Source organism: Phodopus roborovskii, unplaced genomic scaffold, assembly GCF_943737965.1.
Source record: "Phodopus roborovskii unplaced genomic scaffold, PHOROB, whole genome shotgun sequence".
Taxonomy (NCBI): Eukaryota; Metazoa; Chordata; class Mammalia; order Rodentia; family Cricetidae; genus Phodopus; species Phodopus roborovskii.
The window spans coordinates 15,862,630-15,929,989 of record NW_026126480.1 but is presented as its reverse complement, the minus strand read 5'-3'; the positions used below and the strand labels follow the sequence as shown (position 1 = coordinate 15,929,989).

The 67,360-nt window shown below is 37.9% G+C and overlaps 6 protein-coding genes across 6 annotated transcripts; 1 reads left to right on the top strand and 5 right to left on the bottom strand.

Moving 5' to 3' along the window:
- Positions 1-9,503: 9,503 nt before the first annotated feature.
- Positions 9,504-10,460, top strand: LOC127227674 (olfactory receptor 52N2). The gene has a single exon (XM_051192030.1). It carries the CDS (start codon positions 9,504-9,506, stop codon positions 10,458-10,460), a length of 957 nt encoding a protein of 318 aa, XP_051047987.1.
- An 11,620-nt stretch (positions 10,461-22,080) lies between these two features.
- On the bottom strand, positions 22,081-23,046 carry LOC127227607 (putative olfactory receptor 56B2). Its single transcript, XM_051191986.1, has one exon. The coding sequence runs from the start codon at positions 23,044-23,046 to the stop codon at positions 22,081-22,083; it is 966 nt and encodes a 321-aa protein (XP_051047943.1).
- A 4,336-nt stretch (positions 23,047-27,382) lies between these two features.
- Positions 27,383-28,343, bottom strand: LOC127227673 (putative olfactory receptor 56B2). The gene is given in 2 exon segments (XM_051192029.1): positions 27,383-27,754; positions 27,756-28,343. Coding segments are annotated over 2 exon segments (960 nt in total).
- A 14,920-nt stretch (positions 28,344-43,263) lies between these two features.
- LOC127227672 (olfactory receptor 52N4) lies at positions 43,264-44,229 on the bottom strand. The gene has a single exon (XM_051192028.1). It carries the CDS (start codon positions 44,227-44,229, stop codon positions 43,264-43,266), a length of 966 nt encoding a protein of 321 aa, XP_051047985.1.
- Positions 44,230-54,816: 10,587 nt separating this feature from the next.
- Positions 54,817-55,777, bottom strand: LOC127227671 (olfactory receptor 56B1-like). The gene is given in 2 exon segments (XM_051192027.1): positions 54,817-55,053; positions 55,055-55,777. Coding segments are annotated over 2 exon segments (960 nt in total).
- A 10,142-nt stretch (positions 55,778-65,919) lies between these two features.
- On the bottom strand, positions 65,920-66,909 carry LOC127227670 (olfactory receptor 52P1). The gene has a single exon (XM_051192026.1). The coding sequence runs from the start codon at positions 66,907-66,909 to the stop codon at positions 65,920-65,922; it is 990 nt and encodes a 329-aa protein (XP_051047983.1).
- Between the last annotated feature and the right edge of the window lie 451 nt (positions 66,910-67,360).

Sequence of the window (67,360 nt, the reverse complement as noted above, 5' to 3'; positions counted from 1 at the left end):
TCTGTCAGATGTGGGGTTGGTGAAGATCTTTTTCCTCTCTGAAAGTTTTTGCACTTTTTTAAAAGAATGAGCAAATGTTCTTATTTTTAGAAAATGATAATGTAAGGACATGTAAAATTTATGTAATACATAGACTATGTAAGAATATGTAAGAATATATAAATTACACAAAATCACAGTATATAAAAAATTGATGATGGACATTGAAAAAATTTCTCAGCAGTTAAGAACATTTTCTGCTCTTCCGTAGGAACTGGGTTCAATTTTTAACACCCATATGCAAGCTCATAATTATCTGCAAAACCAGTTTCATGGTATCTGATGCCCTCTTTTGGTGTTTGTGTTCTCCACATAGATAAAATTCCCATATACTTTTTTTAATGAAAAATGATTTGGATGATGATTGTTTAAGGCTACTCAGAGTACATATTTCTTTCATTATGGAAAATCCCAGAAGAGATTAATCCTTATATTGAGTCATAAAAGTGTAAAGTGTATAGATACCATTTTGCCCCTCCTACGGACAAATGATGTAGGCCATGGATCTGATTAGACCCACTCAAATGAGCATTGCTATTAAGTCTTTCAGTCTTGGACTAGTAACAGAAATGTAGTTGGATGTCAGAAATTACCCATGAATACTCCAACAGTCAAAAGTGGATAGGGTAATAAAAAGCTGAATGAGGCTAGGTTTGGGTAAGTCTTAAATTTTCCCTAGTTAGTTTCTGGTGCTAGAATTTATTCTCTAGGGTCTTAAGAAAGGGGAAACAATCCCACTATGGTGTTTGGAAATGGCACTTTTAGGAATGATTAACATTATAAAGTCAATAAGTTGATGATCACCAATGCTTAGAACTTGGTGGCTTGATAGGGTCATTCTGAGAAAGAACATAGGCATGAACATGTATTATGTATACACACACACACACACACACACACACACACTTTTTATTGCTGTGTGACATTGTATACTATACTCGACTCTGCCAGCAAGACTGTGTCATTAGATGCACATTCTAGATGGTGATCCAGAACTATGAACTGAAATGAACCCCTTCTTTCTAAAATGGCTCATTAAAAATGTTGTGATCTTTGTTTTGTCTTTCTTTTTGTTTTTGTTTTTTGCTGCTTGTCTATGTTAGGTATGAGACGATAATGAGATTACTAGTTATTTGATGTTAATCAAATAAATTAAATTTCTGCTTAAGATAGATATGCCCATTCTTCTTTTCATCTAGATGTTTTAAAATCATATATAAATCTTGTTCTTCTTTTTCAGTTTATTTATATGGTGGATCATGTTGATAGATTTTTCGTATGTTAAACCATCCCTGCAATCCAGGGATGAAGCCTACTTGGTCATAGTACATGATTTCTCTGATGTATTCTTGGATTCGGTTTGCCAGTATTTTATTGAGTATTTTTGCATCGATGTTCATCAGGGATATTGGTCTGTAGTTTTTATTTATTCATTTATTTATTTATTTATTTTATATAACAAAGTCCAATTAAATGAAAACATTTATACACAATATTTGGGAATTTGGGAGTTGTTCTTTCCAAACTTCTTCCTGCTGGTAAGGGGTGCTGTCATGGGGGATTCGAAGAAGATTCAGAAATCCTCGCTGTAGTCTGTAAGGCTGCTTTCTCCAGCTGCTTTGAATGTAGGATCACCTTGTACTCTATTTCAGGCTGTCTGGCATGATCAAATCACATTAGTCTGGAAGGAATCCACAGCTTTTCATTTTCTGTGGAAACAAAAATAGAAATCCTTTTCCCCAGTAACTTGTCCTTGAACTTAAATTTTGGAGTCAAAGCATTTTTTTTTAATTTAATTTATTATTTTACATGTCGATCCCAGTTCCCTCTCCCTCCTTCCCTCCCTCCCTCCTTCCCTCCCTTTTACCCTCTCTGCCATCTCACATGCACTCTAACCACCCTCCCCTCCCATCCCCCACCCCAATTCCATATGTAGGGGAATGCCATCCAGTTGGGGTCATGTAGATCTGACAGGTCATGTGAAGTAGGGACTAGGGCTTCTCTCCTGTCTCTAGATTAAGGCAGTTATCTCTCCATGGGAAATGTGTTCGCAAAGACCTTTTGTGTACCAGGGATACATCCTGGCTCCACTGTCTGAGGTCCCTTAGACTGCTCAGTCCTTCTGGCTGAGACCCTTCTTCAGGGGGGCCTGAGTCAGTCCCATGCTGGCTTCTCAGCTATCAGTCTGGTGGCCCGTTAGCTCCTCCTTGTTCAGGTAAGCTGTCTCTGTGTGTTTCTGCCGCCTGGTTTTGTCCTCTCTATCTGCATCTGGGTTCTAGTTCAACTCAGTGTTTATGTATGGATGTTTGATCCTGTTTCCAACAGGCATTAGTTGAGGGCTCCATGGAGAAGTTAGTTGTTGATCTCACTCTCCAGGAAGAGCATTTATGATAGCCTTTCCACGGAGGCTCAAATTGTTAGTTGGCAGCAGTCTTGTAGTTCTCTAGACCTTTCTTTGTGTTCAATTTTATCTTCAAACCAATATTGGCTCTCTCTTTTATGTTCTCTCTCTCTCTCTCTCTCTCTCTCTCTCTCTCTCTCTCTCTCTCTCTCTCCTTTCCTGTCTTCTATTCCTAACCAGGCTCGATCTTCCTGGTCACACATGTTTTCCTTTCCTCCCCCTCGTTTTCTCCTACTTCTCTCTCCATTCACTGCCCCCCCACTTCCCCTGTGCTCTGGGGGACTTGTCCCTTCCCAGTTCTGTGAGGGACTTTATATGAATCTCTTAGAATACACCTTGTATTCTAAGTGCCTCTGATGGTGTGAATTATAGGCTGGTGATCCTTTGATCTAGGTCTAAAATCCATATATGAGTGAGTACATACTGTATTCCTCTTTTTGTGACTGGGTTACCTCATTCTGGATGGTTTCTTCAAGTGCTATCCACTTGCCTGCGAATTTCAAGATACCGTTATTTTTTTCTGCAGAGTAGTATTCCATTATGTAGATGTGCCACATCTTCATTAACCATTCTTCAATTGAGGGGCATCTAGGTTGCTTCCAGGTTCTTGCTATTACAAATAGTGCTGCTATGAACATAGTTGAACAGATGTCTATGTTGCATGGATGTGGATCATTTGGGTATATGCCTAAGAGGGGGATTGCCGGGTCCTGTGGTAAACTAATTCCCATTTTCCTGAGGAACCGCCATACTGATCTCCAAAATGGCTGTATGAGTTTGCACTCCCACCAGCAGTGGAGGAGTGTTCCCCTTTCGTTGTGTCTTTGTGAATCTTGGGTACCAAGGTGATTGTGGCCTTGTAGAAAGAGTTTGGTAATGAACCTTCTGTTTCTATTTTGTGGAACAGTTTGAGGAGTAGTGGTATTAGTTCTTCCTTGAATTTCTGGTAGAATTATGCACTGAAGCCATCTGGCCCTGGACTTTTTTTGGTTGGAAGGTTTTCGATGACTGCTTCTATTTCATTGCGAGTTATAGGTCTATTTAAGTTGTTTGTCTGTTCTTGATTTAATTTTGGTAAGTGATAGTTATCCAAAAATTTGTCCAGTTCCTTTGAATATTCAAATTTTGTGGAATACAGATTTTCAAAGTATGACCTGAAAATTGTCTGGATTTCCTCTGTGTCTGTTGTTATGTTCCCCTTTTTGTTTTGTTTCTGATTTTGTTAATTTGCATGTTCTCTCTCTGCTTTTTCATTAGTTTGGATAGAGGCTTGTCTATCTTGTTGATTTTCTCAAAAAACAAACTGTTTGCTGCATTGATTTTTTTGTATTGTTTTCCTGGTTTCTATTTTATTGATATCAGCCTTCAAATTGATTTTTCCTGGCATCTATTCCTCTGGGGTGAGTTTGCTTCTTTTTGTTCTAAGGCTTTCAGTTATGCTGTTAATTTTCTAATGTTACTATCCTCTGGTTTTTTTTTTTTTCCCATATGGGCACTTAGTGCAATGAACTTCTCTGGTAACACTGCTTTCAAGGTGTAAGGAGTAGGTTTTTCGCCTCCCGCTGGTCTTGTCCTGCCACCTCGCCAGCCCCAAAAAATACACAGAGACTCTGTATTTGATATAATTTTGTTGGCCTGTTACTTGTTTCTTATGGGCTAACTCTGTCTTAAGTATCAAACCATTTCTATCAATTTAAGTATTTCCATGTGGTCTTATTTTACCAGGGAGTGGGGCCAGCATCTGGTCTTCCCAGTCTCTCCATGTTGACCCCTCCTTACCACTTCCTCTTTCTTCCTTGTCTCCTAGTCCCACCTATCTTGCTATCCTATGGGCCAACAGTGCTTTATTCATTAACCAGTATGAGAAACATATTTACAGCATGACATCTCCCATCATCAAGGTGTCCCATAAGTTCCGGTATGTTGTGTCCTCATTCTTGTTGAATTTTAGAAAGTCCTTTCTTTATTTCTTCTTTGACCCAGGTGTGGTGCAATTGCACATTGTTCAGTTTCCATGAGTTGGTAAGTTTCCTGCTATTTGTGTTGTTGTTGAATTCCAATTTTAAAGCATGGTGGTCTGATAAGATACAGGGGATTATTCCAATTCTCTTGTATCAGTTGAGATTTGTTATGCCACCAAGTATGTGGTCGATTTTAGAGAAGGTTCCATATGGAGCAGAGAAGAAGTTATATTCTTTTGTGTTTGGATGGGATGTTCTATAGATGTTCTATAGATGTCTGTTAAACCCAGTTGAGACATAACTTCTCTGATCATCTCCCTAGATGCTGAAAAATCCTTCGAAAAAATTCAATACCCTTTCATGATAAAGGTCTTGGAGAGATCAGGGATAATAGGAACATAAATAAGCATAATAAGAGCAATATACAACAATCAACATCAAACTGAATGGACAGAAGCTAAAGGCGATTCCTCTAAAATGAGGAACAATACAAAGCTCCCCTCTCTCTCCATATCTCTTCAATATTGTACTTGAAGGTCTAGCTAAAGGTATAAGACAACAAAAGAAGATCAAGGGGATCCAAATTGGGAAGGAAAAGTCAAACTGTCTCTATGTGCAGATGATATGATAGTTTACATAAGTGACCTAATAAACTCCACAAGGGAACCCCTACAGCTGATAAACACCTTCAGCAAACAGGATACAAGATGAATACAAAAAAAAAAATCAGTAGCCCTAATTTATTCAGACAAAAAGGGGCTGAGAAAGAAATCAGAGAAAGATCACCCTTTACAATAGCCACAGACAACATAAAGTATCTTGGGGTAACATTTACCAAACAAGTGAAAGACCTATTTAATAAGAACTTTGTGGCTTTAAAGAAAGAAATTAAAGAAGATACCAGAAAATGGAAAGATCTCCCATGTTCTTGGATAGGTAGGATAAACACAGTAAAAATGGCAATCTTGCCAAACGCAATCTACAATCCCCATTACAATCCCAGCACAATTCTTCACTGACCTTGAAAGGATAATACTCAACTTCATATGGAAAAACAAAAGACCTGGGATAGTCAAAACTACCCTGTACAATAAAGGAACTTCAGGAGGCATCATCATCCCTGACTTTAAGCTCTAATACAGAGCTATCGTCCTGAAAACAGCCTGGTATTGGCACAAAAATAGACAGGTAGACCAATGGAATAGAATCAAAAATCCTGATATAAACCCACACACTTGTGAACACCTGATTTTTGACAAAACAACTAAAAAAAATACAATGGGGGGAGGAAAACATCTTCAAGACATGGTGTTGGCACAATTGGATAATGGTGTGCAGAAGACTGCAGATAGACCCATGTCTGTCACCATGCACAAAACTCAAGTCCAAATGGATCAAAGACCTCAACATCAATCCAGCCACACTGAACCTCTTAGAAGAGAAAGTAGGAGGTACCCTTGAACAAATTGGTACAGGAGACCTCTTCCTGAACATAACTTCAATAGCACAGACACTGAGATCAACAATTAATAAATGGGACCTCTTCAAACTTAGAAGCTTCTGTAAGACAAAGGACACAGTGGACAAGACCAAATGGCAGCCCACAGACTGGAAAAAGATCTTCACCAACCCCACAACCGACAGAGGGCTGATCTCCAAAATATACAAAGAACACAAGAAACTAGTTTAAAAAAAAACACCAAATAATCCTATTTAAAAATGGGGTACAGAACTGAATAGAGAACTCTCAATAGAGGAAACCAAAAAGGCTGAAAGATACTTAAAGTGCCCAACATCCTTAGCTATCAGGGAAATGCAAATCAAAACAACTTTGAGATACTATCTTACCAGATTTTGCCAGAATGGCTAAAATTAGAAACACCAATGACAACTTAAGCTGAAGAGGATGTGGAGAAGGGGGAACACTCCTCCACTGCTGGTAGGAGTCCAAACTCGTACAGCCATTTTGGAGATCAGTATGGTGGTTCCTCAGGAAAATGGGAATTAGTTTACCACAGGACCCGGCATTCCCCCACTTAGGCATATATACCCAAATGATCCACATCTATGCAAAGGATCACCAGCCTATGATTCACACCACCAGAGGTACTAGGATACAAGGTGTATTCTAAGAGATTCATATAAAGTCCCTCACAGAACTGGAAAGGGACAAGTCCCCCCAAGCTGTCAGGGAAATGCAAATCAAAACAGCTCTGAGATACCATCTTACTCCTGCCAGAATGGCTAAAATTAAGAAAAGAAAGAAAAAGAAGAAACACCAATGATGACTCATGCTGGAGAGGATGTGGAGAAAAAAGAACACTCCTCCACTGCTAGTGGGAGTGCAGACTTATACAGCCATGGGCGATCAATATGATGGTTCCTCAGGAGAATTAGAATCAGTCTACCACAGGACCCGGCAATCCCACCCTTAGGCTTGTTAGACTTATAATTGCAGGCATGGTACTGATACACTTTCAGTGAAAGATGACTTTCTGCATTGTTCTGTGTTTGTTGGAAATCTTGACCTATACAAGATAGGCAGGACAAAATATCTGGCATGAATGGGAGATAGGGTCACAAAGTACTGAGGAGTTACTGACAATTGATGACATGTGAGAAAGGAGTTTGGCCTTTGGTTCTGTTTTATTTTTTAACAGAAAAGCAGTACCTGACAGGTTACTCATGCTCAAGCACATACTGGCACAATTAAATTGTCTTAATGGGTTTTTGAGAGTAGTACAAGAACTTGGGAGGAAATTGGTATCACTACATGGGGAAGAATTATATGAGAAGAAATAGGGAGTGGTTTGATCAAAATACATTACATGCAAGCATTAAATTCTAAAACAAAAAGTACTTAAAAAGAATTTTTCATACATTCACAATGACACAAAGTATCCTAATCCTAATTATTTGTTTTGAAATTGTTAGTATCATTCCCTTTACAAATAAAATAGTAAAAATGAAACCCAATCACTAAAACATATAGATGTATTATATACAAATATACACAAAACAAAATATTTATGTGGGTTTATTCATTATATGTAGATATATGTTTCATTAATTTAATCAATAAACATAAAACAAAAACTAGAGAAAATTTCTACATTTCTACATTAGATGGTATATTTAATTATCTAATTATGCCTTTATCATGCCTTTCTCAAAAGCTTAAAATACATGTTGAGATTTCATGAGATTGAATTGTAAGCAAGATAAGTAAAATGAAAGGGAAGTATTTATGACTATCAGAATTTTTCCAGATTTTGCACCTGGAGAGGATGTGTAACTTTGGTGTATTTTTACCCTAGTTATATCTATGCTTTAAGGTGAAATAAGTGCTAAAATTATCTCAAAAGTCCCAAAAGATATTATCTCTCCAACAAGTCTTCTGAGACACTGAACTACAAAGACCCAATCAAGTGAACACTCTCCACACTGGAGAGCACTCAAAATGATACAACAATGTTGGGTGATTGTAGACGCCTTTATGTGCAGGCTCTCAGGCATGTACACTACTCTGGTCTTTCCTAGCACTGAGGTAAGTTTGAATGACTTCCAACGACTCTTACTCTCAGAAACAGAAATTAAGTTCAAGAAATCCAAGAGATGTAGACAGCAACTGCTACAGTGCATTTCCATTCATCTAGGAAAGAAGGGAAGAAAGGCTTCTATAACTGTGGAGCAACAGTAAAATGACTTCACAATTCACTGGAGACAGTGAAATTTGGGCAGTCATGGGTTACAACGAGAAGGATATATATTTTCTTTACCTTGACTAATGGATAGCTATGTTCAGATTTGCTTCCATCAGAAATGACCTTTATGGGGCAAGTGCCAAGTAATACAAAACAAGACTTAAATACTAAAGATACTGAGAGGGACTTGCTGAAGGAGGCTTCTCTGCAGAAATCCTCCCAAGAAAAATCCCCCAAATATTCAGAGGCCACACAGTACTCTTGAAGGGAGTCCCAGACAAGACTGCATCTATCTCACAGACAGCTGCTGTGTGGAGATTTTCTCCAGTGAGAGACTAGTTAACTCTCCCTGGCTCCTCACAGCTGCTCTTAGTTACAATTCAGAGTACGGTTTCTCTGTCTGGAATTTAAAAATAATGTTCTTATGTCATCATAATTTACTAAACTTGTTACATTCAGGTGATAAAAGTGCCCATCAGTATTAGGATCTGTCACTTGAGTGAGTTACAAACAGAAGCATTGAATGTGTGAATGAAAATTCTCTCATTTGATCCTTGCCTTGTCACTTTAAATGTTGTTGCCCTGAACCTGTATTTTCTAATCTACGCAATGAAGATATAACCTGAATCTCTGTTATTTAGTTTTGAGCACAGGAATCATCCTGCTCTGCAATATTGGTGCCCTAAATTATGGGATTTTGTCTGTTTGCTTAATTAATATATTTCTCAAATGAGAACAGTGTCAGGAATGTCTAAGATAAAGTATCAAGACATTGAATAGGATATGCCTTATCCCATACCTTATAATTAATGTAAGAGCTAATATACACCAATTACTAAATTCCAGACACTTAGTAGATTCTCATCTTGTTGTATGAACACATCTATGGTTTTTACTACTGGAGATTTCTTCCCTTTAAGGGTTCTAAAAATTGTAAAAAGAATCATTGTTTCTTCAAATTCAGGCTTCTCTTGCTATTTTGTGCTGCAATGAGGCTCTAATTCAAAGTCAGGGTCCCTTCATCTCTACTGTAAGTATGTTATAAGTAGAAGCTCATATTTTTAGAGATGACTTTTAGTCATCTCTAAAACCTAGTTTTTTCTTCTTTGAAATATATTTTGGTGCCATTAATAATGCTAAAATAACTGTAGAACACTGCGGAACCCAGAAACCTGACACAGGAAAATTGAGACAAAATTCCCTATGCTGAGGAATAATGTCAAGGGAAAAATGGCAGTAGACTATGGAGTTTTATAGAAGGCTGCAAACTTTTTAAATAATTTCTCATTTTAATGCTATCATTTTTTTCTAGACTCTCTACTTACCTTTTATTTATATAATTTCCCAGAATACTGACATTATTATTGTGTATAAAATGCTCTCATCCTGCCAGCCATTATGTCCAGAGCCAATGGCTCCAGCCTGACCCCAGATTTCTTTGTCTTGAATGGTGTTCCTGGGCTGGAAGCTGCACATGTGTGGATTTCTCTCCCATTCTGTTTCATGTACATGATTGCTGTTGTGGGGAACTGTGGGCTTATCTACCTCATTGGCCATGAGGAGGCTCTGCACCGGCCCATGTACTACTTCCTGGCCTTACTCTCCTTCACTGATGTCACCTTGTGCACCACCACTGTGCCTAATATGCTGTGCATATTCTGGTTCAACTTCAAAGAGATTGGATTTAGTTCTTGCCTGGTTCAGATGTTCTTTGTGCATATGTTGACTGGAATGGAATCTGGGGTGCTCATGCTCATGGCCCTGGACCGTTATGTAGCCATCTGCTATCCTCTGCGTTATACCACCATTCTCACCAACCCTGTGATTGCCAAGGCTGGTCTTGCTACTTTCTTGAGGAGTGTGATGCTCATCTTTCCATTCACTGTCCTCACTAAGCGCTTGCCCTATTGCAGAGGAACCCTTATCCCCCACACTTACTGTGATCACATGTCTGTGGCCAAGGTATCCTGTGGCAATGCCAAGGTCAATGCAATCTATGGCCTTATGGTTGCTCTACTAATTGGTGTGTTTGATATTTGCTGTATCTCTGTATCTTACACTATGATACTGCGAGCAGTGGTGAGTCTGTCCTCTGCAGACGCTCGTCACAAAGCCTTTAGCACCTGTACATCTCACATCTGTGCTATTGTGATCACTTATGTGCCTGCCTTTTTTACTTTCTTCACTCATCGTTTTGGAGGACACACTATTCCCCACCACATCCACATCATAGTGGCCAACCTCTACCTGCTACTACCCCCTACCATGAACCCAATTGTTTATGGGGTCAAGACCAAGCAGATTCGGGAAAGTGTAGTGAAATTTTTAATAGGAGACAAAATGGGCATTGCCTAAAACAAATACATTTTAAGACTAGCTATAACTGCTTATGATGAGGAAAATAGTGGAGAAAACTGTCATAAAAATTGAGTGCAATAGTATTATGTAAATGTTCTGAAGCCTTTGTAATTTTATATTATGGCATTCTTTGTAAAGAAAGTTCTGCCAAAGTATAGACTTATAAATTAATACACAATGTACTCATTCCTTATATTTTTATTTTTACAAAATTCTATGTAAATAGAAACAATGGATGGAAATAAAATTAAATGATGGATGTAGAATAAATGTCAATATGTGTTTGGTATTTAAAAGATAAGCTTGCAGTAATTTGGGACAATCTTGTCCTCCTCAATAAGGGCAAACCCTACTTAGATCAAGTATATTGCTGATGTAGAAAACATGGGTTCAGTGCTAGAGTAAACTATCAAAAATACTATATTTTGATTTTTTGTGAACTACCCCAATTCTAATTATTTGATAAACTAATGGTACCATCTAGTTTTCTTAAATGATTAGCAGATCCATTCTTCCCTGCACATTCATTTTTTTAAATTTAGTTTTTCTTATTTTACATATTGATCCCAGTTCCTTCTCCCTCCCTTCTTCCCTCCCTCTCTCCCTCCCTCCCATGCCCCTGACCACCCTCCCATCCCATCCCACCCCACACTCCACAGGGAGGGTGATGCCTTCCAGGAGGGGTCAAGAAAATCTGTGGAGTCATTTGGAATAGGGAACTAGGCCCTCCCTCCTCCCTCTAGGTTAAGGGAGTATCCCTCCATGAAGAATGTGTTCCCAAAGTCCTTGACCTCTGACAGTGGAACCAGGATGTATCCCTGGTGCATAAAAGGACTTTGGGTGCACATTCATTTTTTAAGCTTTATGAAAAATAAATGTATGTGACTTAATTTTTTTGTTATTGATTAAGGAGGTAAAACAATCAGGTTACAATAGTATTTGGTTTTATTTCATTCATTTTTAAGATGCTAAATACTATTAACTTATACTATTAGCTATAAACTAGATCTAATTTGAGGGTTGCAGAGCTGAATGTCAAATAATACCAAATTGCTGGGCACTAAGAATAGACACTGGCCAGGGAAACATGAGATGAAACACGTATGAAAAGGAGAAGATATCATTAACAATGGAAACATCTTGAGGAAGGACATTTTAATAAACAGCTATTAGAACATTTCATTTGTTTTGGAGTCAATTAGTCTGAAAGTTAAAATCATTGATTTTTAAAGATTAGTCATTGTCATGTTAATGAATTCCTATATGTCTATGAATGTCAACTTCTATACTTTCAAATATGACAAATGCTTATTAATAAAATGTATATGGATAATTAAGTATGTCCATTCTTAAAGAAATAATACAATATTGTCTCTGGTATAGTCTAATAATATAATTAATTGTGCTATTATTTATGAGCTAATGAGAAATCTCTCCTCACTGCAGGATTAATTTTCATTCTCTCTCTCTCTCTCTGTCACACACACACACACATACACACACACACACACACACACACACACACACACACATTTTATTTTATTTTTGAGATAGGGTGTCTCTGTAAAACAGCCATTGCTGTCCGGTAACTACTGTGTAGACTATGCTGGCCTCAAACTTACATATATCTGCCTGCCTCTGCCTCCTGAATGCTACCACTGCCTGGCAAGAATCAGTTCTCTATGGCTGAGCTTTTGTTGGCTTCTCACAAGCATGCCAGTATAGGCCAAATACTTTTATTTCTATTTTCTCTGAATTTTTCCATACAGTATATTTTGATCATATTCTTTCTTTCTCCCAACTTTTCCCAGATCCTCCTAACTTCCCAACTTCGTGTTCTTTCTCGCTTTCAAAAAAAAAGGAAAAAAAAAAGACAAAAACAACCAACTAACAACAACAAAACCAAAAACAATAAGACAAATATACCAAAACAAAAGATACACAAAATACACAGAGTCCATTTTTGTTGGTTAACTCCTCCTGGGCATGGGCTTGTCTTGGAGTGTGGTTGATACACACAGTGACATCTTATTGGAGAAAACTGATTTTCCCTTTCTCAGCACGTATCAATTACAAACACGCTTTTGGTTATGGGTGGAACATTGTGTCTCCTTCCCCTTTTCAGTACTTGAATTTTGACTGGTTTGAACCCATACAGGTTTTATATGTACTGTCACAGTCTCTGTGAGTTCATATGTGTATCAGTACTGTTTTGTCTGCAATGCACTGTTTTATAGGATTCATCCACCCCTTTTCTGCACAAATTTCTGAACCTTGAGGGGGAGGTGTGGTGAAAGACATGCAATTTAAGACTGAGTAATCCAAAGTCATTCAATTTTCTCTACATTACCTAATTATAGGTCTCTGTGTTAATGCCCATCTACTGCAAGGAGAACTTTTCTGATGAGCACCAGTTTTGTTATTGATTTTTAAAAATGTTCTATGTGTGCTTGGCTCTATATCCTTTACTGAGAGAGGTAAATAATTACCAAAACTGTGTCGAATTCCTCTAATTGAGACAGAGATATTTCAAGAGATGACTATAATTACAACTAAGTGGATGCTCATTGTTTTTATTAGAGGCTTTGAGTTAGGGCTTTATAGGGTATGTGGCATCTGAGATGAGTCTTCAATGTATATAAGTACTTATAGGATAGAGGAAGATAAGCAGTATGTGTTGAATGTCAAGGGTAAGGAAACATTTTCAGTAATAAAGTTTCAGAAAGTAGAAAGAACAAAACCATAGGAAAGTCAATAGAAGGCCTGACTGGGAAATGTTTCTCCACAGGACACCAGACACAGTCAGCTCTGCCTTTTGCCTTTGAGTTAACAAAGTTTTAATAATAATAATATTTTAAGTAGACAGTGTGGCCTCATAAAAAGAGTTTGGCAATGAACCTTCTGTTTCTATTTTGTGGAACAGTTTGAGGAGTAGTGGTATTAGTTCTTCCTTGAATGTCTGGTAGAATTCTGCACTGAATCCATCTGGCCCTGGACTTTTATTGGTTGGAAGGCTTTCGATGATTGCTTCTATTTCATTGTGGGTTATAGGTCTATTTAAGTTGTTCGTCTGTTCTTGATTTAATTTTGGTAAGTGATAGTTATCCAGAAATTTGTCCATTTCCTTTGATTTTCAATTTTTGTGGAATACAGGTTTTCAAAGTATGACCTGAAAATTGTCTGGATTTCCCCTGTGTCCATTGTTATATTCCCCTTTTCGTTTCTGATTTTGTTAATTTGCATGTTCTCTCTGCTTTTTCGTTAGTTTGGATAAATGTTTGTCTATCTTGTTCATTTTCTCAAAAAACCAACTCTTTGTTGCATTGATTTTTTGTATTGTTTTCTTGGTTTCTATTTTGTTGATTTCAGCCCTCAGGTTGATTAGTTTCTGGCGTCTACTACAGGGTGAGTTCGCTTCTTCTGTTCTAAGGCTTTCAGTTGCGCTGTTAATTCTCTTATGTGACTATCCACTGTTTTCTTCATATGGGCCCTTAGTGCAATGAACTTCCCTCGTAGCACTGATTTCAAGGTGTCCCATAAGTTTGGGTATGTTGTTTCCTCATTCTCGTTGGATATTAAAAAGTCCTTAATTTCTTTCTTTATTTCTTCTTTGACCTTAGAGAAGGTTCCATGTGGAGCAGAAAAGAAGGTATATTCTTTTGTGTTTGGATGGAATGTTCTATAGATGTCTATTAAACCCATTCAGGACAGAACTTCTGTTAGTTCTTTTGTTTCTTTATTGAGTTTCTGATTTCTGGTCCTGTCTAGTATTGAGAGTGGTGTACTGAAGTCTCCCACTATAAGTGTGTGAGGTTTTATATGAGCTTTGAGTTTTAGTAGTGTTTCTTTTATGAATGTGGATGCCTTTGTATTAGGGGCATAGATGTTCAGAAATGAGACTTTGTGATGATGGATTTCTCCTGTGATGAATATGAAATGACCATCTTCATCTCTTTTGATTAATTTTGGTTTGAAGTCTAACTTGTTAGATATTAGAATAGCCATGCCTATTTGCTTCTTGGTTCCATTTGATTGGAAAATCTTTTCCCAACCCTTTAACCTAAGGTAATGTCTATCTTTGAAGCTAAGATGTGTTTCTTGTATGCAGCAGAAGGATGGATTCTGTCTTCGTATCCATTCTGTTAGCCTGTGTCTTTTTATAGGTGAGTTAAGATGATTGATGATGCTTGTTTGTTTTAGGTTTGTTGTTGGCAGAAGTACTGTGAATATATTTGTTCTGCTTTACCCTTGGTTTCTGGTATAGTTAGATTATATGTTGCCTACATTTTTGTGGGCGTAGTTCGTTGGGTTGGAGTTTTCCTTCCAATACTTTCTGTAGGGCTGGATTTGTAGATATGTATTGGGGAAATCTGGTTTTGTCATTAAATATCTTGTTTTCTCCATCAATAGTGGTTGAGAGTTTTACTGGGTATAGTAGCCTAGGCTGGCATCCATGTTCTCTTAATACTTGTAGAAAATCTATCCAAGACCTTCTGGCCTTGAGGGTTTCCATGGAGAAGTCAGGTGTAATTTTGATAGGTCTGCGTTTATATGTTACCTGTCCTTTTTCCTTCACTGCTCTTAATATTCTCTCTTTATTCTGTATGCTAGGTATTTTGATTATTATATGTCAAGGGGTCTTTTTTCTTTGGTCCAGGCTATTTGGGGTTCGGTATGCTTCTTGTACTTTCATGGGCATGTCCTTCTTCAGATTTGGAAAGTTTTCCTCAATGATTTTGTTGAATATGTTTTCAGCACCTTTGACCTGGGCTTCCTCAACTTCTTCTATTCTTAGGTTTGGCCTTTTCATGGTGTCCCACATTCCCTGGATGTTTTGTGTTTAGGATTTGTTGGATTTATGGTTTTCTTTGGTCGATGAATCTATTTCTTCTAGTTTATCTTCTGCGCCTGAGATTCTCTCTTCCATCTCTTGAATTCTGTTGGTTATGCTTGAGTCTGTAGTTCCAATTTTTTTGCCCAGTTTTTCTATTTCCAGCATTCCTTCGATTTGTCTTGCCTTTATTTTCTCTATTTCAGTTTTCAAGTCTTGAACTGTTTCCTTCACCTGCTTAATTGTTTTTTCTTGGCTTTCTGTACTTTCTTTACATTCCTTAAGGAATTTGTTCATTTCTTCCACTTTTTTGTTTGTTTTTTCTTCCATTTCTTTATGGAATTTTCTCACATCTTCTTTGAGGGCCTCTATCATTTTTTATGATTGTGATTTTTAAGTCGTACCCTTCTGCTTCCTCTGCTTTGTTGTTGTGTTCCATTCTAGTTGGTGTAGATTCCCTAGATTCTGGTGGTGTCATGCTTGTCTTTCTGTTGTTAGGTGTTTTCTTGTATTGCCACCTTCCCATAGCTTCTTCCAGTAGGTGTTGGTGGGATCTCCCCCTCTCTCTATGGTACTTCCCCAATGGGCTTATGTAGGTCAGAGGTTCAATATCTGTAGCTCTGGTTGGTCCAAGCTCCTCAAGAACTGAACAGCTCCCTACTGAGTCACCATTGGGTCAAGGAATCAATAAAGAAAGAAGTCAAAGACTTCCCAGAATTAAATGAAAATGAATGTACAACATACCCACATGTGTGGGACACAATCAAAGCAGTGCTAAGAGGAAAGTTCATAGCAATAAGTACCTTCATGAAGAATTTTGAGAGGCCTCATACTAGTGAATTAACCGCAAACCTAAAAGTATCCCATTCAAAAAACAAACACAAACAAAAAAGAGCCCAAGGCAGACAGGTTTAATGCAGAATACTAAAACAAAAAGAAGTAAACACACCCAGGACTATATGGCAATAAATAATCAAACTGAGGGCTGAGATCAATAAAATAGAAACAAACAAACAAACAAACAAAAAACCAAGACAAATTAATGAAAAAAGGAGTTGATTCTTTGAGAAAAATCAACAAAATATATAAACTTTATCCAAACTAACTAAAAGGCACAGAGAAAATATCCAACTCAACAAAATCAGGAACAAAAAGGGGATCATAACATCAGACTTTGAGGAAATATAAAGAATTATTAGGTCATACTCCAAAAACTTGTACTCCACAGAATTGGAAAATCTAAAAGAAATGGAAGATTAATAGATACCACTTACATAAGTTAAATAAAATTCAGATAAACAGTTTAAATAGACCAATAATCTCTAAGGAAACAGAAGCAGTCATTGAAAGTCTCCAAATCAAAAAACAAAACAAAACAAAAACAAACAAATGAACAAAAGGAGCCTAGGGCCAACAGGTTTAATACAGAATTCTACCAGACTTTCAAAAAAGATCTAATACCAATACCAAATACTAATACCAAATAATACTAATACCAAAATAGAAACTGAAGGAACATTGCCAAATGCTTTCTATGAGGCCATAGTCACCCTGATACTCAAACCACACAAAGACCAAACAAAGAAAGAAAATTACAGACCAGTTTCACTCATGAATATTCATGAAAAAATATTCAATAAAATATTGGCAAACTGTGGTGATATTTTGTTGATGATATAATGAAAATTGCCTGAAGATCAGAGCACAAAACTAGCCACAGCCATAGAGGCGAGGCAGTTTTTTCCACACAACTGTGTACAAGCTTTATTAGATCATAAACTAAATATCACCATGTTAAACCGAATCCAAGAACACATCAGAAAGATTATCCATCATAACCAAGTAGGCTTCATTCCAGAGATGCAGGGATGGTTCAAGATATGAAAATCTGTCAATGCAGTCCATTATATAAACAAACTGAAAGAAAAAAAAACTACATAATGATCTTGTTAGATGCTGAAAATGCCTTTGACAAAATCCAACACTCCTTCAAGATAATTCTAGGTGAGATCAGGGATACAAGGGACATACCTAAACATAATAAAGGTAATATACAGCAAGCCTATTGCCAACATCAAATTCAATGGAGAATAACTCAAAGTTATTTCACTAAAATGAAGAAGAAGAAGAAGAAGAAGAAGAGGAGGAGGAGGAGGAGGAGGAGGAGGAAGAAGAAGAAGAAGAAGAAGACATGGTTGTCCACTTTCTCCATACCTACTCAATATAGTACTTGAGTTCTAGCTGGACCAATAAGACAACTAAAAGAAATCAAGTAGCTACAAATTGGAAAGAAAGAACTCAAAGTATCATTATCCACAGATGATATGATAGTACATACATAATCAACTCCAAAAACTCTACCAGGGAACTCCTATAGCTGACCTTTAGTCGGTTGCCTGGATACAAGGCTAACTCAAAATAAATTACTAGCCCTTCTATATAAAACAATAAATGGGCTGAGAAAAAAAATCATAGAACCAGCACATTTATAGTAGCCTCAAATAATATAAAATATTTTGGTGTAACTCTAAATGAGCAAGTGAAACACCTGTAAGGCAAAACTTCAAGTCTTTGAAGAAAGAAATTGGTAAAGATATCAGAAGATGGAAAGATCTTCCATACTCATTGATTGGTAGAATTAATAGTAAAAATGGCCGTCTTATCTAAAGCAATCTACAGAGTCAATGCAAAACCTACTAAAATCCCAACACAAGCCTTACAGACCCTGAAAGAACAATACTCAACTTCATATGGAAAAGCAAAAAGTCCAGGATAGCTAAAACAGTCCTGGACAACAAATGAAGTTCCAGAAGTGTCACCATTCCTGATTTCAAGCTCTACTACAGGGCCATAGTAATAATAAAAAAACAAAACTAATTAAAAAACCAAACTAATAAAAAACACATGGTATTGGCAGAAAAACAGACAGGTGTATCAACAGAATCAAATCAGATATAAACACGCACACACACACACACACACACACACACACACACACACAAACACACACCTATGGACACCTGATTTTTGACAAAGAAGCCAAAATTATACAATGAAAAAAGGAAGAGCTCTTCAACAAATTGTGCTGGTATAACTGGATGTCAGCATGTAGAATGATGCAAGTTGATCCATAATTTTCACTCTGCACAAAATTTGAGTCTAGTGAATCAAAGACCTCAGCTTAAATCTAGATACACTGAAGCTGATAGAAAAGTGGGAAATAACTTTGAGCACATTGACATGGAGACAACCTCCTGAACAGAACACCATTAGCACAGACACTAAGATTGACAACAAATAAAAGAGAACTCATGAAATTGAAATTTCTATAAGGTAAAGGATACCATCAAAAAGGTAAAATGGTAGCCTGCAAAATGGGAAAATTTCTTCACTAAGCCAACTGATTTCCAAAACATATAAAGAACTCAAGAAAGTAGACATCACCAAAACAAATAATCAAATGTTTAAAATGGGGTGTGGATATAGACAGAGAATTCTCAACAAAAGAATCTCAATCTCAATTGGCTGAGAAACTCTTAAGAGATGTTCAACATCCTTACTCATCAAGGAAATGCAAATAAAAATGACTCTGGGATTTCATCTTACACCTGTCAGAATGGCTAAGAGCAAAAACACAAATGACAACTCATGCTATATATGTGTGGAGCTCAGGGAACATCCCTCCACTGCTGGTGGGAGTTAAAACTTGTACAACCACTGTGTAAGTTAGTATGAAAGTTTCTCAAAAAAAACTGCATATCAACCTACAACATGCCCCAGCTTTACTACTCTTGGGCATATAACCAAAGGACTTGCTCAACTATGTCCATAGCAGCTTTATTTGAAATAGACAGAACTTGGAAAGAACCTAGATGTCCCCCTATCAAGAAATGGATAAAGATAATGCAGTACATTTAAGAAGTGGAGTTTTACTCAGCTGTAAAAAAGCAAGGACACCAGGAAATTTGAAGACAAATGGGCGAACTAGGAAAAAAAATCATCCTTAGTGAGGTAACCAAGACCAAGCCAAAGAGACAAATATCATAAGTACTCACTCATAAGTGGATATTAGCTATAAAACAAGTGATGAATATACTACAATCCACAGATCCAGCAAGACTGCATAACAATGAAAGTTCATGGGAGGACATCCAGATCATCCTGGAAAGGGGAAACAGAAGAGATTTTGGAAGTGGATAGGGAAGGTGGGAATGGGAATATGAGGTTGGGGAGTATGAAGGGGTGAGTGCTCAAAAAGATTGTTGAGGGTAAATTTGGGGGTCTGTAGGAAGCCTGGCACAAAATAAACTCCCAAGAGTCTATGGGGAGGACCCCATGTTAGAGTCTTAGTAATAGTGGATAAGTAACCTGATTGGCCATTTCCTGTGACCAGATTGGTGCCTGGCCCAACTGTCAAGAGAGAGGCATCATCCAGAAACTGATGAAGGAAGATGCAGAGAATCTCAGCCAAATATTAGGTGGAGTTGGGGGAATCCTTCAGAGGAGAATAAAGGAGTTGAAGAAGCTGAGAGGGTCAAGGAAGACCCTTGTGGGAAGAATCACACAATCAAGAAATCTAGGCTCTTAGGGATTCACAGAGACTGAACCGAAAACCAGGGAGTATGCATGGTACTGATTTAAGTATTCTGCATATATGTTACAGTTTTGTAGCTTGGTCCTCTTGGACTACTAATATTGAGAACAGGAGCTGTCTCTGACTGTTTCACTGGCTTTTGGAACCCTACTCCTCATGCTGGCTAGCATTACCCAATCTTAATACATGGGGAGGTGATTAGTCTTACTGCAACTTCATATGCCATGTTTTATTGATACTCATAGAAGACCTGCCCTTTCCTGAATGCAGACAGAAGAGGGGGCATGGGAGTGGGAGAGGGTGGAATGAGGGAGAGGACTGGGAGGGAAAGATTGTAGCAGGAATAATAACATCCCAGATATAGATACAGATGTTCAAGCTGAAGATCAGAAAAGCAAAACAGCCAAGCCGCTACAGAGTTCATACCTCTACCATGCCTCAGACCAAATTGGGGTGGTCCTGTCCTCAAAGTGACTGCAGACTGCCATGCTGCCCAACAAACCTCAAAAAGCACTGAGACTGCACTGAGCTCCTGCCTTATATTCCTGTCTTGGTGCTGAGATTAAAGATATGTCATCACAATTTCTGGGATCAAAGGTGTGAGCTCTGTTTCTCTTTTAAAGTGATTCACTCTCATGTAGCCCAGGGTGGCCTTGAACTCATAGAAATTCATCAGCTTCTGTCTCCCAAGTGCTGGAATTAAAGTGTGGCCACCTGGCCACCACTGCCGGTCCTCTATGGCTAACTAGTGACATAGTGTGTGTGTGTGTGTGTGTGTGTGTGTGTGTGTGTGTGTGTGGGTGTGTGTGTGTGTGTGTGTGTGTGTGTGTGTGTGTGTGTGTGGCTAACTAGTAACTTAGTTCTGCATTCTGATCTTCAGGCAAGCTTTATCTGTTCGGTTACAAACAATATATCACTACAGAGGCTAGGTTGCAAAGGAGGTCACAGCTGGGATATGAAATAAATAGATGATTAAAAAGCCAGATTTTAAGAAAATCAATTTTATTCTGCATATTGAAGTTTGCATCGTGATGTTATTGAATACACCATCAGATTCTAACTTAAAAATTATATTTACCTCTTTGTGGGAGCAGACACAAGTGGGGACCCCAAGACAACTTGCCTAAATATTTTCTCTTCTTCCACCTTGTGGGCCCTGATAATCAAACTCTGTCCCTCAGGCTTGACAGCAAGTGTCATCACACTGGCCCTTTTCCCTTACTACTTCTCAGAATTTATTTTTCTATATTTATGTCATGTATCCACATTTACATGTCCTCATTACAACAATACTTGTTTTATGCATTATTTACTTTTTAACAAGAAACATTAAAAATATTCACACTCAAGTTTTTCTTGAAGTCTTTTATTTGGGTTATGATGAATGTATGTTGACACTTAGTACTTAATTGCTATATCTTGTGGCAATTGTATCTATTTAATTTCCTTGGGGGGGAAAACAAAATTTTGTTCAAATTTCAACAACAGTATAGAGGGATTCTCATGCCCATGCCCATGAAAAAGAACACAGTCTCTGTTTTTTTTTTTTTTTTATATATACATTATGAATACCCATCTTAGAAGCTGCATTTGGTAAGCTGCTGTGGTTTTATTGTTTTTTATGACTACTGTTTACTGAATAATGATGTGGACCATTTTTTCAGTTGTTTTTAATTTTGGGGGGCTGTAATTTACATTTATTTTTAAGGAAACTTACATTCAAGCCACTCTCTTTCAGTTAAAAAAAAAAAAGATGTTATCTAAAAAAAACACAAGCAGCAAATGGTAGAAATAACTCATGTTTTCTTTCCCTAAATTGAATTAAATACATGGAATGAACACTCCAAATTAAAAGAGTAATGAGCAAAGATCTCTACCAATATATCCAAAATTGTCTGGCCGAGAACACAGGCAAACTATTGAGATGTGTATCCTGAAAGACCTTCCCTTGGGATCTTAGGGGAGCGGGGGGCATCATTATGTAATTCTCTATGCTGAAGATTTTCAACACCAGGAGACTCAAGTAATATTGTAATTTGTTGTTAGTGGTGTTCTGAATTTTTGTTGATTCCTGGTGTTAAATAAAACCTCCTGTGGTATCCATTAGTATTTGCCTTTTACCAGTTGTCATCATTGGAGAATATAAAGGGTAATTGTGCAGAAAGGTGCAGAAAGGAAAAGGAAGTATTTTCTTACTCATGGTTACCCTTCAGTTCCAAGTCAATCCCTCTGAATAAGACTTGTCTGAGTTCTTTGTTCTTAAATGCATATACCATGGGGTTCAGAGCAGGGGGAATTACATTGTGCAGCACATTCAGCAGAACTGGAATGAGGGGAACTTTCATTTGTGCACTGTGAGTGATGGAAAGGACAACAATGACAGTGTAGAAGAAAAAGATCAGAATGAGGTGAGAGGTGCAGGTACTTAAGGCCTTAGATGCAGCTTCTGCAGAGTTCAGCTTCAGCACAGACCGAAGAATCAAAGTATATGAAATCATAATCAAACCCAGGTCACCTCCCATGATTGCCCAAGCTATGATCAGCTGGTTAATGCTGTTGACTGTCCTGTCATCACATGACAGGCTGGTGACCCCCAAGTTAGAGCACAAACAGTGCTCTATTTGATTCTGGGAACAGTAATTTCTCTGAGCAGCCAAAACAGGTACTGACATAGGAATCCCACAGCTTCTGAGGACCATAAACACAGTTGCTTTGATAACAAAAGATTCAGTAACAATTGAAGGGTATCTCAATGGTCTGCAAATCGCTACATACCTATCTATGGCCATGCAGACAAAGATACCTGACTCCATGGCAATAAAGCAATGAATAGCATATATCTGAACAAAACACTCCGGGAGGCTGATAGTCTTAGCATTGAACCATAAGATGGCTAAAATCTTAGGCATGATGGTTGTTGCCAAGCCAATGTCTACTATAGCCAGGATGCCCAGGAAATGATACATAGGCTGGTGTAGTGACACTTCCTGGTAGATTGTGGTAATGATAAGTATGTTGGCTATGAGAGCCAAGGCATAGAGCAGAGCCAGGGGAAAGGAGAGCCAGTGCTGCCAGCTGTGGATGCCTGGAAATCCCATCAGAATAAACTCAGACACTTGGAACCTAGAACTGTTGAAATTGGTCATATCCTGGAACATATCTTGCTAGGAGGAATAAATGTTAATATTGTTAGTTTAGATTAGCAATGTGACAGCAGAAAGGAGTTTAATACAGACCATTATTTTAGGAGGATCTGGTATCTTCGTGATTCTCATCCTTCACTTTTATTAATCAAACACCTGGTTTAGTCAGATATGTGATGAAATAAGATCATCTCTGGTAGATGGAATATTCACCATGTTAACTCAACAAATCATCCTTCAAATCCACAATAAAGACTGTGCTTATGCTACCTCAATATAGACGCATGGACTATTACAGGCAATCAACATCTTACTCACCATCCTACTTGTAGAGACCATTCAAGCAATAAAGATAACAGGAATGTGATATCACATCCTGAATTTTCAGTCTGGTTTTGCTAATGTGCTAGTTGCTTCCTTAAGCTAATGTGTTCAGCATGAATGTCTTTGATGCATGGATATTTCTTGCAAATGAAATTACATAATGACATATGTATGCATGTTTTATTCATAATTCATACAGTTAATTTAGAATTCATTGAGATTATGTGTAGTTTTAAATTTAATTCATTAAATCTTGCTGAAACAATGAATTGGGCCTATTTATACTAAGAGAACTGATTCAAGGAAACATTAATGTCCTCTCTAAAGCTAGACATACAATTAAAAGGTAGTATAATTTAAAGGCCTGTGATGTCTAAGTTCTGTTGATTATGTTCATAAGTAGCTTACTTTGTCTGTGCCAATTATTTTGGTTCTTGGAACAGTTCTTGAAAACACTATAATTCTTTGAACACAATTGAAAAGTATGTACATAAAAACATCTTTGCTTCAGAACATTATATATATATATATATGTGTGTGTGTGTGTGTGTGTGTGTGTGTGTGTGTGTGTGTGTGTTAGAAATGTGGGGTGTAACTGTAGAAGTCCTGTTGTAACATAATCCTATTGGGAATTTCCTACTAAGTCAACTCTCCATCCTTCAGGAAAGTTCATCTTCATTCTTGTCACATAAAATGGCAATGTGCCTGGAACATTTTTTAAAATTCCTCCTTAGACTAAACTCCAGAAATGACAGGAGGCTAGTTAACATTGTGTGGGGTGTTGGGAAAATCTGATATATCAAATTTCTCCCTGTTGAGTTTTCCTACCTCTTCCCCATTTTTCTACTGGAGTGTCAATACACTGTTCAAGGTAACTTTGCAAGAAGAAAAGTAATACAAGACAAGCATGTTTGTAAGGGTAGTCTCTGAGCCCTCTTCCTGAGTCATGATAAAAACCTTAGAACAATACAGGATAAGGAAGAAATGTCAAATTCACCAAACTCTGGAGATGATGACTATTACTTCCACAGAGGAAAAGACAAATGACTTTACTGGTCTTTGCTATCTCAACATTCTCTCAGTCGCTGATTTCTTGCTTGTTATTTTAAAGTTTATGTTCCAATATAACTCTATGTTCTCTTAGATGCCCTAACCCCTACCAACTCATCAAATCTGACTACAGATTCACCTTGCTCAGCAACACCCATCTATTTTCTTTGAAAAGATAGATAACTACCCTCAAAGGTTGTTAGAAATGGAATTAGAAAAATGACAAGCTTGACCTAAGAATATATTTATTATGGGAATCCTTCTGCTTTGGCATTTTAATACTACAGGATTATGAAAATCTGTTATTGTACTAAAACACCCATGAAATACTTTAAATGCACATATTAAATCATATTTATATTTTCAGAATAGAACAATGCATTACAGACCTACTGAGGTCAAAAAATGTTTGTAAATGAGTGGGTAATGAACTGAGAAGTCAAGAAAGGGAAGGAATATAATAAAAATTTACAGGCTATTGAATTGTTTATATGTCATTTCATTGAAAACATGAAGATCTCTATCAGCAACAGACATAAACAAATTTAGACCACACCTCATAAATAATAATAAATAAAATTTTCAGTAAAATTTCTGTTCTAAAATGAAGAAATTGTAAGGAAACCCTATGGTAGTAGAAAAAGAAAACACCAAGAAAAACAAATATTTTGTTTCGTGCAATCCCATCAATTCTGGTGAGAGACTGACTGATGAGGTGATTCAGCAAACAAAGGCACTTGCCCAGAAAGTAGCCCAAAAACCTGAGTTTGATCCTGGTCTGCACAGCAAGTTCTGGTCCAGCCAGGACCACAAAGTGAGAACCTGATATACACCAAACAAAATAATAAAATAAAAATACAAAATATTTAAAAAGAAAAATAAGAACATATATATTGACACACAGACATTCACCTGTACAAACACATGCACATTATAACTGCTGTGTAATTAAGACACACTTTAAGATTTATGTGAGTAGTTAAAATATTTACTATAATGTAACATGCATAAAGGAATGATTCATATTAAGAAATAAGTGTATTATCAAAGTGAATACATTTTGTAGCCAAGAAATACAACCAACATTGTATGTTACCTGTCTAACATTTTTTTTTACTTTCTTTCCTTCACAATGTAGCAGAGGTACAATATTAACAGCTAACACTGTAAATCAATCTTACCTTTTGAAGCAAATTTTTAGTGTTGGAAATGTAAGAATCTACATAATAAAACAGTGTAATAGATGTGATTCTTTCCTATAAAACTGTCACAAGATGGCTCAAGGGTTTGGAGTGCTTGTTGTTCCTGCAGAGAACCCTGGGTTGGTTCCTAGCTCCCTTATAGTGGCTCATAACTATCCACAACTCCAGCTCCAGGGACCCCAGGCACACAATATGTAATATGTTTAAACATAAATATTGTCATTTATTTAAAAGGCGACTTTACAAGGATCTAATGCTTATCCTTATGCCAAACCCCACAGATAATCAGTTTGTGTCCTTCCTTGCCTGCCCTGAAACTTAAAAAACATCTTTTTCTCTCAAGACAGTAGTGGGTTCTTTTCGTCTACTTGGACATCTAAATTATTATTTTAAATATGATAATTACTTCCCTCTGGACCCAAGACAAGTTAACTCATTCTTTTTATGAAAATGGGTGAGAGCAAGTGAGAAGCAACAGTACTCTGAAAATATAGGGAATACATCTTCAGCTACTTCTCCTGGTCCTGTGGTAATGTAACAAGACTGGTACTATTTTTCATAACTCCATTTTGTCAGGGAAGACATCAATATTCACATTCCCTATGAAAGGCTACACTGAATTACCATCTTAGAAATTAAGAAATACACATTGCACAAGAAAAGACAATTTAATGTCCTTTTGCTGAATGGTTGAAATCAAATCTATAGTTTGAGAATGAATGCTCCAGTCCATTGTATATGCTCAAAGACACTGTAAACTTGAAAAAAACCCCAGTGTATCTACTCCCAACAACATAAACATGTTGGCACTACCTCCCCTTCCTCCTTACCCTGTGTAATGCCTACTTTCTGGATATCAAGCAGTGAGCTGAGTTGCAGACTGGTCCAAGAAGAGAGTCTTGATCAAAAACTATGGGATACTGCTATTTGTGTGTGTGTGTGTGTGTGTGTGTGTGTGTGTGTGTGTGTGTGTGCATCCCTTAACTACTCTGTCCCTTGATACCTTGATAGCAGCACATTTGAACTGATTTTGCCTTAAAGGGAAAACCCAATGTTATACTTTGGAACTTTAGAGTTGAAATACCTTTATGAGGATCAACACGCCTGCATAGGGGTAAGAGTGGGGGCTTGGGGGGGTTGAATTCTTACCACCTCAAGGATGCTCATAAACTGAATGTTTTCACATTCACCTATAAACCAATATACATGGCATGTGGGGGTGACTGTGTATGCACACAGGAAAGGCAAAGTGTTTGGATTAAAAGCCATAGTTAATGTCATTTCACAGCTGATACTTCTGCCAAGATGACACAGTTTTATTAATTTACATAAAAATGTTTCAGACTCACATACAAGTACCTTTTTCTTTATTCATAAATGGTTTTACATGTCCATTTTAATGAATTATATTACTCACTGAGTGATTAGTAATGTCCAAGCCAGGGTTCATGACTTTAAGAAAATATTTAACGACATGACTAGTGATTTATCAAGAAATTTATTTTCATTGAATGTGATGATCCATGCCTTTAATTCCAGTACCCAGAAAGTGGAGGTAAATGGAGCTCTCAGAGTTTGTGGCCATCATGGTCTACAAATCAAGTTCTAGTTCAGCCAGGACAAAAAAAAATGAGGACCTGGTTCCAAAAGAATTATTTTAAATGATATATATCATACAGATTTTCAGGGATACTGAATATTATACTCTTAAGATTGATTACTACAATCAGACATCCTAGTTTTGACACAGTAAATGTGATGTGTGTTTCTCATTTTTAGCCTCCTTTGATGTCAATCTTAAGCACCTTGTATAAGCCTTGTTTCAGCTCTTTGTTCTTAAGTGCATATACCATGGGGTTCAGAGCAGGGGGAATTACATTGTGCAACACATTCAGCAGAACTGAGATAACAGGAACAGACAAATTTGCACTATGAGTGATGGACATGACAATGATTACTGTGTAGAAGAAAAGGATTAGGATTAGGTGAGACGTGCATGTACTTAAGGCCTTAGATGTAGCTTCTGCAGAGTTCAGCTTCAGGACAGACTGAAGAATCAAAGTATATGAAATCATAATCAAACCCAGGTCACCTCCCATGATTGCCCAAGCCAGAACTAGCTGGTTGATGCTGTTGACTTTCCTGTCATTCACAAGACAAGTTAGTTACCACCAGGTTAGTACAAAAACAGTGGTTAATTTGATTCCGGAAACAGTAATTTCTCTGAGCAGCCAGCACAGGAACTGACATGGGAGCTACACAATTTCTGAGAGCCATAAGCATAGTTGCTTTGACCACAAAAGATTCAGTAACTATTGAAGGGTATCTCAGTGGTCTGCAAATCACTATATATCTATCAATAGCCATGCATACCAAGATACCTGACTCCATAGTGACAAAAAAGTGGATGGCGTACATCCGAGCAAAACATTCATTGAAACTGATGGTCTTAGCATTGAACCATAAAATGGCTAAAATCTTAGTCTTGATTTTAGTTGCTAGGCCCATGTCAAAAATAGCCAGGATGCCCAGGAAATGGTACATAGACTGGTGTAATGATGCCTCTTGGTAAATGACAGCCACAATAAATGTGTTGGCAATAAGAGCCAAGACATAGAACAGAGCCAGGGGAAAGGAGAGCCAGTGCTGCCAGCTGTGGATGCCTGGAAATCCCATCAGAATGAACTCAGACAGTTGGAAACTAGAGCTGTTGGAATCTCTGAAGATCTGGAACATGTCTTGCTAATAATAAAACATGCCTTTGTACTTTTCCTGGATATCTGTGTGGCAGTGTTGGATGCAGACTTACACAGGGTATGAAACTGAGGGATGATTTTGTGTCTTCATCTTTCCATTCGGTTGATATTGACACTTATTAAACATATGATGCAAGAACTCTCATAGGTGGCAGATTATATTTTTAATTCATCAAAAAACCAAAAATTCTATGGACTGTGTTTTCCCTCTATTTCCTAATTGAGAAAGAGAAAATTAGAGGAAATCAGAATTTTATTTATGATCTTTCATGTAATAGGTCATTGACTGTGCATGGTGGATATAACCAGATATCACAGTGTGATGGCTGTATTTAAGTTGTCTAATGGTTTCTTTGGAGACCTAAAATACAGACCCCAAGAGAGACTTTAATGTACAATTTTTTCTTTGCTACAATCTTAGGCTACATTGTATTTTAGAACAGAAATCTTTGTACTTATATGTATGAGAAACTTTTATTAATAGTGTGTATATATGGGCTTATGAAAAATCAAATACATATTTATCTCATAATGAGAAATAAGCTATAGTCTGGGGTGGGGATATAATAGTTAAATTGCATTTAATTTTGTTTTGGGTTTACCATGAGTCAAATTTAAGGCCTCTTACATGATGGATAATCAACCCTTGGTTAATATCCAATTCAGTTTATCATTAAAGTATTTATTGCTATGTGATGTCCACTCACAAGTTACCATGCATCCTTTTTTTGTGTGAAACTAGATGCATTTTAACAAAGGAATACACTGTGTGAGCAAGAAGTACACCAGTTTCTACACTCAATAGTTTTCTCTTTCCTCCTTGCTAAAGGAAGCCAAAATCTTAAATGCTAATATTATAATCAACCTTGACTTTTCATATGAAGACCTTTAAAAGATCTATGACATAAATTAAACAGAATATATACTTATTTTTTTTAGCTTGAAAACAGGCAGATTATTTTTAAGGCCATTACTTATCTCCTCTCCCCCATAATAACATTTTTGTTTTGAGACAGGGTCTTAAAATTTAGACTGACTATTCTAGACCTCACTGGGTAGACCAGGTAAGCCTTGAACTCACAGAGACCCATCTGCCTCTGCTTCCTGAGTGCTGGAATTAAGGACATGTGCTACCACACCCAGGAACAGTCAACTGTCAATGCATGTGTTCATGCATCAGAAGCAAGTAGGATGACCAGGGAATCCATGAATATGTATCAATTGAGAAAATGAGCTATATCTCCAAGATGGGTTGTTCTGTATCCTTAAGTTTATTTCCCACATGTGAGACAAATGCCATTTATATTCCCCATATCTTCCTTATTGGTATAACTCTAATGACTATTATTGGTTTATTTGCTGCATATTCTATATATTTTCAAATATCTCAGGTAAAGATTCAATCTAATAATGACTGACACAGTCATATCCACTGGAAACAGTGAGAGCCATGAAGCCAGTACAGCTGTTTGGCACAGTTCCAGTACAGCTGAGCCTAATGGTACCATCTCTGTTGTGCTGTCTTCCACTTTTGGTTTTGGTCTCTGTGTGTTGCATGTTTGTGGTTTTCTACATTATAATTCATTTAATGTATTTGCCAAAAAATTATATCTGAATCTCTGTAGGAAGTGCTAAACTTATCATCCCTCCTGCTTTTAGGGAGATAATTTTATCTGGCCCTATTCCAAAATCCTCATTATGTCCTGGACATTATGATAAACACAAAGATGCTAAAAACACCTGCCCTGAAGCAAACTCAAACAGGGTCATTAAATAATGTAAACTTAAAAGAGACTGGCAAACTCCAACTGACCAGAAAATATGGCAACAGATCAGAGACTTACCCTTAAGTTAAGCTCAGAATTTGTTGAATAAGTAATATACTAAACAGGGGATTATGCAGGGTGTGTCCTTACAAAAATAGAAATTCAATGACAGGCTGATTTATGAGTAGCACTTTTGTATACTAAGGATTGATAGTACACTATTAAAAGCATTAAAATTCACTTGAACTGGCTCAGATATTTTCTATTCACCTAGATCTTTGAAACCACAAGTGCTGCCAGCATGGAAACAGGTTGTAAATATTAAGAATGGTTGCTTTAGCAAAATAGTCTGTAGGTTCTTTGAAATAGTATTATGGAACTATGATAAAAGAAAAACCTATTTATCTGTACTTATTAATTGTAACTGAACCTATGACCCTAGATATGTTATAAAAAAAATCAAACATATGTATGGAGACAAAATGATATAATCTTTAGCTTTTAAAAATTGTGAGTCTGTCTTTGTCTTATGAGTTTGTATAAATAAAAAAGCAACCCGATTTTTGATCAGTCAGAGCTGCAAGATTGTCTTGACCATCATGCCTGGCTCTCCTCGTCCCTCAACAACTCCCTACCTCCTCTTGGGGTCCTGTCAACCACTATAGTTGGCACCTGGCAAATGACCACCATAATAGTTAGTATAAATTAAATTATATTTCCCAATACCACACAAAATGCTTTCAATATTACACATCAAAACCAACTTCTATTATTCTAGAAGTTCATATAGATTATAACTTGTAATATGAGTATCTCAATCAAAACAACATTAAATGGGTCTGATGTCCATCTTGCTTTCCAACCCTGATGATAATACATGTGTGTCTTCATTGGATCATCCTCAATCTTTGCAGCCCATGTTCTTCCCTCAACATGGCAATGGATCCCGCTTTGCTATCAAAGATGGATGAAACACAGATGTACCTAAGTATCTCTCAAAAGAAGCAAGATGAGTTAAATCTTTACTTCTGAAAAACAAGCAGAATACAGCTGACAAGCAAATGTTCAGACCATAAAAAGCATGTCTTCTGTAGCTACTTACCTGGCCATGACTGATTCACATCTGACTCTCACTATTTCCAATGATGCCTATTTGTTTATGGAAAATCATGATTTTCATCACCATCATGATCCTCATCATGGAAACCTATACAGAAATGAAATCTGAACAGTGTAGGGAATAGCTTCTCCAAGGAAAGAGCAATGATCTAGGTGAGTGGGATCCAACCTGCCTTTCTGAGAACAGACAATAAATTGGAACTAAAAGCACCTGAGCTCTTCAACAAAGCAATGAATCTACTAACATTCAGAAACATGCCCTGTGCCTAGCCAGCATGTCACATGTCCTTCCATACTTAGTTTCTAGATGGCAAAAAAGGGAGCTGAAATTAATCTGGTCCAGGTGTTCACAGTAGTGATCTAAAAACGTCAGAATCCTATTATACATACTGTAGTTTTATATATATATATATATATATATATATCCCTTCTTAAATCCCTTGATATCTGAAATACTGAACTGAACCCTTAAAGGAAGATTGTGTTCCGCGTCCCAGGGGACATAATGGAGCCTAAGAGGCAAAAATGCTGTTTTAAAAACAAGATAACCCTGTGAGAGGAGAGGTAGATAGAGATTTCCACCCTACTGATTCCTGAAGGTACACAAGTAAAGGATTCCATTTGTATTATACACATGTCTGTTTGTGAGTATCCACCCAGTGCAGGTAATGAGAACAAATATGCTGTTTTGAATGACATTCATGATATTTATGTAATTTCAGCATTCCATTGAAGGTTTGTGAGTTACAAATTAAAATAGTAAATATTTGAATTATTCACATACAAAGACTCAGCTTTTAATTCACCATGTATCATGTCTATTGAAATAATGTGGATCACTGAGAACTCTACAAGTAAGACTAAAAACTTGAAAAAAAACAGCATTAGATAACATTGGTCCTGATTTTCATAAAGTTTATTTTCAAAGTAATTAACAATAAACATTTTTACATTGAGAAATTCAACCAAAGTTTAATAAATTAGATATGCTAGATATAACTGGATATGCAGTGTTTGAGACAGAGACAGCAATAGTGATCACAGCAAAACTAAAGAACAGCAAATAGGCTTCCTGAGGACTGGGGACTGCCTGTGGGGGAGCCAACCCTGGTGGACCACCCCTTCCAGAGTCTGCCAGCACCCTAGTCCTGCCACCAACCACTGGAAGAGGAGAGCCATTAGAGTATTGGGCCTGCTTGCACCAGCAGAAGAGAACCTTGGTCCAATACCACCAGGAGAAGAAAGACCCCACTGGTTTGCACTGGAAGAAGGGATAGGTAGACAACAGTGTAAGAACACATTAAACAAGATTTTGTTGATCCCTCCTGGAAGGCATCACCCTCCCTGTGGAGTGGAGGGGGAAATGAGATGGGGATTAGGGGGGGATAGGAGGGAGGGAGGGAGAGGGAACTGGGATTGATATGTAAAATAAGAATTTTTTAAAGTCAGAATAATAAAAAAAAAGAACACAGTAAACAACAGAAAGATCAATATGATGCCACCAGAGTCTAGGAACTCCACACTAGCAAGATCTGAACACAGATAGAGCAGGAAAAAAACAACTCTAAAAATGACTTCGTGAAGATGATGAGACCCTAAAAGAGGAAACAAGAAAATCCTTTACAGAAATAAAAGGAAAGACAAACCAAAAATGGCAAGAAACAATTCAAACAGTGCAAGGTTTTAAAGCTGAAATAGAGACCAAAAAAGGAAAAAAAAAAAACCAAACAAACAAAAAACAAACAAAAAAAAGCCAAACACACAAGACAACACAGTCTTATGGAATGCGCAAAATAGAAAAGCTGGGTAAATGATAGGAACTACAGATGCAAGCATAACCAACCAAATACAAGAGATGAAAGAGACAATTTTAGATCCTGAAGATACACTAGGAGAAATAGATTCATTGACCAAAGAAAAATCTTAAATCCAACAAATCCCTAACAAAAAATATCCGGGAAATATGGGACACTGTGAAAAGGCCAAACCTAAGAATAATAGGTATAGAAAAAAAGTGAAGAAACCCAACTCAAAGGTGCAGAAAATATATTCAACAAAATCATAGAAGAAAACTTTCCAAACCTAAAGAAAGACATGCCAATGAAAGTACAAGAAGCTTACAGAACACCAAATAGAGTGGACCACAAAAAAAGTCCCCTTACCACACAATAATCAAAACACCAAACATACAGAATAAAGCAAGAATATTAAGAGCACCAAAGGAAAAAGGCCAAGTAACGTGCAAAGGCTAACCTATCACAATTAAACTTCACTACTTGATGGAAATTCTGAAGGCCAGGAAGTCCTGGAAAGATATTCTGCCAACAATAAGAGACCATGGATGCCAGCCCAGACTACTGTACCCAGAAGAGCTTTCAATCACTATAGATTGAGAAAACAAGATATTCTATGACAAAACCAGGTTTAAACAACACATGACAACTAGCCCGCCCCTACAGAAAGTTCTGTAAGGAAAACTCCAACCCAAGCAAGTTAACTACAAAAACATAGGCAATAGATAATCCTGCTTTCCAACAGCCAAAAGAAAAATGGGGGAAAATTCAAACACAATACACCACCAACAACAAATCCAAATCAAACAAGAATTAACAATGGTCATTAATATCATTAATATCCCTCAATATTAATGGTCTTATCTCACATATAAAAAGACACAGGCTAATAGAATGGATACGAAGAGAATCCATCCTTCTGCTGCACACACCAAACACACAACTTCAAAGACAGATGCTACTCAGAGTTAAGGGTTGGGAAATATTTTCCAATGAAATGGAACCAAGAAATAAGCAGGTATAGCAATTCTAATATCTAACAAATTACACTTTAAACCAAAATCAATCAAAAGAGATGAAGAAGGTCATTTCTTATTTATCACAGGAGAAATCCATCAAGACGAAGTCTCTATTCTGAACATCTATGGCGCAAATACAAAGACACCCACATTCATAAAAGAAACATTGCAAACTCAAATCACACACAAAACCTCACACACTTATAGTGGGGAGATTTCCATACCACACTCTCAAAACTAGACAGGCCCACTACACAGAAACTTAACAAATAAACAAAGGAACTAACAGAAATTATGACCTAATTGGGTTTAACAGACATTTATAGAACATTCCATCCAAACACAAAAGGATATACCTTCTCAGCACCACAAAATTGTACCTGCAACATGGGTACTAAAAACTTCCACTTAAAACTTAGCAAAAGCTTAAAAAGGAATTTTAGAAACAAACGAATAGAGATAAGCAAGTCTTCTTGGTAGCAGCATTTTTCTTGGGCAGGCTTTGTTTTGCTAGAGACAAGCAGAAACTTGCAGGGCTCCTTTAAGTGAGTTTTCCTGACTTGGCATAAGTGGCAAAAAAAAAAAAAAAAAAAAAAAAAAACTGCTAACAATTCAATGGTGTATATGAGCAGCTGGCAGTGATAGCATGTTGCTTGATGTCAGCATAGACCAAGGTGGTGAACACAGCTCTCACTAGTGGCGGTAAACATACCCCCTGCCATATTGGAAAGCAATGTTGTTTGGCAGATAAAAGACTCTTAGCCAGAAAAAGATAAAGATTTACAGTAAAGACAGATTCAGATAAAGAAAAACCTCTAAAGGTTTACAGTGTGTTTAAAATATACATAGGATTGGGAGAGGAAAAGAAACAGGATAAAGAGGTTTAAAGAAAAAAAGAAGAAGAAAGAAACAAGAGAGTAGCTGAGTGTAGTGGCACAGGCCTCTAATTCCCAGCACTCAGGAGACAGAGGCAGAGGCAAGCAAATCTCTGCTATTCCAAAGTGAACCTGGGAGTTGGTCTTTCTTTCTTTCTTTCTTTCTTTCTTTCTTTCTTTCTTTCTTTCTTTCTTTCTTTCTTTCTTTTTTTTCCCCTTGGTTTTTTGAGACAGGGTTTCTTTGTGTTGTTTTGGAACCTGTGTCCTGGAACTAGCTCTGTAGACAAGGCTGGCCTCGAACTCACAGAGATCTGCCTGTCTCTGCCTCCCAAGTGCTGGGATTAAAAACAAGAAAGAAAGAAAGAAAGAAAGAAAGAAAGAAAGAAAGAAAGAAAGAAAGAAAGAAAGAAAGAAAGAAAGAAAGAAAATCAAAGTGAACCTGGTGCACAGAGTGAATTTCAGGGCAGCCAAAGTTACACAGATAAACCCTGTCTCAAAAAATAAAAAAGTAGAAGTAAAAGAAATGAAGTAATAAAAAAAAAGTCACCTAAAGAAGGGAAATACACAGAGAGTCTGGATATGGTATGCTATTGTCTTGTCTTTGAATTGTTTAGTTGCTAAGGAAGGAACAACAAATGCTAAAATACACTTGATTATCAATGCTACTATATTAATCCAACTTAAATAGTTTACAAATGTTTGACTTCAAAATTTAAGTCTAAGGACAGGTTACTAGGGGAAAGAATTTCTATTTTTGTTTCCACAGAAATTGAAAAGCTGTGGATTCCTTCCAGACTAACATGGTTTGATTAAACAAGACCCCCTGAAGCGGTGTCCCAGTTGATCCAACATTCAAAATAGCTGAGACAAGGCAGCCTTGCAGACCACTACAGCCAGGATTTCTGTGTCTTCTTAGGATCCCCAAGACAGTGTCTCCAACCAGCAGGAAGCAAATATTGTTTATAAATGTTTGTTTTCATTTAAATGGGGTTGGTTATAAATGGTTAATTATCACAACTAAACTCTTTTAAAGGTAAAAAGGGGATTATGATATAGAAATGAATACTTTGTTTTGGAATGGATTTTATCTATTAGTATAAATCTAAGGCCAATTTTGTGATATATATATATATATGTATATATATATATTTCTCCTCTTGTTTAGGTATTGTGTTTATATAGCTCATTTAAAAATGTATAATTTAGAATTTAGTACAGATTATAGATACCTATAAAGTCAAAACTTATAGTTAAGTTAGATTTTCTAGATATACAAAGATATGTTTGAAATTGATAGGTATTCTTCAAACTTTTCAAGGACCTACAGAATATGACATTTAAAATGCTTTAGGATTTTTCTTGATAGTGAGACATAACAGCTCCTGTCAACACCACATGCATCAGAAAGAAAGATGGACATTGAAGAAACTTGTGGACTTTGCTTCCAATATGGCAAGACTAGCCACTTGGGCAAGATACTGCTCTTGTCTAGACTGATTGACTTTATGCTATATAAACTGGACATGCAGGATCCACAGAAAGTTACTGCTAAAACAAGATGGACATTGCTGCAGTGTTCCTGCTTCATGGAAGAATCTGGCAGACATTCTACAGGACACAGAAAAGTGACTGACAAATTGCCAATGCATGTAGACAGTTTAAAGTTTCCTGCTTTGCTGAAGAATCTGCCAGGCACAATATGGCCTATAGCCTGAAAATGGAACATTACAGAAGAACTTCAGGTGACTGACCAGGTAGCAAGATATTTCTGTCATTTCTAGAGTTTATATGCTATCCTTCAGTGGTCTTTGATGGACTTGAAGACAAATAGTTATGGTTATAGTTCTCCTTAGTTAGGATTAAAGATAAGTTACATGTAAGATTTTGGACTCACAATGATAGTATAGATGATAGAACATTTTCTTTAATTCCTGATAATGTCAATGGACTAAATATTGTTAACTATAGTTCTTGTTTGATAACTATTTTGTCATATGTAATTGTACTATGTTAAAGATAAAGCCCTTCTTTTTATTTTAGACAGAGTACAGGAGATTATGGGAAATGTCATTCTGTATATATGTTTCTTTTATTGGTTAATGCATAAAGCCCTGTTGGCCAATAAGAAAGCAAGATAGGCGGGACTAGGAGACAAAGAGGATTCTGGAAGGTGTAGTAGAGAGGGGTCAATATGTAGGCCATGAGATGAATAAGAGGTCTGGACTCTCTCTTCCTGGTAAGACCATGTGGAAACACTTATATTGGTAGAAATGGGTTAATAAATTTAAGACAGAGCTAGCCAATAAGAAACTCCAGCCATTGGCCAACAGCTTTATAGCTATTAGAATCTCTGTGTGTTATTTCTGGTCTGACAAGACTGTGGGACCAGGCTGGTAGGAATGTACTTGTAATGTCTTACCTCTACCAAATCCTCATATCAAAGGGGCAATCCTGTCCCTACTAATCCTTCAACTGAATGCTATGAGCTCCTGTCTCCTCCTGCCTTTTATTTCTTTCTCTGTCCAGCCATATCCCTTCCTGTCTCTGCCTCCCAAATACTGGGATTAAAGGTGTGAGCCGCCACTATCTTGCCATTTACTTTTACACTGGATAAATCTTATGCAGCCCAGCATGGCCTTGAACTAACAGAGATCAGCCTGCCTCTACCTCCCTACTGCTGGGATTTAAGGTGACTGCCACCATTGCCTGGATTCTATGGCTAATTGGTGTCTAGCTCCCACTCCGCTCTTTGGGCAAGTTTTATTTGTTAAAGCACAAACAAAATATCACCACACCAGTCTTTAAACACCAATTATTTTTAAGGCTGAAGTTAAATCACAGATGATGATACCATCAGTATAGAGGTTCTTTGGGGATCAGGTCACATGTTCTGTGAACTCCTGCAAAGGCCTGGTTACAAATGATGGCCCTGCCCCTTGATGATCCTTCCTAATATTGAGAAGATATTTGAACCCTGTTTCCTCTGCAAATATCTCCAACAAGTTTTCACCTTTCTGAGTACTTCCAAGTACTGATACAAAGCTTCTCCCCTGTGTTTTACAGGTGATCTTCTGGGTACCTCTCTATCTCTGCACATAATCCTGTGACACCTGCTGTGATCCCCTTGAGTACAGTTCAACAGTGTTGGGGCCACTGAGCTGCTAACTTAGCAAGGATCTGTTTAAAATGGTATACCACTGTTCCAGCAGAAATCAAATGGAAAGAATTTCCCCAGTGTCTTTCTTAAAGCTGCTGCTGCTGCAGCATGTAAGTTTCTCACCTCCCCCTCTCTTTTTCTTTTTTAAACTGTCAGTTACAGATACTTACAATATTAACTTCCTGTTTGGTCTTAAGTGTGGCTGCACTTACTACCTCTCACTAGAAATGGGCAGCTGTCCAGACTGTATCAATCCTTCTGAGATGGAGTCTGAATTTTTCACACTGTATTTTTAATGCTTCCTTCTTTATGCTGCTATTTCACTAGAGATTTGAGGATGTCTTCCATCTTTTTCTAACAGCTCTTATCCCATTTTTACCCTTGATTTTTTGCAGTTTGGCAGACTACATTTCCTTGTCTTCTGCCGTGCTTCATTATTTTTTTAAATTTGTACTTTCATGTTTCAGTTGTTTTACTTTAGTTTGCTTCTTGACTGTATAGACTAAATGACTGTAATTCCCTTTTTGCATATATTCAATAGTCTAATATTATCAGTACACATACATATTTTGATTGTTTCTAATGTCCACAACACACCTTTCTAAGCTTCTTACAACTGGGAACAAAGACTTCTGTTTTACACTAAGCTGGAAGTCACACATCTTCTCTGTCAGTAACACAATGTGTTGTATGAGAGAAACTGGGTTGGTGATACCACACATTTCTCAAAGGAGTGCTACAAGTGCCTTCCATGTGGAATTCTGACTACTACTTGACAACAAGACAAACTGAATCTGATTGCATGATCTCCCTCTACTTTGTCATTGAATTTAATATATTTATGTTGGCACTCATTTCTTTGCACTTCTCACATTTATCCATGGAAATTTGTACTGAGGATAAAAGCAGTGAGGGAGTGAGGGAAGGAAGAACAACTCAGGATATGATGGTGACATTGACATTTGAAACTCAACTTAGAATGCATTCTTTAGCACCCTCCTTGTCATGGTCAAAATGAGCTTCTAGGAAAAGCATCTCTGGATCCTGACAACAGAGTTAAGAAAAATATTTCTTCCTATCCATTTCCTGGATCTTCTGTCGTACTGTTATTGTTGTGACCAAAACACCTGAGAGAAGAACTTAATGAGGAACATTTTTTTGTCTCATGATTTCAGAGGATTCTATTCTTGGTGGCTAGATTCCAGTATTTAAGCAGAATATCATGGGGGCAGGAGAATTTGGCAGAGGACATTCTTCACTTTCATTTTTGTTTGTTTGTTTTTGTTGTTTGGTTTGGTTTGGTTTTTCAAGACAGGGTTTCTCTGTGCAGCTTTGGAGCCTGTACTGGAACTTGTTCTGTAGATTAGGTTGACCTTGAACTCACAGAGATCCTCCTGCCTCTGCCTCCCAAGTACTGGCATTAAAAACATGTGCCACCACTGCCCAGCAATTCACTTTGTGACAAATAGAAAACATAGAGACAGGGGTCTTAAGTATAACTTTAAAAGATTCCCATGAGGCTCTACTTTGAAAAGTTCCCAAAAAAAGTTTCCAAAACCTTCTCAAATGGTACAACCAGCTAGGGACCAAGAATTCAACACAAGAACATATGGGATTTGTATTTAAACCATATCATCCTGTGTTTTCTTGACTTTCCTTCCTTTTTTGATTATTTTCCTTAAATAACTATGTTTTTCATCCTTAGACTCTAAGAAAATCCTTATGACACAGTCTTGTAGTTCCTTGGTTTTCACTCCATTGACAACAGGGTTCATAGTGGGAGGCAAAAGCAGATAAATAGTTGCTATGATGATGAGGCAAGATGGATGAATTACATGGATCCCAAATCAGTATTAAAAGAAATAAAAGAAGTCTTGGCCGTAGGAGATATCAATGGCACAGATGTGGGCACTGGCTGCTCTTCCTGAGGACCTGGGTTCAATTCCCAGCACCCACATTGTGGGTCACACCTGTCTGTAGCTCCAGTTCCCAGGCTTCTGACACCCTCACACAGAAATACATGCAGGAAAAACACCAATACACATAAAGTAAAACTAAATTTAAAAAAAAAAAACGAATTTGATTTCTGTGTCATGAATTTATTTATTTAGGGTATTTATTATAAATGGCCTTATGCAATATTTAGTTTAATGTCTAGTACATCATTGCAAGTATCAGTCTTCCATTTCTTTATGGCTGAGTAACCTCTGTCACTTATAATCCTCATTTTTATTTACCCCTAAGTACTAGATGAGCATATGGATTGTTTCAACTTTCAGATTAATAAAAAAAACTGAAATAATCTTTTTTCACAGGTGTTGTATATTTCATATTAAAAAAAACCTTGTATCTTGTGGCAGTAAATACTGAAATATTCAACTCCTTTCCCCCAACTACTCTCAGATCCTCCCCCTCTACCTTCATCTCCCTACCCACCCATCTTTGAGATTTCTGCTTTCTTTTTTTTTTAAGAAACAAACAAACAACATCAAGTCCAAATCAGGCTGCCCAACTATCCTTGAGAAAGTGGATTGCCCTGGATTTTGGTGGGCCTGCCAGTTTAAAGAAATCGGTCTCCCCCTCTCCCATAGCCAATACACTTCAACAGCTGCTAATGGTGGGATTGTGTGCCTATCTCTCCATCATGCTGATATTTGTATGGTTTGAGTTTGCATAGGTCTCGTGCATGCTGTCACAATTCTTGAGTTTATATGTGTATCTGCCATGCAGTGTGCCTAAACAGTTTTCTTGAAGCTAGCTACCATCTCTTGCAATCTTTCCATACCATCACCCATGAAAATTTATGAGACTTGTGAGTGAGTATAGGGCTATGATGAAGTACTTTCCATTCAGGGATGGACACTCCAGTTTCCTTTCTCTGTAGATTGACCAGTCAAGTGCCCATTTTAATTTCCATGTATCGAAAGAAGCTTTTTGGGGGGTTGAGAGATGTGGTGATCTATGGATGTAGCACTACACTAGGCTAACTGGTCAGCAAGTCACAGGAATCCTCCTGTTTCCAGCTCCTGAATTCTGGTATTCCAAGATCATACCAGCACCCCTAGCTATTTTATATTAGTTCTGAACATCAAAGGATTCTTAATGATTGGGAGACAAATACTTTATCAAATAAACCATATTCGGTACCACAGTTTTTTAAAATTTTTGTGCCTTTAAAAATCTCATATAGCATCATTTCCATTTCTCTCTATCCCCTCTACAACTCTTCCCTTGCTCCGTATCCTATCTCAAATCCATGAACTCTTCTTTTATTAATATGTGTGTACATATCACATCTACCCAATTAATTTAGTGTTTCTGGTTATGTACACAGTTTAAGGCTGACCAGTTGGTATTATTCCTGGATAAATTTTCATATACCCTGAAAACCTATTAGGGGAATGGTTCCTGGAGAAAACTTATTCTCCTCTCTCAAAATCTAGTGACTACTAGTAGTTCTTCATCTGGCATATGGCCTTGTAAAATTCCCCCCATGTTGTATGGTGTTGACACTAGGAAGACCTTGGTTTTTTGTTTTTATTTTTTTATTTTAAAGCCTACAGTACCCATATTTCCAGGTGGTCTCCAAGTACTAATCACACCAACCCTACTTAGCTTCTGAGATCAGACAAGATTGTGCTCATCAGGGTGGTATGACCAGAGATGGAAGATCTTGCTTTAGGCAACCACACTGTTAGGATTTCATGATTGCAGCTTCACTGTTGTGTCTAGAAGATACTATCTAGCAGCAAGTGCCCTGATCATCCAGTTCTTACAATTTCTCCACACCATCATCCATTATTTTCCCTGAGCCTTAGGTATATAAGTTACAATTTAGTTGGCATCAGTTCAGGTTGGACACCCTGTAGGCACTTATTCTGTGCATTTCGATTAGTTGTGGATCTTGGTAATCATCTCCAGCAACTATTTTAATGATGATGTTATTAAATATGGTACAGTATAAAAGGACTTATGAAATGAATGAATGAAATCTGATGGATTTGAGAGAAAGAATGTGTTTTCTTGACTCTTGGACAGACTAAGATAAGAATAAAAAATATTTTTACTCAGTATTCTTTTTAAAATCTAATGAACAAAACATTAAATATAAAAATACTCTTTCTGTGGGCTATTTTATTAATTTAATAGAATCTATAAATATTAGAACAACATTTAATTTTATTGTATTCCCAATTGGATAAAACTTTAAAAAAATTGATAGTTTCTCATATGGTGTTTCTAGGAGGAATATATACATTTTCTTGTATTCCCAATTGGATAAAACTTAAAAAAAATTGATAGTTTCTCATATGGTTTCTCATATGCATTTCAGAAAGTTAATTCTCTCTGATCTGCATGCTCTTTAACATCCTCTTGAAGGAAATAGGACAGTCAATTGTTCTGTCGTGAAATAATTATGCATGTGGCTTGGGTAAGAGAAATCTAGATAGCCTAATAAGATTCTACTGAGATGCCTAGTTATTTAAACTGCATTATATCCATGAATTTATGGGAAATATTCCTGCCTTCTTCAGAAAGAAAGAAGTACTTGAAGAAATAAATATTTTACATCTTTGTAAATATATATGTATGTGTGTATGAATATATAAATATATACAAATATTCTAGCAGAAGCAACAACTTGCAAATATTTTAAAAATTAAAGTTGTTACATTAAAATAAGACTTAAAATCCTCAAGCTTTACTCCTTTTTAACTGGGTTTTGTCAAAGGAAAACTCATATATGCATTAGACTAGTTCTCCAAAAGAGTGAGAAGCTGCAGGGCAGGGGTGGTTCAGGAATTTAATCCCAGCACTTGAAAGGCACAGACAAGAGGATCTCTGAGAATTCAAGACAAGCCTGGTCTACAGAGATAATTCCAGAACATTCAAGGCTACACAAAGAAACCCTGTCTCAAAAAAAAATCCAATACCAAAGAGAGAGAGAGAGAGAGAGAGAGAGAGAGAGAGAGAGAGAGAGAGAGAGAGAGAGAGTCATAGGAAGCTTAGTGGGCTTGCTAGGGATGTTAAGGAATACAACTCTTAGCCAGGTCTAGATCTGGTGCCTTGTTCTAGAGCCTTGTTAAGAAAGTAAATCTACCAAGATTTATCAGCTTCTGCCTCTGCACACAATACGATGTAATTCGTATCTGCCCACTGGAAAAGCTCATTTATATGCTACGGGTTTTGGAATCCTTAGACCCCGAGAGAATTCTTATGACACAGTCTCGTATCTGCTTGGTTTTCACTCCATAGACAACAGGGTTCATAGTGGGAGGCAAAAGCAGGTAAATATTAGCCATGATGATGTGGACAGATGGAGGAATGGTGTGGCCTCCAAAACGGTGGGAAAAGAAGGAAAAGAAGGCTGGGCTGTAGGAGAAAACAATGGCGCAGATGTGGGCAGTGCAGGTGCTGAAGGCCTTTTGCCTAGCATCTGCTGAAGACAGGCTCACCACTGCCCTCAGGATCATGGTGTAGGAGACTGTGATGCACAGGATGTCAAAACCCCCAATCAAGAGAGCAACCATCAGACCATAAATGGCATTCACCTTGACATTGCCACAGGACAACTTGGCTACTGACATGTGGTCACAGTAGGTATGGTTTATTATATTGCCTCTGCAGTAAGGCAGGCGCTTAGTGAGAAATGTGAATGGAATAATGAGCAGCATGCCCCGTAGGAAGGTAGCAAATCCAATCTTGGCAATGATAGGATTGGTGAGGATTGTGGAGTAACGCAGAGGGTAGCAGATGGCTACATAGCGGTCTAGAGCCATGAGCATGAGCACCCCAGATTCCATCCCTGTGAAGGTATGGATGAAGAACATTTGGACAAGACAGTCATCAAATCCAATTTCCTTAAGATGAAACCAGAAGATGCAGAGAGCTTTAGGGATTGTACTAGAACACATGACAAGGTCTGTTAGAGAAAGCATTGCTAAAAAGTAGTACATGGGTCTGTGCAAGGAGTCCTCAAAGAAGATGAGATAGAGGAGCCCACAGTTCCCCACCATAGCCACTGCATACATGGAACAAAATGGGAAGGAAATCCAGACGTGCATGTCTTCCAGACCTGGGATTCCATTCAGAACAAAGGAAGCTGGTATCAGACCTGTGTTATTCTGCACTGACATGACCAGGCTAGTACCATCACGAAAATGCTTAATATTATGTAGGTTTTCCTAAAGAAAGGACAAAAGGAAATATAGGCTCTAATTACTGCTAATAGTTCTCTTTTGCTTTAAAAAAATCATACAATACATTTTAATGTTTAAGTAATTGAAGAATAGTTCTAATTGTATTGTTATTTATTGTTAATTCAGTGATTCATTCAAGAAATTGTTGTTGATCAGATCCTGAATGAATTTTTGGAAGATAGATTTTCAACCTGATAGACAAATAATCCTCCGTATTCTATTATGACTTTTAAAACAGGAATTTTTTAAAAGAATGCTTTACTCAACTATTAATAACAATACACATCTTCCTGTAAGTATGATCTTAAAGAGTAGTTTGGTCCAGGCAGGTTGGCTGATGCTTATAATCCCAGCACTGGGGAGACTGAGGCAGGTGAGTGCCAGTTCAGCCTGAAATATGTTGTAAGACTTACAAGTAAATAAATAAATAAATAAATAGTGGGGAAAAAATGATTTCACCATCTTAGTGGTTAAACACGTAGGACTTGGACTTGTAAAATTCTTGTTCTTAATCAGTGATTGATGTTTATCAGTAGTTGCTGTCTCCATTCAAATATTCTGAAAATAATTTAATGATTTACCCCTAAGTAAATTCCAGGATCTTACAAGTCAGTGAAAGTTTTTGGTTCCAATTCTTCATGATTTTTCATTATTGTCATTTAACATACTGAGCTATGTTAATTTTTTTCCAAATTGAATGTTTAAGACAGATCAAGTGCAGCTAAAGGTGTGTAGGATGCTCAGTCCTTTGGTTTATTTACTGTTTCTTCAAACCCCCCTCATTTACCTTCCTTGTCCTCAGAGATTTTCCATTGCCTGTGTTAAATATATACATATTTCATACACATGTTTCTAGGTGCATATATTATACACAAGAAGTTAATATTACTATGTCTTGCTAAAGGCTATCAAGTCTTTACCTCAGTTATAGCATTTCTCCATTTAATATCTAATTTTCAATAGTGTGCTGTCACCTTTGATATTTATTTTCTCATCTATACTCTCTTCCTTTTGGATTTATGGTTTTGTAATCATAAAAATAAAACTCATTTTAATTGGATTCTTGTGGGTGGGAGACACATAAATAAAAAATATATATATTTCGCTAAAGCCTTCCAGGCTGCCCACAGGATCCAGCAGGCAGTTCCTGCTAAATCCCACGTGTGTTCCCACTCGGGTCCCTAACCACCCACAGAACTGAACTTTTTTTCTCCATCTTAGCCATCCAATGTCTAAAGCTCAGCCAGGAGCACTTGCCATGCTGAATGAAACTCAGGCAGGCCATACCAATGAGGACCTAAAGGTGTATCATCCCATCCTTGAGACTACACAGCCTGTATTTTGAGCCCCATTCTACTCACCACCACAATCCCTAAGGCCCGGTTTTGTCTCCCCATTCTGCCTGGGATCAGAGCTGCCTGAGGTGGCTTGCAGATGCAGTGGCACCCGCAACTGTGTGTTTGTGGGGACCCTGGGACCAATCCCCGATCCTCAAGTCCAGGGGACCTGTTCCCCAGTTCCTGTGACCTCTCGGTGCCATCGGATTACTCCCCTTACTCTGCACCCCGGCGCCCAGGGCTCCCCAACACCCGAGATCTTCTCACCTAACCTGAGAACGCCTGGAGCTGCTGGAGGAGAAAGCAGACCTGCAGCAAAAGCGCACATACAGGAGTGATCTGTCCCACTGAAGCCACAGGAAGGTTCAGACCGCTCCAATGCCACATGAGCCACTGCGAGCTCTCCTGGTGCTGCATATGGAGAAGGAGCCGCTGCATGCATTTAGAGACTCCCTTGATAGACTCCTGTGGCTGGGGTGGGTGGGTCGGTCCCATGAAACCCGGCATGTCCCATTTCCAAACTATAAGGTGTACTTATTGAAGCCTGAGAACCGGCCTGCACAGTGTAACCACTGCAAGGCATCCCACACGCCCCGCAAAACAAGAAGGGTGCCATCACTCCAGCTCCCATGACTAAAGGTCTCAGGGGAGGAAGACTCTTAGACAAGTTTTGTTTGCAAAATGTTACAGTAATTGTGTACTCATTCCCTTGAGTCCACTAGAAGAGTAAGTCTAAAGAGAAACTGCTTTCTAGTGTACTGTCTGTGATATTTCTAAATAAAAATTATGTGTAAGTGACCTTGAAAAATACTGTATTACCACAGGCAAGGGACACAATGGGCATTTTCACTCCTTCCTTTATTTTTATAGGAATTTCTTGAAATTTTTTTTTTAATTTTGCATCCTCATAGGAAAAATGTTTTACATTTGATATTTCTAGCATGCCTCATATTTGTTGCTCATCCTAGAGAAAAGTCACTGAATCCCACATTTTCCATTTGCTTCCAAACTTAACTAAGTGTTTGGAGTACAGAAATGGTGTTCCACATTTTCACTATGTTTTGGGGTTTTTTGTTTGTTTTTTGTTTGTTTGTTTGTATTCTCTTTGGGAAAACTGACCATCTACCATGGAACAACATGGAGAACTCACACAGGTCTATCTAGCTGGAAGCTCAGCAACTGTGACAGCACTAAAACCCAGTGCCTATGACTCCCAAAGGAGCATTGGACTGGGAGGGGACACTAGGGTGTGGTGGTGTGTGTGTGTGCGCGCACGCGCATGTGTGTGTATTGTTAACGTTGAAGGTTTCAGAGAGTGATTGTGATTTTCAGAAGGAAAAGCTGTCTGCCACAAATTCTTGGAAGAAGAACAACACACTCAACACAGGAATCAGTGATGGGTTCTATTAGGAGATGTTTAACACACAGACATGTGAGGACCAGGTCATGATGGTAAGCTTTAGGCAGGAGCTAGAGCATCAGTAACTTTAATATACCAGATAACAAATATCTGTCTGGATGATGGAGATTAAATGATGAGTAATTTACACAAATCCTGAGAGCTATGAGTTGGTTCTGCAGGACTTGGACAACAGAGCTTCTCTTCCTCAAGGAAATACCTTTCTCCCTGAGGACAAAAGCCAGGGCTGAGGGAGGGAAGGAGAGCTTTGGACTGCTATAACCTTTGCCCAACAGGCACTCTTAACAGTGAATCCACAGGGCTGGGAGTTGAGGCTGCTCACAGTGGTAGATTGTCCTTTACAGAGCAGGCTGCAACTCAATAGGAAATACACACACACTTTCTACATAGCTTCGTGAAAAGAACTCTGAATAGGTGTCCAGATCTGCCCAGGTAGCTTCCATTTCTCTCACTCCCCAATGGCATTATAATTACAACAAATACATAGGATTTCTCATAGAAATAATATCAACTAACTTCATGTAAATTCCAGCAATTTGTAAGAACACCTGGATTTGAGATCTAAATTTTGTCAATGCACATATATTTGTATTGTCACTTGTAATTGTCAAAGATGAGAACTACTGTACTACTGATAAGAGCTTAAATGTAAATGGTTGTGTGCATGTGTTTGTGTGTGTGCCCTGTACATAATTTGAGGGTTAGTTTTAACCCTTTAATGTCTGTGAGATCACATCACTACACCCATAGCACTGTCTCAATGATGTGTAGATTTTGACTCCACTTTTCCTATTAAAATTCCTAAAGATATGTATATAGGACTTTATGCAACCTCTTAAATTTCAGGTTATCCTCCTACTATTTATTAAAGAGATTATTACAAGAATACAAAACCCAGATGCTAAATCCTGAGATGCACATTAAGTGACCTAATCTAGAGTTCAGCTTGTTCAAAGAAAATAAATATTTTTCACTGGACATGTTACATTATAATGAGATATATAATGGAAAAAACAACCCTGTCTTTTCTCCTAAATGGTTCTTGCCAAAAGTAAATTTCAGAAAATCATTCAAACTAAATATGTGAAATTAAACATATATCTTCTTTGTGATTTGAAGTAGGCAAGGTTTTGAAATGAAATGAAATGTGGAAAAAATGTTTTCCACAAAATTACAGGCTTGAGTAAATAAAAATTTAATATTTTAGTGAGAAAAAATAAAATACTAAAACATCAGGCGCAGAGAAGAATACGGTATCCACTGTGTGCATATATAATGACATGTAAATAATCCCTTCAAAATAGGCAAGAAAAAAAGAAAAAGGCAGGGAAGAACAAATGTGCCAACAGACAGGCAATGGACCCTGACTTTTCTACTTACTGGGAGGATAAACACACATTGAATCTCTCATGATGTAGGACACATACTGACATATGCAGATAGTAAGAAAGCCTGAAAGTGGCCCCTCCGTTAGGCCATTTCTGGCCCAATCACCCACCTCCTTGTCAGGCCAGAGCTACAGTGCCTATAGCCTAGTGGAAAGCCTGGAATTCAAGGACCCCACAGGCACCTGGAAATTCACCTACAATCCCATGGACCCTCTGGACTACAAACATCAGAATGCCTAGAAGTTTCAGATCTTGTAGAAGAGACTTCATGCCCCCCTTTCCAGCTAAAGCATACTCTCTGCCACCTCCAGCTTAGATTCCAGAGAGTATCCCCCAGGAAGGAACAGGTAGTAGCAATCCTTCCAAAAGTGGTGGACAACTAATTCAGCCTCAGCTTCGGTCCTGCCTCAGCTCCATCAGAGAGCCTAGTTCCCATACAGCCTACCCCTGATCAGTAAAAGAGGTACCTTCCTCTCCTGGGATAGCCCAGCAGCAAGCAGTTAGTAGCTGTCATGATTGTCATGCCTGTAGCTGCTGCTTTTCCCCAGACTTCAGTAAAGGGGCTGAGAATGTGCTCCGGAGAGAAAGGAAATCTGTCTTGAAGTTTACCTCGAGAATGTGAGTCAGAACTCTGGTGCTCTAATTCAGGTGCTGACTCGATGTTTTTAATCCTATAATGGAAGAAACAGAGGCAGGGGGATTGCTGGGAATTTGAGGACAGCCTGGGCTACAGAGTGAAACCTCTAAATTCAATTGGATATTTTATACAGTAAATGTTAACAAATGTCAGGTTTACATGGTAGATTTAGGGGACTGACTGTTCAGTTGACTTATGTGTATATATGACTTACTTATCAGTATCCATGGATATTACAGTCATGTGCCACTGAATGGAGCTGTGAGGTTGTGTCTTGTACAAAAACAAAAAAATGCAAAAGAAGTTTGATGCATGCTGTGGAGAATTTGAAAGATGAATAGAATGTTCTAGAATTCAGTCTAGAACTGATGTTCCCAGGGTCAGGTTGAGGAGGCGCTAATGCTGGGGTCTTCCAAATGTCTGTAGAAGTTGAAACTTATCAAGAGGCTGGAAGTCCAATTCATGGATCTACCTGGGTAGAGGTCTTTTAGATGTCCATAGAGTATGTCCAGTATCCCATTTCATAAGCCAGGAGTGGTGTCACATGCTTGTGTTCTCAACACAGACATGTAGAGGCAGGGGGATTATGAGTTTATGGTCATCCTAGGTTACAATGCAAGTTTAAAGCCAGCCTGGGCTACATAATACCCTCCTTTCCCCCTGAAAATCCTACTTTCCAAGCCACAAGACTGACAAGACAATGACCATGGAACAATGAGGCCAGGAGTCCCCCTCATTTGATGTTAGCTTCTCTGTTTTTTGTTTTGTTTTTTTTTTTTTTTCCACTTTCTGGCTTCTCGGGTCTCCCTTGCCAGGCTACCCAGAATGAAACTGATTAAAAATGTTGGAACCCACTCAAAAAAAAAAAAAAAAAAAAAAAAAAAGAAAGAAAAGAAAAAGAAAGAAAAGGAAAGGAAGGGAAAGAAAAGAAAAAGCCTGAAAGTATCAGATGTTGCCTGGGATGAGGACCTGGAGCTGTCACACGCTACTGACTGTAGGAGTGTAAAAAAGCAGTTGCTCTCAACCTTCCTAACTCTGTGACCACTTAATAGCAATCCCTCATGTTCTGGTGACTCTCCACCATAAAACTATTTCATTGCTATTTAATAACTGTAATTTTGTTGCTGTTATGGGTTGTAATGTAAATGCAAGATGTGCAGGATATCTGATATATGATCAAAAAGGGGTCTGGACCCACAGGGTGAGAACCACTAGTGTAAATGGAAACAGCTATTGTTTTTGTGTGTATTTTGTAATGGTAGGTACACATGATCCCCAGTTCTCTCTCCAACATAATGTGTACCTATATTCACCAGAGTGCATCAAGTAGAATCCTGATTGCAACATAGTTTATAATGTGTCTGTAGCCCAAACTAAATCTGAGAAATAACAAATGCCAATCAGCATTCATGTGGACAAATTTCTAAACACTTTCACAGTAAAAGTTTACACAATACTTACAAGAAGAAACCTGCAATTACAAACAATGTGGATAAAACTCATACACTGTGTTGATGTTTAAAGATATTTTGTGTATTTCTTTAGGGTCCTTATTAAAAAATAGAAAATGAGTCAATTTAGTCTGTGCTACCAGAAGTAAGTACCTGAGAGGCTGGGACATGAGCAGTTCAAATTTGAGGCTAAACCTGACCTAAATAGTGATATTATCTCAAAAAAAATTGATAAAAACAGAAATTGTTCCTATTGGACAGGAATGACTACTAGTGGTATAAGGTGGAAGGATCGTGAAAGCTACTGAATGCATGCTTGTTTGAATTTGAACAGTTGATGGCTGATAGGGAAGGGAGAGCCACTGCTTTTCTGTAAGTGTGGACACAGGTTCGTTCCCAATACCCCAGTGGATGACCTCACACTCACATGCATATGGGCAGTACTAACTGTACCCTTTATGTTAAAATATTACTAAGTAAATATAAATAGAAAATAAGAGATTGAGAGGGAAATGAGATGAGGGATCCTGGGAGAGCCAGAGGGGGTGTGAGGGGTGGTTATACTCAAGATACATTGTACACCTGTATGAAACTTTCAAAGAATAAATTAGAGTAAATGCATTCCTCTTGTGTGTTAGAGTGGCTACTATTTGATGACAACAGGATTCCTCTATCTGATGGCAAGCTGTCACTATGTCATCTGTGCTGCTGTTTATTTACTAGAAATACTGCTTTAAAGAGTTGTGTTCCTGGGCTGGACAGTTGGCTCAGCGATTAAGAAGATTTGCTGCTCAGTTGCCAAAACCAGAAATTTTATTCCAGCAGACAAATCAGGCAGCACACAAAAATTTGTAATTCCAAGAGATCACTGCCCTCTGCTGGCTTCTGTGGACACACACACACACACACACACACACACACACGTCTGTATGCCTACCTGTGTCCAGAGATGCACACAGACACATGCACACACATTCTACTGGGGAACTACTACAACTGATAAACACCTTTAGTAATGTAGGATACAAGATAGGCTCAAAAAAGAAAAATCAATAGCCCTCCAATACACAAATGATAAATGGACTGAGAAAGAAATCAGAGAAATATCACCATTCACAGTTGCCACAAACAGCATAAAATGTCTTAGGGTAACTTCAACCAGACACATGAAAGACCTGTATGACAAGAACTTTAAGTCTTTGAAGAATGAAATTAAAGAAGATACCAGAAAATGGAAAAATCCCTCATGCTCTTGGATAGGTAGGATCAATTTAGCAAAAACAGCAATCTTACCAAAAGCAATCTACAGATTCAATGCAATCTCCATTAAAATCACAACACAATTCTTCACAAACTTCAAAAGAACAATACTCAACTTCATATGGAAAAAAATCCTAAAAACCTTGAAGATCCAAAACAATCCTGTACAATAAAAGAACTTTCCTAATGGCTAAGGATGTTGAGCAATTTCTTAAGTGTCTTTCAGCCAATTTGGATTTCTCTATTGAGAATTCTCTATTCAGTTCTGTGCCCCACTTTTTAATTAGATTATTTGGTGTTTTGATAACTAGCTTCTTGAGTTTTTTGTATATTTTGGAAATCAGCCCTCTGTCAGATGTGGGGTTGGTGAAGATATTTTCCTACTCTCTGGGCTGCCTTTTTGTCTTGTTGACTGTGTCCTTTGCCTTATAGAAGCTTTTCAGTTTCAGGAGTTCCCATTTATTAATTGTCGATTTCAGTGTCTATATTATGTTCAAGAAGTGGTCTCCTGTACCAATTCATTCAAGGTTACCTCCCACTTTCTCTTCTAAAAGGTTCAGTGTGACTGGATTTGTGTTGAGGTCTTTGATCCAGAGTACATTCTCCATGGAGGGATACTAGCCTAGAGACATGAGGGAGGGCCTAGGCCCTATCCCAAGTGACTTGACAGGTTTTGATGATCCCTCCTGGAAGGCCTCGCCTTCCATGGGAAGTGGATGGAGGATGGGCCATTGGGGGGATGCTTCAGAGGGCATGGGAGGATGGGAGGGACAGGGAACTGGGATCAATGTGTGAAATAAGAAAAAAATAAAAATAAAAAGAACTTCAGGAGGCATCACTATCCCTGACTTCAGGCTCTACTATAGAACTATAGTAATGAAAACATCTTGGTATTAGTATAAAAACAGAAAGGGAGACCAATGGAATTCAATCAAATAAAGACTTTGATATTAATTCACACACCTATGAACGAAGGTTGACAAAGAAGCTAAAAGTATGCAATAGAAAAAAGAACTGGCTCAGATATTTTCTATTTACCGAACTCTTTGAAACCACAAGTGGTACCATCTTGGAAATGGGTTGTTAAATATTAAGTATGTTTGCTTTAACAAAGCTAATCTATAGATTCTATGAAATAGGATTATAGGACTAATGATAAGAGCAAAATCTGTTCTATTTGTACTTACTAATCGTAACTGAACCTATAACTCTGGATATGTTATAGAAAATCAGGCACATATCTGGAGACAAAATGACATGTTCTGTAGCATTTAAAAAATTATGAGTCTGTCTTTGTCTTATGAATCTGTATAAATAAAGAAGCAATCTGATTGTTGGTCAGTCAGGCTGCAAGATCCTCTTGACCACCATGCCTGTCTCTTTTCTTCCTCACTGACTTCTTACCTCCTCTTGGGGACCTGTCAACTGCTCAGATTGGCCCCTGGCACCTTAAGTTTATTGATGCTTTTATGGTTATAAAAGTCATTGTCTTCATGTTTGAAAATACAATGAAGTATCTGAGAATCAACAGTATGTATTTCTGATAGCTCAGAAAAAAATAGTACATATGTACATATGTAAAGAAAATAACTCATAACTTGGGCATATATAAATACTTGATAAATCTCTGTGAATTTTGCATGTAATTTTTATTTTGTTTTGTTCATTTGTTTGTTTGAGTAAGAATCTCATTATGTAGCCTTGGCTGGACCAGAATTTGTTGTGTAGGTCAAGCTGGACTTGAATTCACAAAGATCCACGTGCCTCTCCCTCCCTGGTAATGTGGTTGCAGGCATACACCACCCTGCACAGCAAAGAATTTCTTGTTCTAGTCTTGCAACACTCCTGTAAATCTGAAATTACATCATAGTATGAACTTAACATTTTGTCATATATATGTAGCAGAGGGTAAATTATTTTAATTTCAAAACAAAATGTTTTTCCAAGATTCTGTGATATCTGTGGAATGACAGCTTCTATAATTGTGTTTTCTTCATTCCATGTGGATAAATATTTTGTATTTATTTCAGTAATTTTAAGGATAGGCCCTGAGTCTAAACATGGATGTATGCACAATGGCAGAGAATACTGTCTTGTATGGGGGAAAAAAGAGGCAGATACCTTCTCCCCAACCCCTCTCTTTCACATGCAAGTACATGAACCCACAGATACACACAGGAGAAAAGAGACCATATAGCTCAGTGGAATAGAACATACTCCTTACCCACATTCTTTATTATTTCCTTTGCCTCAATGGATAGGTAAGTTGAAAAAGGTGTCACTGGATAGACACACATGCTATAGCAGATGGACCACCTGAGAAGTTATAAAAGATGCATCCTACCAGAAACATGTTGAGGGAGGATAGGAGTGGAAGAATAAAGAATCTAAAATAACCAAAATTCTCTTCTTTCACACTTGCCATTGTTTCAGTCTACCTGAATGTCCAAAGACAGGGCAGCTTGATTCATAGTACATGAAAGTCAGCTCTCTAGACAGTGAGCAGCACAGAAGGGCAGAGAGCAAATCTGGAGAGGCAAGAGGACAACAACTATATGCAAGTGGATTTGTTTGTTCTTGCTTCTCTCACAGCCTGCTCCGGCTTTGTTCATCATAAGTGTTTTCTATGTCTGCCTCCGCATCACACATTACTGGGTGGTACTAACTAGTCAGGCTGACTTTGCTACCAACATACAGTTAACAAAGCACAAGTATGCCCTACAATTCATGCACTTGTTATTATATTGGTTTTACTTTGGGTCACGCACATAAATCACTAGCTCTGTTTGTAATATCATTTGATAGTCATTCCATATTCTTGAATGTATTTAGTTAGCTTTTCCCCACTTTGGGACAATTGTGAAAGGCATTTTTCTTTTCCCATTTGTTAAGTTTTCATGATCATTTGGGTTAAAAAAAGAATCATGCAAAGGGACTCTCAGATGCACTTCCATCCCCTCCCCCCATCATGTCTTGAATGCCACCATACAGTATAGGAGAAGTTGAAGTCCACATACATCATGAAGGTTTTTTATTTCTTTTGTAAACCCCAACAAAACACCTTTTGGAAGCTTTTCCTGAGTTCTCTGGTCCTAAGCACATACACAATAGGATTGAGGGAAGGAGGGACAATATTGTGCATCACATTGAGCAAAACTGGGATCAAGGTAGTCTTGGTCTCTGCAAAGTGAGTTATTGAAATCACTACAACAACAGTGTAGAAGAAGAGGATGAGAATGAAGTGGGAGCTACAAGTGCTCAAAGTCTTTAGAAACAGCTTCAGCTGAGTTGAGTCTGAGTACAGAACGCAGAATCAAAGTATATGACAATATTATGAGACCCAGGTCACTCCCCATTCCAAGCCATGCCAGAATTAACTGGTCAATACTATTTGGCCTCCTATCATCACAAGCTAGGCTTGTGACACCAAGGTTAGAGCACAGGCAATGATCAATTTCATTTCTGGAGCAATAATTCCTCTGGGCTGCAAGCACAGGCACTGAAATGACAAATAAGTCATTTCTCAGCACCATAAACAGGGTGGCTTTGAAGATCAAGGAATTAGTGATGATTGATGAGTAGCGGAGAGGATAGCAAATTTCTACATATCTATCAAAAGCCATGCAGAGAAAGATACCAGACTCCATGCCTACAAAGCAGTGGATGGCATAAATCTGAGCAAAACACTCGGGAAGGCTGATGACCTTTGCATCGAACCAGAAGATGGCCAGGATCTTTGGCATGATGGTGGTGGCGAGGCCCATGTCCACCACAGAGAGGATGCCCAGGAAAAGGTACATGGGCTGCTTCAAGGAAGGGTCCTGATAGATGGTGATGAGAATGAGGATGTTTGCCCCTAATGCTGAGAGATAGAGCAAGGCCAATGGTAGGGAGAGCCAGTGCTGCCAGCTGTGAATGCCTGGGAATCCCATCAGAATGAACTCAGACACCTGGAATTTGGTGCTATTGAAGGCTTTGAGAGATGTAGACATTTTCCTGTTAGGAAAAGAAGAGAAGGGTGCCCAATATTGTGTCCTGTGAACATAGACATCATCAAAGGATGTTTTTCTCTTATAGTAAAGGTTCCTTTTTATTTAGCAAATAGGTATTTCACAGACTTTATAAAACCACATCTAAAATCCCCATTTCCATTCTTTATTTGAAAAGCAAAACAATGTCATTTTTATTGAAGGGCTGTCTTATTGAAACACTTAAGATCATTAGTACTTAAATACTTAGTATTAATAGTTTGTATGTCTTACATATGGTTCTTATAATAGGGATCTGGGATTCTAGATCATATAGTAAAGTCAACTACATAATGTGCAGCATGTGTAAATGTACATACTAAAAAACTAAGCAATATTTTAGTCAAAGTGCACTTCCAGTTTGAATACTCTCTTGGGAGAGTCACTGAGAGATACAATGTCTTCATGACCAAATCATGATGAACTTCAGAATTCATTCTTACAAATACAGCTCTGATTGTTGATGGAGGCAATGCAATGGTGGCAGAATGGGTAAATGTAGTGGTTTTTAGTTCCTCCCTACACCACCCCATCCCACCCCCACATGCTGTCTCAGTAGACTTAGCACGGTTTTAGGAATCCGGAGATTTTCTGCTATAAGAGCTGTTTTGCTGGAAGTCTTTACTGTTTTAGGACTTGATTTCTTGCTAACTACCCATGTCTGAACACCTGTTTTGTTTTGTTTTCCAATGAAAACTTTCACAGCTCCTGGAAAAGGGGAAGATGTGGAGTAACAAATAACTTTGTCATTTGGTGACAAAGGGAGATGTGTTTTGTGTGTTGCGGTGAAATTAATAAAGTGCAATTCTCTGCCTTTTCCCAAGGTCTTGAGCATACCCTCTTGGGCGGGGTGGAGGATGACAGTTTCCTGACTGCGGCTGGAGTTCTTAGTGTTCATACTTGGAGTTCTTTTTGTTCATACTTGAATCACTAAATGTAAATGAGATGTTTATGTCTTCAGCTCCCAGTGTGTATACTGCTTGTTGTAACAAGCTCCATCTATGAGGATCTCTGTTCTATGTTCAGGCTCTTGTGAACGCAATAATGCAAGATAGTATCTGCATTCTGAACCAGGTAAAACCCCACAGAAGACACATGATGACTCCACTTGCAATGCATTCAGGATATGAGTCAGTTGTTTTACATTTTGCCTTGTCAGTGCCTATGAAGACATCAAGAAGCAGCTTTAGGGTGTAGGGAAAGAGAACTCTTTCTTAAAGAAAAGAATAAGTGATCAGAGGAAGAGGAGCTTGCTGAAACTCAGATAAAGAAGTGAATTTTGTGGTTCAAGAAGCAATGAACAAGACTTGCTATGCCTATCAAGAGGTCTGCATTGATAGAAATATTTAAAAGAAGAGTTTGGATAAAACAAATAAAAACAACTCTGAATCTTTGAAAATATTGAATGCCCATCTAAAGATGTAGAACTTCTCCAGCTAAGAGCAAAGGTGGAAGTTTAGAGAGTGATGAGGTATTTAAATCCTCATCAAACCAGGAGATAGGAAAGGTGAGCAGTGATTTGAAGACCCATGCTTTCAAACAAGACTTGGAACTGACAAGGAAAGAATACAATTGTCTCAAAATAGAGCTATAAAAAGCCAAACAGATAGATCCATCTCAGAAAGACAAGCTCTGAGATGGAGAGCTCTAAATGATGTTTTAAAGGCATCATCATGATAAACATGTCACTGCTATGGCAGAATAGATATTATAGACAGTCTCTTACTGCAGTGCTTGGTGTTACAGTTAACAATTTGACTCACTAAGAAAATTCCAGAATGAACAAGAAATCTATTTTTTACAAGACCTTCAGTTATTCCAGGCAATGTTATCACACAGATGCAACTAGAGTTTACCTGTACGTTTCTTCATCTCTTCAGAAATGTTGTAGAATTGAGTGACTGCCTTGTTTCCATTGTGTTTCTCTCAGTATTGCTTGACTTAGTTATTTGTTCACTGGTAACAACAGCTAGAATTTTAACACGTAATTTTATATTTAATTTTCTAAATTAACTACATATGATTATATACATATCATTCATATTTTATACAGCCTTTTATAAAAAGCATTATCATAAACATGTAAAAATTTGCATAAATAAACCATGGTGAAGCTTAGGGGATAAATTTATTTTATTTTATAGTCTATGTTATGTACACACTTGAGGAGACTGTAAGAGAATGATGTTAAGCAATGGTAAAAGACAATAGCTGAATTTTTCACCTTAATGTGCCATATAGTGGAGACATATCTTAATGTTTTGTGTAAGTTGAGCTTTAGTAGATCTATACAGACAGAATTTAGGCACATATAATGCTGTTTTTATCATTGTATAAGAAACATTTAATGTGAGATATATCCTCAGATCATCAAGTGCACAGTGCAGTATTATGTACATTGTTGTTCACAGACCTCAGGGGCTTTCCTATGCAACTGAATCTTCATAACTAAGTAATAAAACTCATATCCTATCTCATGAAAAAGCCACACCCATCATACAGAAGGACCTACAGTGGGGTGCTCTGAATCCTGTTAATATTAGACTCCTACTTCTTCAAATTATGTTGTTTGTCATGTCCTTTTATTTTTTTTCTTGGCCTAAATAAGTGAAAAATCACCCTATCCCTTGCACATGCACACACACATGCACATGTGTATACACACACACACACACACACACACACACACACACACACACACACACAGAGAGAGAGTTCCTTGTATTATTTATTTTCTTTGCCTCACTCACATTTTTTTCTCCAGCACTATTGGCTTCTACAATTCACTTTGTTGTAATGGTTCTTATTTCTTTGTGATTTGTTCTTTCCCCAACAATCTGAGCTTTCCAAAACTGCTGTTCAGGTATCACTCTTTGGCTTTAACTCCTTTATATGCTACACTTCACATGCAGTGTGTGTGTGTGTGTGTGTGTGTGTGTGTGTGTGTGTTATGCTTTTTTAACAAAATTATTAATTTTTCAAGGTATTTCAGTCCCAATTTTTATACCATGGTAGATATTATTGTATGTTTGTTGAGTACATACACATACACACACACACACACACACACACACACACACACACACACAATCTATAAAGTCATGTAGCAAAGTTTTAAAACATCTTTAAAATAGAATGTTAGCAATTTAGTTATAATTAATATAGGTTTATTCCTGATACATTAATTTTAAACATGAAATAAAATTGAGAGAAAATAATTCCCCTATGGTAACACCAACAAGAAACAATTATTTCTTGTAGCTATTCTTTCGCACTTATTTGTGTGTGTTTGTGGGGAGGGGCACACAATTACCACAGTTATGAGTGTAGGTTAGAATACAGCCTTCAGGAGTCAATTCTATCTTTCCATTTTGTGGGTTCTGGAGATCGTGCTGGGGTCATCAGGCTACTTTTTAGTATCAGTATCTCTACCTGCCTAACCATCTCATCAGTTTCAAGAAATAACTACTAACAATAAGATGCATTTTATTTCAGCTATTTCTCATAGCTCCATATTTTAATAAGCATATACTGTTTATGATGAATTCAGCATGACAAAGGGTAATCTCATAATTCAACAAATGAAAAGTGCAAGCAGGCTTAGAGATAGGCTAGTTTTACTCTGAGATCTTAGCTAAGCATTCCAAAGGAGCTCAGGACAGGATCCACTTCTTGAGAGTTTGAAAATGTTAGACCCATAGGATTGCACAAACCTAGCATTTCTCTAAGGCCCTCACTTATTTGTTTCTGCCTCAGATCACACAGTCTTTTTATTTGATAGATTCTAATTTTATTTCTTTTTCAAGATATACATTTTATTTACTTACTTATTTTTCTTATGTGGCATTTACTTTTTAATATTATGTGAATTATTAAATTGATTAATATACCCTTCACCCAAAATATCTTATGCTTATTTTTATAGAAATGTATTGCTAGTAATATTGAAATGGATTGCTATTAATGTCCAGCTCTCTTCTGGAGTCTGTACAATTGATCTACAAAAAGGAGACTATTTCTAGTACCAACCTGAGAGTTTCTTCCCTTTCCCATCATCTTTCCTCCTCCCAGTGCAGAACATGACAACAATTTCTGGCTTCTCTCTTCTTCTCTGAGTAAAATTATTTTGCACTCCACCTGAGAGATATCATGTGGCATTGTCTTTCTGTGTAGGAATTATTTCTTTTAGCACAATGTTCCATTATTCTATTTGTGTTGTCACAAATATCAGAATTTCTTGCTTTTTTAACTTTGTTACTGTGAATAAGGCTACAGTAAACATTTTCAAAAATTGCTTTATTAAGCTGACTTCAAATCTTTTGGGTGAAAAACTTGGAAATAGGATTGCTTGAGCACATGGTAATTCTATTTATTTTTCACTATTTTCTTTTAATATGTCTTTTATGTAATTAAGACTAGAAGTGAGTTTGAACTCATGGGGGGGAACATTACTTTTTACTTTTTAACAATTAAATTCTAGATGCTATAAAATGTGTTTCCTCCATCCAAAAAAATTATGATATGTAAATATCAAAAAATTTTACTGAAAATAGATTATGCTGTTCCATACCAGCCTGGTCTTTTCTAAATTTGCTGTTAGTCCTCTTTTCAACTCTTTACAAACATCTGTCTCCTATAGTAAAGAGAAATGTTGAATTTTGCTGCAAGTTGCCAAAACAACATTAAGACTTACCCAATGAAACTTACCAAAATTTGATAACTTACTGTCATTATGAACAGAACCTCACAGCCTAGAGTTTTAGCAATGAAAGGAGTTTCCTACTGGGAAGCACAGCATTTTGATAAAGACAATTTTACATGTGAAGAGGGTGTATTCTCATCTGAGTATGAAGCAAAAATAACAGACTTCTAAAATTTATGGTAAACATTATTAGCTCAAGAACCTAAAGATTATAAGCCCCCTTTGGAGAAAAAAAAAAAAAAAAAAAAGGCCAATAGAGAAAGCTGAATTCCTATGGTGTTAAATCCCTAAAGTCTAACAAGGAAATTAATTTAGAGACATGTTTGTTATTAAGGTAACTTGACACCTTACATAAATTTTAAAAAAAAAAAAATCCTCCTTCAGGAAAACATAATGACCCTAAACTAGATGGGAACTTTTTAATTGTTCCTAAGCATAAAAATTCAAAGAGCTATAAATCTGTGGTTATAATTCTCTAAAGATTTTTAAGAACTATTCAGGGACTAGAGAGATGGCTCAGAGGTTAAGAAAGCTGGCTGCTCTTCCAAAGGTCCTGAGTCCAATTCTCAGCAACCACATGGTGGCTTACAAGCATCTATAATGAGATCTGGTGCCCTCTTCTGGCATGTAGGTATACATGCAGGCAGAACACTGTATACATAATAAATAAATTTTTAAAAGGAAATAAATTTAGTTCAGTGTCAAAAAGAAAGAAATATTTATCCATTCAAAAACAAAGTTTCTACTGTGTTTGTAAAACATGGCATGTATACAGAATGGCTAAAATTAGAAACACCAATGACAACTTATGCTGGAGAGGATGTGGAGAAAGGGTAACACTTCTCCACTGCTGGTGGGAGTGCAAACTCGTACAGCCATTTTGGAGACCAGTATGACAGTTCCTCAGGAAAATGGGAATTAGTTTGCCACAGAACACGGCAATCCCCCTCTTAGGCATATACCCAAATGATTCACATCCATGCAACAAAGACATGTGATCAACTATGTTCATAGCAGCACAGCATTATTTGTAATATTAAGACCTGGAAGCAACCTAGATACCCCTCAACTGAAGAGTCATTAAAGAAAATGTGGCACATCTACACGATGGAATAGTACTCTGCAGAAAAAAAAATGGAATCTTGAAATTCAAAGGCAAATAGATGGCACTTGAAGAAACCATCCTGAATGAGGTAACCCAGTCACAAAAAGAGGAACATGGTATGTACTCACTCATATATGGATTTTAGACCTAGAGCAAAGGATCACCAGCCTATAATTTACATCACTAGAGGAACTAGGATACAAGGTGTATTCTAAGAGATTCATATAAAGTCCCTCACAGAAGGGGGAAGGGACAAGTCACCCAGAGCACATGGGAAGTGGGGGGCGGGCAGTGAATGGAGAGAGAATTAGGGGAAAGAGAAGGGGAGGAAAGGAAAGCTCCTGTGACTAGGAAGATTGAGTCAGGGTAGGAATAGAAGACAGGAGAGAGAGAGAAAGAGAGAGAACATAAAAGAGGGAGCCATTATTGGTTTGAAGAGAAAACTGAATCTAAAGAAAGGTCTAGAGACCTACAAAACTGACTCCAACTAACATTTTGAACAACCATGGAAAGGCTACCATAAATGCCCTTCCCTGATAATGAGATCAACAACTAACTTATCCACCATCATGGAGCCCTCATCTAGTACCTGCTGGAAACAGAAGCAAACACCCATACATAAACACTGAGTCGAACTAGAATCCAGATGCAGAGAGAGAAGACAAGAGCAGGTTGCAGAAACATAGAGACAGCTGACCTGAACAAGGAGGAGCTAACGCGCCCCCCCCCCGCCCAGACTGACGGCTGGGAATCCAGCATGGGACTGACTCAGACCCCCTGAATATGGGTCTCAGCTAGAAGGCCTGAGCAGTCTAAGGGACCTCAGACAGTGGAACCAGGATGTATTCCTGGTGCACAAAAGGACCTTGCGGGCACATCCCCCATGGAGGGATACTCCTTTAACCTAGAGACAGGAGAGAAGTCCTAGTCCCCACTTCAAATGATTTGACAGATTTGCGTGACCCCACCTGGATGGTATAGCCCTACATGTGGAATTGGGGTGGGGGATGGGAGGAGAGGGTGGTCAGGATGCATGTGAGGGAGGGGAAAGGGTAAGAAGGAGGGAGGGAGGGAAGGAGGGAGAGAGGGAGGCAGGAAAAGGGAACTAGGATCGAAATGTTAAAAATAATAAAAATTTTAAAAAAAAGAAAAAAAACATGGCATGTATAAAATGATCAATAAACAACTCCCATTGTCCTAAAAATTCTTGTCTAGTTGGAATAAGGGAACATAACATTAAATTTATAAAGAAACAATATATATTTAGATAAGTGTCTTAAAGAAAAGTACCTAGTGAGTCACAAAAACAGACACATAGACAAATGCACTGAAAGTAATCTCCACAAAGCTACAGCCTCTTGTGTCAAAAAGATACACTGGAATAAAGACAACCTGTTCAGTAAATGGTTCTGAGGAAACTTAATAGCCACCTGCAGAGGAATTACACAGATCCATACTTCTTATCAACCTTCAAAATGATCAAAGTCTTTGTTGAAACACCTGAGCTTCTGAAATTGCCTGAAGAAATCATAAGCAAAAGCTACAAGATATAGGCATAGGCAAGGACTTTCAGTAGGGTTCCATTGCTCAGGAAATGAGGTCAACAATTAATAATTGGAACTGATAATTCATGCACTGTAAGGACAGCAATTAGAAATGATTACTAGGGGTAGAAGTTTCACTCAAATAATCAACTTCTGGAAAAGTCAGAAACTCAGAAGAATCAAGAGTCAGGAACAGAGAAGTGATTAGAATCAAAAATAGTTTAATAAACTCAAGTAAAAAAAGAAAGGTAATAACGCTATGTTTGCAAGACATAGAAAATCAAAGCTGGAATTGAACTAGAAGTGTCCTCTCTGTTGTTGGGCTTTCACGGTACCAAACGGTGTTTCATGGTCTGCTGAGGGAGAATTGTTATCAACTATCTTCCTACTGAGGACCCTGAATCCTATATTACCAACCTGTCAAGCAGCATGTGCCCACAGGTATAACAGTAGAATGACTGTTTACAGGCTAACCAACCACTTTCTGATTGACTTTGAGGCCTTCTCCAGAGGAGCAAACTCATGTCTTGTATGAAAGACTGGTTAAAAGCCTATGGCTGCAGAGTACATGGTCCTAGTGGAGAAGCTGTTGTTGTTGTTTTGCTTACATTTACATGTTATCCCCCATCAAATTGCCTTGTAAATATTCATGTTTGTGCTCATAGATTAGCACTTATGTCAGCTTTGGCTACAGAGACTTCTTCTTTCAGTGGACAGTGGTTACTATAGATATTAATAATTAGTGAAGGTGCTGAGAATAAGTGACTGTCAACTGCTCAGCCAATAACATGGTATCTGTATGATTCCTTGCATGATTTAGACAACATCTCAGAAGATGGTGCCAGAAAGAACATAGGAGGTGAAATTTAGAACACTGTCTTCTGTCCAGGACCTGCCTTGTATCTGAAGCTCCTATTGACTATGATAAACTATACAAGATTGGACATGTCAACTTTCCATCACAGAGTGGGAAGAAGCTCATAAGACCCCATCTTTCCTTGAACATGTGTGTGTGTGCGTGCGCGTGTGTGGGTGCACGCACAATTATATGTACAATATATATGGAGTTAGTGGTTGTTAGCAGTGAGGAGTTCAAGTGGCCACATCATTTCCCTCTGAATCTATGAGCAATTATTAAATTAAAATACATGCAAACCATTTTCTCTGCCTGTCTGAAGTACCAAAATAGCAATACATATTTTCTCAAACATGGAAATTTTCAAAGGATAGATCTTAGTTTTTCTCTCTCAAGACAGATGCTTTCTGGAGACCAGAGAATGTGGAAATGTCCAGGAGTCTTACAAGGACAACAAGGACAACAAGAAGACAAGCAAAAAAAATGAGTCTCCCATCAAATTAAAGATGATTATTTTTAATAGCATGTAGCAATACATCAACATTTTGAAGTTACTCTTCTTGGAGACCTGAAGGCTTGTGTGTAGTGGCCAGTTTCTAATCCCAGTTTCGCTAATATGGTTAGGAACTCCTTACCAGGGCCTGGTGAGACGGCTTGCTGGTTAAGAACTTGCTACTCTGTTAGAGGACCTAGGTTCAGTCTCTACCACCCACATATTGCAGCTCTCAACCATCTCAAACTCCAGGCCCAGGGTTTCTGATGCCCTTTTATGGAGTCCACAAACAATATACACAGAGGATATACAGAAATACATGCAGATTCAACACTCAAATAACTCAAAATAATTTTTGAAGAACCTTTACCACTTTAGTTAGCTAGGAGTGAACTTGCCCATTCTTCCTTATTAAAAAGAAATTGATTAATAAATATTAGATGAATAAAAGAATAGTTAAGATTTCCCAACTGAATTGTGTTCATGATTATTCTTCCCAAGGTCAGTGGATAAAAGTCAATTACTTTGCAGAGTTTCTCCTAGTGATAGTATGTAAATACATCTTAAATATAACAACATATTATCAGGGATAATATCCAAGCTCATTTGGATTTATACTGACTGGAAGCAGAGAGTTATGTGTGAGATGGCCAACTTGAACTTAGAAATGGAGGTTATGTCCTGACCTCTCCGGTCCCCTCATCCACAGAGGTTCTAATGTCTTGTGTGGTGTTCTGAGATAAATCTCTGTACAGAGATGTTCACTCATATTGGGTTCATTGGCAATTTGCTTCTGTCTTTCTCTCTTGAAGATATAATGGGGAAAGACAGGATTTGTGAAAAAGCTTAAGAATTTCCTTGTTGTTCTTTAGCTGTGGCATTGTTGTCCTGCCATCTGATCCTTCACGATACTGTGGATTTGAACTTCATGCTTGGGGTGCTGAGATAGGTACAGGAATTATGGGGACCCAGTGGAGATGCAGCACCTCTTCTGAACTGAGTAGATAGACCCTGTCCAGGGCAAGGGAAGCTTTCTCTATACCTAGCTACTGTCTAGATGGAAGAATGATCTTATGTTACACTTCAAAAGAGAAGAAACAAAGAAGCTCCTCCCCTCTTCTGTGGTTTATGGATATTGTAAATGCCAGAGTTTTTAGAAATTTTTTCCCCAGCATTAAAATATTTCTCCAGTTTCAAATACTGAGGATTTTTTAATCTTGAAAAGATTTTTTAAAATTTTCCGTACTCTGGTGGTGCATGCCTTTAACCCCAGCACTCAAGAGGCAGAGTCAGGTGAATCTCTGTGAGTTGGAGGCCTACAGAGCTAGTTCCAGGACAGGATCCAAAGCAATATAGAGAAACCCTGTCTCAAAAAAAAAATCTATACTCTAGACTATACTCCATAATTACTTAGATGTTTTGAGCTGAGTTTCTTGTCCCCACTGAAATACCTTGGCAACCCTTTCACGAATCTCTCTGGTCTTCACTCCATATACCACAGGGTTAAGAGCTGGTGGGAAAAGCAGATAGACGTTAGCCAAAAGAATATGAATGTGGAGTGGGACATGGTGACCAAAGCGGTGTGTAAAAAAAGAAAAGAGGGCTGGTGTGTAAGAGATGAGGATGACACAGACATGGGAGCCACAGGTACCTAGTGCCTTGGACCGGGCTTCTTGGGATGAGAGGCGAAGAACGGCTTGTGCGATGAGGGCATAGGAAAGACTAATACAGAATAAATCAACCCCAATGACCAACAGTGCAGCTGTCAGCCCATACACACGGTTGGGCCTGGTGTCTCCACAGGCCAGCTTCACCACAGCCATATGCTCACAGTATGTGTGTGGGATCACATGGCTTTGGCAGAAGCTCAGACGACCAATGAGGAAGGGACATGGAAGCATGAGCAGGGAGCCTCTCATCATAGCCACCACCCCAATGCGAGCAATGACGGTGTCAGTGAGTATAGTAGAATAGCGAAGTGGGTGACAGATGGCAACATAGCGATCAAAGGCCATGGCCAACAGCACTGTGGACTCCATCATGCAAAAGGCATGAATAAAAAACATCTGTGCCAGGCAGGCAGAGGAAGAGATATGTCCAGCTCCACACCAAAGAATAGCCAGTAGCTTGGGTACTGTGGAGAAGGAGGCAACTAAATCAATGGTCGAGAGCATGCACAGGAAAAGGTACAGAGGTTTGTGCAAGGCTGGCTCCGTGGCAACAACAACCAAGATGGTTATATTACCCACAATTGTGGCTGTGCCCAGACAGCACACCGGAAGTGAGAGCCACATATGGAATTTCTCTAGACCTGGGATGCCCAGGAGAAAGAAGATGGAAGGATCCAGGTCTGTGTGATTAGGGAACTCCATGGTCTGGTCTATGTTACTGGACATCACCTCTAGTCAGAAATTCCCATACTGTATCATATTGCCTGGAAAGACAGCATAGAATGATGGATATATGAATGAGATCACTTTATGATCTCTATATGAATAACTTTCACTAGCTATAGAATGTTCTGAAAACTATTAGTCTTAAAATGATAGTCATAAACATTTATTTCCTAAAGTTAGGGAATTCTATGTATTAATGTTTGCAGTAATATTAGCATAATTCATAACATATGAGTGTGTAACAAAATAAGTACCTATGAAGAAGTGTTCAAGTCAATACTTAAATGAACTATGATTTTTAGTCCATTTAATGGTTTTCTTGTCTTCAAAGAAAGGAATACAACCCTTATTCTGGGAATGTAGCTGAATGCTTACACAATATAACAAAATATTTGTTTGGGGCCATCAGTACTGAAAAAACAGCTCACTGATCAAGTTACACATCCTTTTT

Bases quoted from the DNA above. Each gene is read 5' to 3' on its own strand.
- LOC127227607 (XM_051191986.1), bottom strand. From the start codon at position 23,046: ATGTTCCAGGATATGACCAATTTCAACAGTTCTAGGTTCCAAGTGTCT.
- LOC127227672 (XM_051192028.1), bottom strand. From the start codon at position 44,229: ATGTCAGTGCAGAATAACACAGGTCTGATACCAGCTTCCTTTGTTCTG.
- LOC127227670 (XM_051192026.1), bottom strand. From the start codon at position 66,909: ATGTCCAGTAACATAGACCAGACCATGGAGTTCCCTAATCACACAGAC.
- LOC127227674 (XM_051192030.1), top strand. From the start codon at position 9,504: ATGTCCAGAGCCAATGGCTCCAGCCTGACCCCAGATTTCTTTGTCTTG.